Here is a 72089-nt window from a genome sequence, read left to right as displayed (position 1 = left end):
TAGGATTGAGGAGTTAGAATCCAAATTTTGTATGAAACAATATCGCAAAGTTCCTCTATCGATTAAAAAAGAAATGACGCAAATCGGTTCAGAAATTTCGGAGATTTCGGTGTACATAGATAAAAAAACACAACTCCCTTCTTGAAAGTCGGTTAAAAAGTAACCTATGTTACATCCTGGTCAATCTTCTACTTGTAAGTGAAAATCCCGTTAAAATCGGTTCAGCCGTTCCGAAGATTAGCCTTTTCAAACAGACAGACAGACAGACAGACAAAAATTTTAAAAATATGTGATTCAGTTATGGTATCGTTCAAATAACCATATGACCTTAATATGTGGTAGTTATTTCGAAATTACAGATAGACACTCCAATTTTATTTATTAGTATAGATTCAATTCAAGTTATTTATTTTGTTATCACAATAATTCAAAAACAGTTTCTCATTGAGAACCTCCTTTTTTAAAGATGATTAAAATATACCTAATACCACGGCAAAGCATTACAAAGGAATGCAAATCAATTAAAGGTGCATTAAAATTCAGTTTAATACAATAAAGTCTATACCTACTACTTGTAAACCTAACCACGTCACGCGAGCTGCTTTAGCAGCTCGCGCACCAAACGAAACACTAGTTATACTATATATAGCTCAATTACCACTGACTGACTCACTCATTGACATAATTGTTCTCCTAGAAGGAGACGGAAAATGATATAGTGATGTAGGGGAGATGTGTTCGGATTCGGGAACCCTCTGGGGAAAAATTATGACATTTCGGAAAAACAAGATGGCGGCCGACGTGATTTTTGCAGCTCCGTTGTTTTCCAACCGATTTTGTTGAATTTTGCAATCTTTGAAGAAAATAGTAAACGATTAATGGGAAATGTCGAAAAAATTGAAAAAACAAGATGGCGGCCGAACCGTAGCGTTTTCAAAATTTTGATTTTTCGACCCCGAACCGCGGCGCCACAGATCCGAAACGGGAAATCGATAATAATTATTTTTTTCTGGTTTCGTCTATGATTATCCTGAATTTTGACGGAATGGGAGTGGTTTTAAAAAATTCAAGATGGCGGCTGTCATGGCGGCCGTTTTGTTCGAGGTACGAAAAAACGCAATTTTAAAAGTTAAATATCTCAAAGTTGGCAACATCGGAGCGATTCGGCTTCTATGAAGCGGTTGTACGTATAGACTCGAGGTATAGATCGGTGGGAAAAAATTACCCCATTTTTAGGGAAATTTCAAGATTTTCGGGAAATTGTAAAAAATCGAAATACGCACTTTTAGCAAAATCCGAGTATGAGTGATTACGTGTTTTGCTCGTACAAATGACATTTGGGTATTTTTGTCACCGGAGACTGGCAACACTGGAATTTATCAAAGTAAAAGTGATTTTCGACACGGTCTTTTTCACGGTATCCCCTTTCGCGTGGGTGCGAGCGAGAGGAAAGATTGAAACGTCATCGGGCGCGGTATATCCTGTAGTTAATAGGAAAATTATGAAACCGTGTAAAATCTTTCTGTGAAACGAGTTGGCGGCCATTTTGTATTTTTTTTTATTTTTCGAAATTTTGACCACGTTTTTGAGGCAGTTGGCAACATTTTGGAAAGTCAGTATGTATGAATCGATTGTGTATCTCGGCTTGCAGTATGGAGATATGCAACCGGTGTTGCCACTTTTGGGGAGATTTTCGAGATTTTCAACTAAGAAACTCCTGTAAAATTTTGTATGAAAATTTTTTTTTTCACTGATGGTGTCAGATAGAAAACAAAAACTTAGTAAGCCAAAATTATGGAGAGAGCTGATGATCGAGGATGTCGGAGACGGGTGAAGGGTCCGCTCAAGGTATTGAAGATAGGTGGGGGGTGCTCGACCAAATGTCATTCATGACGTCATCCAATTGCCAAAAAGCTGGAAAAAAAATCAAAATGGCGAAGAAAAGATGGCCGCCATACAAATTTCGCCGGTGTCCAGCTCGGAGGGTATAAAAGATGGAAGTGAGGTTTCGTGGCAAGAGATGATCAGGATCCAAAGGTCTACTCGATGAATAGAAAAAAAATCCAAAATGGCGGAAATTTTTTTTCCATACATTTTGTATGGCGAATATTGAATGCCTCATTCTCCTAGAAAGAGACGGAAAACGATACGATAGTGTAGGACAGATGTGTTTGGCTGGTGGAAGCAAGTAGGGGAAAATTATGACATTTCAGAAAAACAAGATGGCGACCGACGTGATTTTTACAACTCTTTTGTTTTCCAACCGATTTCGTTGAAACTCACAATCTTTGAAGAAAGTAGTAAACGATTGATAGAAAAAGTGGAATTTTTTGGAAAAACAAGATGGCCGCCGTACAAATTTCGTCGGTGTCTATCTCGGAGGCTATAAAAGATGGAAGAGTGGTTTATTGGCAAAAGATGATCAGGATTCGAAGGTCTACTCGGTGAAACAAACTCTGCATGCTCGCGGACCACTTTAGTGGTCCGCGCACCCACGCACCCTACCTTATTAACCTCAACTACCCCGTTTTTACAAAAAATGATATGAATGTCGTTTTCAGGGTTTTCCAGGGTGCTGATTTTGATAATGACATTTATTTTGAAATCCAAGATGGCGGACATGCACTTTTTAAGAAAAAAATCGATATGGGTATCGTTTTATGGTGTTTTTGGGGTGAATTTTGTATCTTAATAAAAAAAATCGGTTTAATACAACTCATAAACCTAACCACGTCACGCGAGCTGCTTTAGCAGCTCGCGCACCGAGCAAAACACTAGTTATACTATATATAGCTCGATTACCACTCACTCACTCACTGACTCATTGACATAATTGTTCTCCTAGAAAGAGATGGAAAATGATATAATGATGTAGGGGAAATGTGTTCGGGTGGGGAATTCGACTGGGGAAAAATTATGACATTTCGGAAAAACAAGATGGCGGCCGACGTGATTTTTGCAGCTCCGTTGTTTTCCAACCGATTTCGTCGAATTTTGCAAACTTTGAAGAAAGTAGTAAACGATTAATGGGAAATGTCGAAAAAATTGAAAAAACAAGATGGCGGCCGAATCGTAGCGTTTTCAAAATTTTGATTTTTCGACCCCGAACCGCGGCGCCACAGATCCAAGACGGGGTAGTTGAGGATAATTATTTTTTCCTATTTCGCCCACGATTATCCTGTATTTTGACAGAAAGGGAGTGGTTTTTAAAAATTCAAGATGGCGGCTGTCATGGCGGCCGTTAGGTTAGAGGTACGAAAAAACGCAATTTTAAAAGTTAAATATCCCAAAGTTGGCAACATCGGAGCGATTCGGCTTCTTTGAAGCGATTGTACGTATAGGCTCGAGGTATAGATTGGAGGAAAAAAATTACCCCATTTTTGGGGAAATTTCAAGATTTTCGGGAAATTGTACAAAATCGAAATACGGGCTTTTTGAAAAATCTGAGTATGAGCGATTACGTGTTTTGCTCGTACAAATGACATTTGCGTACTTTTGTCACCGAAGACTGGCAACACTGGAATTTATCAAGAAAAAGTGATTTTCGACGTGGTGTTTTTTCAGGGGCGATCGTTTCACGTGGGTGCGAGCGAGAGGAGAGATTGCAACGTCATCGGAAGCGGTATATCCTGTTGTTATTGGAAAAGTTGTACAACGTTGTAATTTATTTCTGTAAAACGAGTTGGCGGCCATTTTGTATTTTTTTGAATTTTTCGAAATTTTGATCACGTTTTTGAGGCAGTTGGCAACATTTTGGAAAGTCAATATGTATGAATCGATTGTGTATCTCGGCTGGCAGTATCGAGATATGCAACCGGTGTTGCCACTATTGGGGAGATTTTCGAGATTTTCAACTAAGAAACTCCTGTAAAATTTTGTATGAAAAATTTTTTTTTCACTGATGGTGTCGTATAGAAAACAAAAAGTTAGTAAGCCAAAATTATGGAGAGAGCTGATGATTGAGGGTTTCGGAGACGGGTGGAAGGCCCGCTTAAGGTATTGAAGATAGGTTGGGGGTGCTCGAGCAAATGTCATTCATGACGTCATCCAATTGCCAAATAGCTGGAAAAAAATTCAAAATGGCGAAGAAAAGATGGCCGCCATACAAATTTCGCCGGTGTCCAGCTCGGAGGGTATAAAAGATGGAAGTGTGGTTTCTTGGCAAGAGATGATCAGGGTCCGACGGTCTACTCGATGAATAGAAAAAAAATTCAAAATGGCGGAATTTATTTTTACATACATTTTGTATGGCGAATATTGAATGTCTCATTCTCCTAGAAAGAGACGGATAACGATACGATAATGTAAGGGAGATATGTTTTGGTGCGCGATATGAGTAGGGAAAAATTATGACATTTCAGAAAAACAAGATGGCGGCCTATATGATTTTTGCAACTCTTTTGTTTTCCAACCGATTTCGTTGAAACTCGCAATCTTTAAAGAATGTAGTAAACGATTAATAGAAAAAATGGAAAATTTTGGAAAAACAAGATGGCCGCCGTACAAATTTCGTCGGTGTCTATCTCGGAGAATATAAAAGATGGAAGACTGGTTTCTTGGCAAAAGATGATTAGGGTCCGAAGGTCTACTCGGTGGAACAAATCCTGCATGCTCGCGGACCACTTTAGTGGTCCGCGCACCCACGCACCCTACTTTATTAACCTCAACTACCCCGTTTTTACAAAAAATGATATGGATGTCGTTTTCAGAGTTTTCCAGGTTGCTCATTTTGATAACGACATTTATTTTGAAATCCAAGATGGCGGACATGCATTTTTTAAGAAAAAAATCGATATGGGTGTCGTTTTATTGTGTTTTCGCGGTTAATTTTGTATCTTAATAAATACTATCGTTTTAATACTTGTCAACCCAACCACGTCACGCGAGCTGCTTTAGCAGCTCGCGCACCGAGCAAAACACTAGTTATACTATATATAGCTCGATTACCACTCACTCACTGACTCATTGACATAATTGTTCTCCTAGAAAGAGAAGGAAAATGATATAATGATGTAGGGGAGATGTGTTCGGATTCGGGAACCCTCTGGGGAAAAATTATGACATTTCGGAAAAACAAGATGGCGGCCGACGTGATTTTTGCAGCTCTTTTGTATTCCAACCGACTTCGTTGAATTTTGCAATCTTTGTAGAAAGTAGTAAATGATTAACAGAAAATGTAGAAAAAATTGGAAAAACAAGATGGCGGCCGAGCCGTAGCGTTTTCAAAATTTTCATTTTTCGACCCCGAACCGCGGCGCCACAGATCCGAAACGGGGTAATCGAGGATAATTATTTTTCTTGGTTTCTCCCACGATTATCCTGTATTTTGACAGAACGGGAGTGGTTTTTAAAAATTCAAGATGGCGGCTGTCATGGCGGCCGTTTTGTTCGAGGTACGAAAAAACGCAATTTTAAAAGTTAAATATCTCAAAGTTGGCAACATCGGAGCGATTCGGCTTCTATGAAGCGGTTGTACGTATAGGCTCGAGGTATAGATGGGTGGGAAAAAATTACCCCATTTTTAGGGAAATTTCAAGATTTTCGGGAAATTGTAAAAAATCGGAATACGCACTTTTAGCAAAATCCGAGTATGAGTGATTACGTGTTTTGCTCGTACAAATGACATTTGGGTATTTTTGTCACCGGAGACTGGCAACACTGGAATTTATCAAAGTAAAAGTGATTTTCGACACGGTCTTTTTCACGGTATCCCCTTTCGTGTGGGTGCGAGCGAGAGGAAAGATTGAAACGTCATCGGGCGCGGTATATCCTGTAGTTAATAGGAAAATTATGAAACCGTGTAAAATCTTTCTGTGAAACGAGTTGGCGGCCATTTTGTATTTTTTTTTATTTTTCGAAATTTTGACCACGTTTTTGAGGCAGTTGGCAACATTTTGGAAAGTCAGTATGTATGAATCGATTGTGTATCTCGGCTTGCAGTATGGAGATTTGCAACCGGTGTTGCCACTTTTGGGGAGATTTTCGAGATTTTCAACTAAGAAACTCCTGTAAAATTTTGTATGAAATTTTTTTTTTTCACTGATGGTGTCAGATAGAAAACAAAAACTTAGTAAGCCAAAATTATGGAGAGAGCTGATGATTGAGGATATCGGAAACGGGTGAAGGGCCCGCTTAAGGTATTGAAGATAGGTGGGGGGTGCTCGAGCAAATGTCATTCATGACGTCATCCAATTGCCAAAAAGCTGGAAAAAAATTCAAAATGGCGAAGAAAAGATGGCCGCCATACAAATTTCGCCGGTGTCCAGCTCGGAGGGTATAAAAGATCGAAGTGTGGTTTCTTGGCAAGAGATGATCAGGGTCCGCCGGTCTACTCGATGAATAGAAAAAAAAATCAAAATGGCGGAATTTATTTTTACATACATTTTGTATGGCGAATATTGAATGTCTCATTCTCCTAGAAAGAGACGGATAACGATACAATAATGTACGGGAGATATGTTTTGGTGCGCGATATGAGTAGGGAAAAATTATGACATTTCAGAAAAACAAGATGGCGGCCTATATGATTTTTGCAACTCTTTTGTTTTCCAACCGATTTCGTTGAAACTCGCAATCTTTAAAGAATGTAGTAAACGATTAATAGAAAAAGTGGAAAATTTTGGAAAAACAAGATGGCCGCCGTACAAATTTCGTCGGTGTCTATCTCGGAGGCTATAACAGATGGAAGAGTGGTTTCTTGGCATAAGATGATCAGGGTCCGAAGGTCTACTTGGTGAAACAAACTCTGCATGCTCGCGGACCACTTTAGTGGTCCGCGCACCCACGCACCCTACTAAATTATTATCCTAATTTACAAAAAATAATATGGATATCGTTTTCAGGGTTTTCCAGGGTGCTGATTTTGAGAATGACATTTATTTTCAAATTCAAGATGGCGGACTTACATTTTCTACAAAAAATAGAAATGCCTGTCAGTTTATGGGGTTTTTCGGGGTGAATTATGTATCTTATTAAATCAATTTGGTTTTATATAATAAAGTTAACTTTACCACGTCACGTGAGCTGCTTTAGCAGCTCGCGCACCGAGCAAAAACTAGTTATAATATAAGAATCGATTATCTTAAAATCCAAGAGGCAAGATAACTAGATCTGATTTGTACACATGAATGGATTAGATGGGATGGTATAATGTTACAGTTTGTGTTATTCAAACCAAGGCGCAGATTTACATACAAAATGTGCTCACAATTTATCAATACGTCACGTTATATCTCTGAGATAGTAGCATGCGTTGGTAACAGCTACATCAATTTGTTAAAGTGATCATTAGTTTGATTCAGGGCCTTGCTGCGTGCCAAGGGCTTAACATAACGTTCACACACAAAATGAATACTAAACATGTACCAAATTATCTATATCTATACTAATAAATAAAATTGGAGTGTCTGTCTGTAATTTCGAAATAACTACCGCATATTAAGGTCATATGGTTATTTGAACGATACTATAACTGAATCACACGTTTTTAAAATTTTTGTCTGTCTGTCTGTCTGTCTGTCTGTCTGTTTGAAAAGGCTAATCTTGGGAACGGCTGAACCGATTTTGACGGGATTTTCACAGACAAGTAGAGAATTGACCAGGGAGTAACATAGGCTACTTTTTTAACCGACTTTCAAAAAGGGAGTTGTGTTTTTCTACCTATGTACACCGAAATCTCCGAGATTTCTGAACCGATTTGCGTCATTTCTTTTTTAATCGATAGAGGAACTTTGCGACATTGTTTCATAAAAAATTTGGAGTCCAACTCCTCAATCCTGATGCTGCAGAGGATCTGACCAATCCACGCGGGCGAAGCTGCGGGCATCAGCTAGTTATTAATATAAAACATGAGGTTTCAACTTAAAAGTACTAAGCACAATGTTATTTATTAGCTTTTACCCTCCCTCACCCCTTTTTTAGAGTTCCATATCTTAAAAGGAAAAAAAACCCTTTTAGGAGCACTTTGTTGTCCGTCTGTCTGTCTGATTTTCTTATATTGTGACGAAGTTACATAGTTAATAGTTCTTACATTGTTAAGAAATAATTAATAGGTAGTTTATGAAATTACTGGAAAACAATTTTTTTTTCGACTAACACTTTTCGTGTTCAAGGGGTAAACAGGTACACAAAGCAAAACAAATCGGTAAGCAGGCAACACAACGAAGCATTATGTGTGTGCATAACTCGTTTACTTATTATTTTACACCTTTCTCTCTTTAATGAATTGTCGGTCTCTTTACCTACCACCATACCTACTTGCAATAATTACAAATTACATATTTCGCTGATTTCCCCACAGCAGGCACTAGGTAGTATTGCCGCTTACCCACGCTGATAGAATCCGATCGTCGAAGCACAATAATGTCAGAGTAAAATGGCCTTAAACCACCTTGAGATAACGTCTAAAATTCACGACTTTAATTAGCAGTTTTCACTTGCAGTGCTAGCTGTAGATATGTGGACGAATTTAAGCTTTAAAACAAGACAGTTAAGGTCTATTCATCACTGAAATGATTCGAACCCACAAAACGATAAATTATGCGGTGTAGGTATACCTATAGATTACAGAATGGCAATATCAAGTTGATGTCCCATTTTTTAAATCTACCCTACCTATTTTATAAATTATTGTCAAATAGAACTTGAGCACGCGGATTAATAAATCCTAGTAGTGAATTCATTTATGGTGTATTGTGTTATTTTTCACACTGAATAACTACTGAACTTCTCACCACCATGGAACATTTATTTATCTTTGTTTAAAAAGCAGAGATTGTTATTTGAGCGGAATATTTCGATAACCGAAATCGATGATATCGGTAAGTAAACAAATATAACCTACTCGTATTGAAATTATGTTTATGGTTTTACTTATGTGCATTTAGTATTTTCTAAATGTTAGCGTAATGTTTTTAGTCCATTTAATACTTTTAATCAGACGCATTATAATATAACAATGTAACCAATATACTAAATACTAGTTGATGCCCGCGACTTCATTCCCGTGTATATAGGTTATTAAAAATCCCGTGGAACTCATTAATTTTCCGGGATAAAAAGTAACCTATGTATTAATCCAGGATATAATCATTTACAGATGAATACCGTGCGCTTGTGGGTCTGTCACTACGGAGAAACGGGGCATGTAGACAATTGTTGACCTGGGCCCAAACCATCAGCTTATAAGATGGAGTCACATCACCACCAAGAAATCGTTGCAATGCATAGCGTGGATTCCTTTTTAAAAATTTGGTTGACAGCGACCAAGCACAATGTAGTTCTACAAACTGTGCGGAAGCATTTGCGTGCGGCCGGAATACATTACGAAGAAAATATTACGAATGGTTTGCACCAGGACCATAGACTTTCATTTTGCAATGAAATATATAAACTTTGACTGATGTAATTACGTTGTTATTTTTAATAATGAAAAATCTTTTGAGTCGGACAAGGATGGACGTAAAATACTATAGTAATAGAACAACAGGTAAACGATATATTATACTTTGAATAAAGTGGTAACTTCAACCTGGGAGTCTCTGCGGGGCAGCATAGACTTGCTGGAATATGGTTACTAACATGACGAGTCGATTACAAAAAGTAATAGCTTACGAGGGTGGCCTACCTTTATACATTATTAAATAAAGTATAGGTAATTAATTTAATTCTATTTGTGAGTGATGTTATTGTTATTGCAGTTAGAAGTTATAATTGATTTTGATTTCTAACTAAGTAATTAACATGTTGATTCATCTCACAAACCTAAAAGTAACCCAAAACGTAAATAAAACATTACGTTCATACTTGACCGACTTTTAGCATACTTCACATCGATATTGGTTTTAAATTACTATAGGAGTAATAGGAGTAGATAAAGTATGTCAATTTTTTTTCCTCTTTTGTATACCTTCTGTTAACTTGATGTGTTAATTTTTTGACAAGCGTCTTATTTATTTCTTGCTTATTATAATAATTTATGAACTGCACAAAAGACAAATAAATAACTTCTAAAATAGAAAAGTGTTATTACTTTTGTTTTTTCTTGCTTATAATTATATTGTTTGAAAGTATGATAATTTTGACTGTATAAAGAAGACAAAATAAATAATTGCAAAAATAAAAAAGCAATCCCCCACTAGGATTAGAACTCACGCCATATTTAAGAACTTCAACACTATTACCACTCGGCCATCAGAACTATGTTGACGAATGTGAAATTTGCAACCCTATACGACTGGTAAGGTTATCTAGAAGTGTGAGTGAGTGTAGTAAGTGTGAGTGTATCTATTATCGGATAGCATCGGGTCGTATCTTTGTGTGTTATACATACGCGCGCATTAGTATGCTCTGCCAAGCGAATTATTTTTCCGAGTGTACTTGCACTGACAATTTATATATTTTTTTCAAATTTTTGTATGCTCTTATAGTTTAATTTTTTAAAAGACTGCGATACACAGATAAACGGAAACCTTAACAGGGCTCTCTCCGCCAGTCGCTTCATACAATCGTAGTTCCAATTTCATTTGAATATTAAGCAACCAAAGTCAATGAAATTTTGCAGACATATTCTAGAAACTAATATCTGCGTCTGTGGTGTTTTAGATTTTTCTAAAAATATGTAGTTTTAAAGTAACAGGGGCTCAAAGATTTATATGTGAATTTTTAAGACCGCGTTACTTTGAAACCGATTATTTTAACAGAAATCTGGAAAACCACAGACATAGATGTTAGTTTTTTCTAGAATATGTCTGCAAAATTTCATGGACTTTGGTTGCTTAATATTCAAATGAAATTGGAACTACGTTTGTATGAAGCGAGTGACGGAGAGACCCCTCTTAAGGGTTCCTTGTTTTACTCGTAGTAAGGCAAACGCAATTAGCAATACCTTCCGCTAGCTGTTAGATCTCCATTGCAGATATAGGTACTAGATGGTGCATAGTAAATGTTCAACTGAACCAGTCCATTTTGTACATGAATCAATGACACTCAGACGATTGCAGCTGTGTACTGTGCTTGAATGTAAGGGCCACTGCACACAGACATAGTGGAGTTGAGTTGAATCTTTTTCAAAGAATAGAATCGAAAAGCTTTAATTTAAATATAGGTAAGTACTAATATAAAGTGCTTTTGAATTGTCAAGTGAATCTACCACTGCACTGGTTCGTAATACCCTTATTATTCCATTACAAAGCCTTTGACTGCGATCTCACCTGGTGGTAAGTGAGAATGCAGTCTAAGTTGGAAGTGGGCTAATTTGGAAGGGATATGTATGTATATAGGTAAATAAAGCTATGAGTTGGTATCAAGAAAGACGCAGCGCCTCGTCTCCACTCCACTCTGCCGGTGTGCGCTGCGCCTCAGTCCATGACGAAACGTACCGATCTGTCGACGTCAGTTGATTCTGTGGTTGAATCAAAGTGGCCTTTTCTCTTTGATACTGTTGCCAAATTGTTATATAGTGTCTCGTAATGGAATGCCCATACGTATACGAGGAACTCTCTAAGTTGCAAACAACTGAGACTTGCATGTTTCTACCGATTGATATAAAATTCCGTTAGAGGTATTCGTGTGATAGGAGTTGCTGTTGCCAAGGAATGAAATAATAATTATATAAGTACTTATTGTAGTCTAGTCGTAGTGTCGGAGACTTATCGTAATCATGTCCTAGACATGTCGCAAACTTGTTGTATGTGTGTTTTGTCGTGAATTTATCGTGAACTCGTCATAGTCTTGTCATATTCATGTCGTAGTCTAGTCGTAGTCTTATCGTGAACTGGTCGTAGATAATAAGCCATATTCTTGTTGTATTCATGTTGTAGTCTTGTCGTGAACTCGTAGTGGACATGTCCGTTTCCATTTGTCTGTTCCCAATTCGATTTATGCAACTTCTGTTTTCATTGCTATTTTTGACAGCGGAAAATGATAGAGAGTCACTTTGAAATTTAGAAAAATGAATCCTATGAAAGATACCTCTATACGAATTATAATACAAGTGTAAATTAATTTATAAAACCCCCGAGAAGTGAAGGTTACAGTAATAACTAGAAAAGAGCTGATAACTTTCAAACGGCTGAACCGATTTTTTTGCATTATAGCTAAGAACACTCTCGATCAAGCCACCTTTCATACAAAAAAACTAAATTAAAATCGGTTCAGCAGTTTAGGAGCTACGATGCCACAGACAGATACACAGATACACGCGTCAAACTTATAACACCCCTCGTTTGGGTCGGGGGTTAAAAAGAATAATATTGTAATTATAAAAGTTATTGTTTCTCCCAGATTTCAATAGTAGAAAGACTTGTATTGCAAAATGTACATAACCATTCATCTTAGTTTGGATGGCTCAGCAATTTGTTGCGAACGCAATGATGTGGAAAATTTAAATCGATTCGAAACAAAGAGCACTCGTCTGTGATGTGATGCGTAAACTATTCGGTACTGAATTAAAACGTAGGTATCGTTAAATGCTAGCTTTTCGAAAAGTTATTGTAATAAACAGACTTTTGCTAAGTATTTAAATAATTTTAATCTTTCGCGTGGCAACACAAGGCTCAATGGTTTAGTTTTTTGCCCGAAAGGAAAAAAGATGGATCAACGGTCCCAAGAGAGCTAAGGGTAACTGCAGGCAGACGAGTGAAGAAGGAATGGGATCAGGCTAGGTATGTAGGCAGTTAGAGTGGTAGATAAAAGAGAAGGTAGGTAGGTACATTTTTTTATATAAAAAAATTGCGAACCAACGAGCAGCCAGTTCACCTAAATATGTTAGATGGATTCGGTTGCATCGCTCGCTTCGAAAAAATGCTGTGAACGTCAGCAGCTGATACCAAATCAGCGACGTAAAAAACTGATAATTTCAAAAGTTTGGGATTGGTGTGATATACTTACTAAAATTTTCAGGTGCAGACCCGAAGAGTTGAACTTATTTACTCGTGGCACAACTATGTTTTTAGTTCGAGGGTAAAATAGAATATAAAGGCCGATCCACACCTATTGCGTACACGAGACACGTGCGTAGAGACGCGCGTAAACCCCTAACATACCGGGCTACGCATACGTCCACGCTTTAAGCAAGCGGTGTGCTATGTTTCATACAGTTCCATACATTACAACGCAATGGTACGCGCTACGTCTACGCTTACGCAGCCAGTTTGAATGAGTCGTGATTAAACTAGTTTGAACTTGAAGGTAAATAAGTAAACATATTCTGTCAGTACCTTTGGCTTATCCTGCCTGAGGTTTCAAGAACTGAGAGATAACTCCTTTAATGTCGAGACCTATCAACGAATGCCTGGAACCTACGTTCCTAGAATTCATAAAACTTGTAATTTCTAGAAAACGATCAAACATAGAAAATATTTGAATAAAGTGAACCTGAGTAAGTATTAGACGGAAAATAGAAATGTATGGCAATGAATTACCTAATTACGTCTAATATTTTTACTTTGATATCCGGTAACAAATAAAAATATTAGTCAAATTGATATTAACTGAGTAAAAATCGTTTAGGCCTTGCGCGATAAAATCTACGTTCTAACTTTCCAGGTCGCATATTTCATACGGTTGCCTTAACTATAGCATCGATTAGAATCTTTCATTAGGTTTTCAACGTTGAAATGTAGACCTAGAGTCTAGACCTACCTACCTAAATGTACCCAATAGTGATTCTGACTCTTTATACCGATTATATAGAGTTGTCGACGTCGTCTGGACACTGGGCATCCGCCGATGAAAATAGCTTTCTAGGATGTTCACTCTCCCTGGTCTTGTGCCATTTCTGTCCAGCGGCTCCTTGATGACATTAATTGACCCCCTAGTGAGGGTCTATCAATCTGTATGTGATCTATTTATACCCTAGCCCTCGGGTCTAGGATGGACCAGACCACCTTGAGAAGTCTTTTAACCAACTTTTAACCAACACACTTCACATACCTTTGAGAACATCATGGCGAACTCTCAGGTACGTAGGTTTCTTTACGATGTTTTCAAGTTAAAGCAACTGATATTAATTAATTGCTTAAAACGTGCGTAACTCCGAAAATTAGTGGTGAATGCCAGAAATCGAATCACCGACCTCCCGCTAGGTTATCTAGTACGTGGTTATCGCTCTTATCTAAGCTTTTAATAAATACATCAGGTAATACACCATGGCTATTCTGTATCTTTGAAAGTTTTCGTTAGACATTGAGTCCAGTTAGAAATCCATGAAATTTAGGTCACGTGTTTTTCTATTCCGTATCGAATGCGTGGCTAACTAATTACGAGTATCTAACACTTGGCAGTTGGCCAACATTAACATAGTAGCGTATTTTATCGACTTTATATGGCCAAATTAAATATCTCTGCCTGACAGGTAGCGTAGTAGAAATGTAAGACTTTTTAAATTGTACGACTTCGACTAGTTTTTAATTATTATCTATGGACATTTGACATTGACATTACATCAGTTTGAACTTTGACTTGAATTTAAACGGTTTTGTGTTTTGCATAGATTAGTGTTTTTTAGTACCTAACTGTGAATTATGACTATAGAATGACTATAGAATTACAGTATTCTTGAGTGCTTTTATTGTGTACCTATCTAATTATTCCTTCAGCACATAATTTGAACTTTGAAAATTTAGATGCCTCCAAGAAGAAAAGTCTCTGTGCGCCAATTCGAACTCTTGGTCGAGTTTGCAGAGACCCATCGCGATATTGCGATGGGTCGATACGCTGGAGGGCGTCTAGGGAACCAGGCTGCACGATGTGATGTCCCCATTGGGCGCTGATATGTACCCGTGGCATAAAAATGCAGAGCTGCTAGGATCTGCAATAAATATAAAATCCAATTTTTGTGTTAAATTAATCTCAATATTTTCTTCCTCAATATAAATATCAGAATTTTATTTTTATTTGTTATTTTATTTTGTACCAGAAAGTTGTAACAATTATGAGACAAAGAAAGTAAAAGTGGACAGGGAAGCACTCTATAAGAGATCTCTACCAGTGACGCTTGGCAGTGCGAGAGGTTGTAAAGGGAGTAGAATAGGTACAAAGATAGAAAATAGGTACTTTAGTACCTACATGAGACACCTTTAGTTCAATGCGAACAGCTGTCCTTCGTCGAGCGGCTTGGAGGTGAGGCCCGAGCTCCTCTAACACCTGCTGGTAGCCAGCCTTGCTCAGACGAAAGTTCGCAATGAACTGGCTGTTTCTGGCAGCTCCATTGGGTTATACATATCGCGCAGCCTGCGCCTGTGGACCCGTAGCGCCTTTTGTTGGCGCTGCTCTTCAGCATGCCCCATCAATACGGCACGAGCCATATTTTTTTTTAATTATTATCTACAACATTAACATAACCACAAGTATAGTACCTACTTGCTTACAAAATAACAATAATTTAACTCCGACCAACCAACCTTACTTTATATTACTTACCTTTTTACAACTAATAGGTAAGTACCTAGGTACTAGCTATCAATTTTTTATTATATTTTTCTGAAAAACCGAGCGGAATTCAGCCGATTTGTAATTAATAAAAATCCTTCGAAATTAAAACATCCCTACATTCGTTGAGATTGCTAAAAAATTATTACCTCTATAAAACGGACGGATTATAGTGGCGAGTCGCAAAACACTGGTCCCGACTAGTTGTTAAAACGATCGTAGCCACCTAATAAAGTTTCTAACTACAAACTGTCATTTTTGCTTAGTGAATAGAGTTTTAAAAACTATCGATACGAAAACATACGTGAAAAAGCATTTCCGGTTTCTATTCCATCCCATTAATGGCTATGATCGAGAGTCATTGTCTATGACGTCATCTTGGTTAAAAACTGACGTTAGCGAATAGAAAATTTGAGTTTGACATTTAATTATTAGAAATTTTCACGAAATTAGTGTGCCACTGAGATACAGCATAACCCTACTGGTTCAGATATTTTGACTGAAAACGAGATTGCTTTAACACGCTTATCACGAAAACAAGATACGGCAGGGGAATAGTTAACAACACCTAAATGTTTACCGTGCCTCCTACAACGTTGTCACATCGGAGACGACTTAATCCAACTTTGAGAGGCCCGCCCCGAATACTAAACCAGTCTATTTGCAAAGGGAATAAAATTCAATTACTCACGGCACAAAAACTAGAGATGGACCATATCACAGGTAGCATGTAAAAATCATGTGAAAAGCCTTTTCATAATATGTACCACTTGTTTGTTTAAATGATCATGAAGCAAATCTTGCATCGCTGAGTGCTAGGAAGCATCTAGATGAATAATATTAACATGGCAAACAACCGTTTCCTATGTTTTACGGAAAGCGAACTTACGGACTTTGAAATTCACTTTCCATGAAAAACTACTTGTGAAATGTTAGCACTATTTACCTTAATCATTATTAGCTCAATTAATGTGGCAAAGAATTGTAAGTACTACTTTCACTTTCCGTGAAAAATAGATGAAATCTTTGAAGAAAAATGCTCAAAACACTTGAACTTTAAAATTTTATGTTGACTGATTTTGCAGCACAAAAAGGGCATTGAATTTCAAAGTAAAGTTCCTATGTAGGTCATGTAGATGTAATACTGCTATTACAAACTTCATTTTTGGTAGCCATTGATGAAATGCTGATAAAGTCTTCTAAGGTCGACGCTAAATTGATCTCTCTTATAGCATTTTTCTGAGCGCTCGATATTGCTGACGTCACTTGCAATTTTAGTACTGAAAACTACGTTTCTTAAATACGTACGAGAACTATTATTTTTGTTTTTGTGTGAGACTTTGTATGCGCCGTTTGTGTTCAATTTCTTTCATTCAAATAACTATTATATACTGCTTTACAGTTGCACACAATCTCTAATACCTAAGCTAAACCAAAGTATAGGTCTAAATGTACCTAATGCTATGTACTTATATCTTTTAAAACATTTCAATCGGGAAAGGACAGCACTGTGTTGACCCACGGGAAGTTTTTATAACCCTCGACCCAAAAAGAGGGGTGTTATAACTTTGATGTGTGTCTCTGTGTATCTTTTTATCTATGTATAATGTATATGTGTGTCTGTGTGTTTGTGTATCTGTCTTTAGACTTGTCAATTTAGTTTAGCACTACTTTTTTACTACTGACTGCTAGTTTAGTGCCTACTACTTTAGATTGTATATAAGTTACAACCGAAATAGCATGATTATCCAATTAATTATACAATGAAATTGTCATTTCAGGATAAATACGAGTAATAACTAGTCGATTGTTCATAAATATCATATTTCTGGAATAGCTATAACAGCATCCATTAAGATAGAACTGTTTACAGCGTTTTCATTTTACGTAAAGTGTTTGTTCTGTTCCATTTGTGTAGTTCAATAGGAACTGGGACACTTGGTGTTATAAGAAAATTGAATGAAGATCGTATCTGTTGTTGCTCTGAAAGGGAAATTGTAATATACATTTTAGCCCCTACAGAATTTAAAATTGAACGCATCACTAAATGGCATGCCAAAAAATCAGATCACACTTAAAAACATAGATTAGATACATTAACAGAAAAGTATTAGATTTTTTATTAATATTATAATATGGTTCAGCCACAAATCTACCACAAAAAGGCAGAAAACTAAAGATACTAGGTACTAGACCAAGTTCATGTTCCTAAATGTGATAGGTACTTGTACCTACTAGAATAAGTATAATAAACCACATTTTCATATTGTATCTTGATTTTCAACTTCTCTGATTGTTGCAGTTTAGCGCAATTTATGAGACATCCAAAATATGATATGCAAATTATAAAGGCTTGGAAAAACAAATCGGGACGGCAGCAAGGCGGGATGATAAGCTACGACACGCGACGGTAGATTGTACAAAGACAATGATATTAGTGCGACGGCGCTTTACCGCAACTTTTTCATGTACAAAATGTTATCGAAATGATTGGCCTTTGACCTCACGATTGAATGAAGCACGTTACACTACAGAGCACGACAGTGACTTGTGATTACACTTGAGCAACTCCAATTTTCTACTAATGGACGTCATCAACTGCACGAGGTCTAAACTTGTGATTGTTCATCACATAATCATTGATTGTCACGTTGTCTCCGATTCATCCCTTGTATATTTTGAACTGTGGTATCAACAGAACACGAGGCAATATTGATCTTGTTTTAACAAGAAGTACTTACCTATATCTATGTACAGTAAACGGTTTATCTAATGGTACCAACAGACATTTATTTATTTATTTATTTGTTAGTTGCCGTCAATATATCCCTCGCATATTTTAGTTGTGGTATCAACAGAACCCAAGGCGATATTGCTCTCGTTTAAACTAAAATACCTAATCTATGAACAGTAAACGGTTTATCTATTGCCACTAAAAACAGTCTAAATACACACAGTTCATACATTCAACGCTCGTTACATAACATTCGTAGTAGGTGCTACAACTTCTAGGAGTCGCTTCACATTGCCGTTGCGTTTCGCCGCCGCCGTCGCGCGTTTTGTGTTACCGAGCCTTAACAACGTGTCCTAGTTAGAACGTCGACGGCGTCTACATACAGTGCTTTCTGTAACCGCACCTAGTTCATAATTATCGCTGACGTGAATGCACCCGCAAGCTTTGTTAGAATAAAGTGCTTTTGCTATGTGCCTATAATATTATGTCACAAATAGTTTTTTCTAAAGATTATTGAATGGAGGGGGCTCTTAATACGTAAATTTCACGTCTTTAACAGGCCTCTCTCCGTCACTTACTCCATACAATCGTAGTTCCCATTTCATTTGAATATTAAGCAACCAAAGTCCATGAAATTTTGCAGACATATTCTAGAAACTAATATTTATGCCTGTGGTTTTCCAGATTTCTGTTAAAATTTTCGGTTTCAAAGTTACGCGGTCTTAAAAATTCACATACAAATCTTTGAGCTCCTGTAATTTTGAAACTAGGTACATATTTTAGAAAAATCTAATCGAAATCGTAAAGTAAGTGACGGAGAGAGCCCTGTTAATACTTACGTACTAAGTAAGTATAAGTTATTAGATTTTTTTTTAGATTCACTTTTAATTTATATCCATACTGTTATCATTTAGTTGTATCGACCAATAAATTCCTGAGAGGCCGTCAACGCATCGGCGGTACATCTGGTGCTGCAAATGTTCTTTGGCAGCGGTAATCACTTAACATCAGGTGACCCCGCCTCGCTCATTTGCTCGCTATTTTCTCTCTCTCGCTATTTCGTCATACTTCATAACTCTGTAGTTACTTTAGTACTTCAACGGATTTGCTAATAAAGCTCGCCTTGCTCAGGAAACGTTCCAATTTAAACGTTCATACATTCTCTAAAATAATGTCCAACTATATTTTAAACAAAATACTCGTACAGAGAAAACAAAAGAGACAAAGCGCTTAAACTAGAATGCATGTCTGGACAAGAAAGATGCATCTTATGAATTATTCTGAACACAATAGTGCAGGGGCGCTCACGTGTGCCTCACAATGTTCCTGCTCGTAGTTGCCTAAGCAGAAGTGTAGCGCAACAAGTCTTTGTAGGGCCTGGAACTGTTTACGTACAAGCTTGAATAACGTTGAGCACAGTATAACAAAGTAAACAAACTATTGGAGCCGCGTTTAAATGTCTCTACCTTTAATAATAATTATATAATCGCACCCCTAGAGCTCAACAAAAAATCAAATACCTTGAAGTTTTTATGTAACCTCATTTTCTAACCCCTGTCATTTCTAACCCCTGGCATTTTATTGTAAATTGAATATGTACTTAAAAAGAGCAACCGCCGAGTTTCTTGCAGGTTCTTCTCGGTAGGAACGGCATTCCGAACCAGTGGTAGATTATTTTGAAGGTTCAAAAGCACTTGTAAAAGTTTAATTGAATAAAAACATTTTGAATTTGAATCTGACTTGATTATCTGTACGGAAAAACTATGTAGTAGGTACTAATGTAACTATGTAGTAGTAACTATGTTTTGTATAACTATGCAAGTATGCAACTTTTTTTTATTCTGCCTTGCCTAGACAAAACTAAAAAAACATTAAAGCGATTTTTCTGTCTGATTTTGTATAATATGTGACTACGTATCTTCGCACAAACGTGGCTTCTAAGTTATTGTGCCTCATTTTCACTTCCGAATGTTTGTTCGATATTCGTTAGGCGGATCACGTCTGACAATGATGAGACATGCGGATCTCTAACGAATGTTTGTTTTGAATTACATTCGTGTAAAGAGTGTGTGTGCTTTTCTCGATACTGAGGCTGTGGCCTAATAAAGATAGCTAATGATATTAGATCATCATCACGGTAGCACGGACATCCTTTTAGAATGAGAAGGGTTTAGGCCCCTGTGTACCACGCTGGTCAAGTGTGGATTGGCAAACATTACTCACCTTTGAGAACATGTTGGAGAACTACCAGGCATGTAGGTTTCCACTTAATGTTTCCCTTCATCGTTAAAATAAGTGATATTCGATTTCTTTAAACGCACGTAGGTATAACTTCGTTGTAGAGAACCTCAAACCTCACGAGAGGATCCGTCTTAGCAAAGTAGGTTATCAACTTGTTATGATATTACATGCAGAGACTTATCACACGCCATGGACTCAATCAATGTTATCTAACCACCTATTTAGCTAAAGGACTGCCAATGCCCCTCTTTCCGGCGCGAGGTCACCATTTCTTCTCCTTGGGACCCCAATGACACTTGGGACAGTCCTCATCGAGACAGCTACCAGCTATAGATATACCTACATACATCAGCTTAGATGGTGACGATATATCTTAATACTCGCTGGACGCGCACAATTTTCATACAAATCTTTTCAAAGGAAAACCATTATGGTGAAACTTAAATAAAATCCGTTAGTTTTGCTTTGAACCTTCCATAAAACTAGTCCTATGCTTGATTTAACTTAGCGAAACTGGTAGTCTGGGTAGTTCCGAGATAATTATGGAGTGTACGTGAACTCCACAAAGCTTTGTGAAGCGAGTGAGGTCACTTGCATTTCATCCTCATGTACCTACACAGCTTTCATATAATGTCAGATTATGTAGAATTCAAAGCAGTTTAGAAACACTAAGGGACCTATACTTAGGTAGGTACTTCATAATATGATGTAGGTATTATAAATCATAGGTATTATAAATCAGACCTAAATCGTCTACTATGTGTTAAATCCTAGTTAACAGTAAAATTGATTATGTGTGACTTGAGAAAATCAGACCTTTTTCGAATGGAAACTGGTGGCCGCCAAAAACCAGCGGTTTGAGGCAGCCATCGTTATTAAAAATTACTACGACTTATTTACAAGAGCCTAGTTCTAATTATATTCTTGTAAATGTGAAAGTGTGGATTTTTTAACTCTTTCATATAGAGAGAGAAGCAGGGCGTGTCATGCCTTCGTTATTTCATAACAACTGAAAGTTTCTCTGCGTATTGTTTCCAACACAGGGAGTAACGATCAGCAACTATGAAGTTTGGATCATGGTGGCTTTGGGTGATAACAGGTAATAAACGTGTAAAAAATCTTACATTAAAGTATAAAGTCTAATCTATTTATATTTTCTTGGGAATAGTATTAGAAATCATGTCATGCATTGCCAGACATTTTGTGTCCTGGCAACCCCCGCCAGATGTCCTTAAAGTTTAAGGACAGGTCTGACAGTAATCTAATTCGAGCTTTCGAACTTTAATATGATATTAAAATTAGCTTTATATACGAGTCACGTATTAAGACGATATAAACTTGCTTTATGTACTGAATACCCTATATATGCCCACTTCATTTTATACGAGTGTAATATTACCGATGGTATTTTTAGGTATCTGTTGAAGAAAACCTCGGCGTGTGCTCATTTTCTGTTTATCTGGAAAATGAACACGTACGATAAGAAACAAGAGAATTCTCACGCCTCGGGCGAAGGCTTAATTACTCTTCTCATGTTCATACAAGAAATGTACATTTATTGTGATAAGGCTGCTAATGAACAGCATAAAAAAATCTGCTTCTGATTTAGAGCAAAAATAGCTAGCCGTTTTATTTTATGAAGATTCCAACCAATGTTATGAATAAAGACCTTAATTTTTTAACCCCCGACCCAAAAAGAGGGGTGTTATAAGTTTGACGTGTGTATCTGTGTATCTGTCTGTGGCATCGTAGCTCCTAAACTAATGAACCGATTTTAATTTAGTTTTTTTTGTTTGAAAGGTGGCTTGATCGAGAGTGTTCTTAGCTATAATACAAGAAAATCGGTTCAGCCGTTTGAAAGCTATCAGCTCTTTTCTAGTTATTACTGTCGGGTGTGTTATAAATTTTTAATTTACACTTGTAGTTCATTTAAAATGACGTAAGGAACTTCTTTAAAGTCGCAATGTATTATCTACGGCCTACCATATACGATTCATTAATAAGCTTCTCGTTAAGGTATTTTTATCAAGCAATATGTGAGAGACAGTTACCTATTGAAAAAAAAAACCTCTATTTCCGTGATACTTAATTTTGCGATCTATTATTACTCACTTCTCTACATAGTCAATCATTAATTTGTAACATTCGCGGCACGTACTCGTACGGTATCATTTACATAAATAAATTATAGGCTGTCCAATGCCTTTGTTAAAAAGTACCTGATTCTTTTATTTTCCAAGACAGTTGCACTTTGTAATTTGCGAATTCTACTACAGACAATAGGGCACCAAAAATCATAAAAGTTTTTACTTTAGTTCGATTATCATAACAGATCTTAAAGAATACATTAATAGATGATTGTTATATTATAGAGTTCTTAGATAGATAGATAGATAGATAGAAACACTTTATTGCACACAAAAACACATGTAAAGGATCACAACACAGAAAGAAGAAAACAGAAAAAACAATTGTGTGCACAGGCGGCCTTATTGCTTGGAGCAATCTCTACCAGGCAACCTTTGCTGAAAAGAGAAATGCTAGGGTTGGATAGTACCAACTTCTTCTAGTGAGTTCTTAGTAACAGACATGAAGTAATAACTAGGTAGTATCATTTTATTCGTTCCATCCATCCATCAGCCTGTATGCGTCCACTGCTGGACATAGGCCTTTCCAAGAGCGCGCCACCAAACACGGTCCTCCGCCTTCCTCATCCACCCGCTCCCCGCCACCTTCTTCAGGTCATCGGTCCAGCGGGCAGGAGGTCGTCCCACACTGCGCTTACCGGTACGCGGTCTCCACTCCAGAACACGTCTGCCCCATCGGCCGTCGGTTCTGCGACAGACATGACCTGCCCATTGCCACTTCAGCTTGCTAATCCTTTGAGCTATGTCGGTCGCTTTTGTTCTTCTGCGAATTTCCTCGTTCCGGATTTTATCCCTGAGAGTAATACCCAACATAGCTCGCTCCATAGCGCGCTGAGCGACCTTTAGTTTGTGGACGAGGCCAACTGTCAGTGTCCACGTTTCTGCTCCATACGTCATCACGTATTTATTCGTTGGCCTGCTTGAATAGGTACACAACCACTTTTTTTCTTACACCAAATGAACACGTACTAGATTGAAACCCCTCTATCTTGTTACATACGTCAAAGTGTGGACTTTTTGAGAGGATTTCCGAGTATATGACGAGACTCGGTTTGATATCCTCGCCCACAGCAGAATCAGAAGACTTACCAAAACTTCAAATATAGTCGTCCCAATTTTGGACGTCTTGGAATTTTTACCAAAAATGTTACATTTTGGCCGAAAATGGGGCACAGGTCTCCTCTCAGAATGAGAAGGGCCTTAACCTTAACGCTGACCAAGTGAACACACATCGCAAACCTTTTTTAAGAACATTATGGAGAACTCTGAAGCATGCAGTGCAGTTAAGTAGACTATATTTAATAAACGAGAAATTAGTTAATGGACAGTCAACTTTTCGTTACTAAAGCGCCATCTCAAATGAATCACACTAATATTATAAAAACGAAAGTTTGTATGTGTGTGTGTGTGTGTGTGTGTATGTTTGTTACTCCTTCACGCAAAAACTACTGGACAGATTTGGCTGAAATTTGGAATGGAGATAGATGATAGTCTGGATTAGCACATAGGCTACTTTTTATCCCGGAAAATCAAAGAGTTCCCACGGGATTTCGAAAAACCTAAATCCACGCGGGCGAAGTCGCGGGCATCGGCTAGTTATAAATAAAGCTTTTGATTCATAAAATTAGTTCGAATTACATGTTTTCCTTCACCAATAAAGCAGATAATTTTAATTGACCAAACCCATACTATTTTTTATCCGGAGAAATGCTAAAGCAATTTTACTTTTGCTACTTTGAAGACATTAATGGGTTATACACCATTCATTTTCACACAAGCCTAGTTTAGCTTTAGTCTGTAACTAAGATCTAAGGCACTGATCTACATACAATGGGCAGAGTAATTAGGCCCGGCACCTCGGGCCTGAATTTCTTCTCTTCTTATCATACGCGCTCATTTGCTGAATAAATGGAATATGAGCACGCTCCAGGCTTTTATTAAAGAAACAAAAGACGCGATATTTTCTTGAAATAAGTTCAAGTCTATTCTATATCATGAGAAGATACTAGCTGTGTCTTGTGAATACACCCGTTTAGTATTGTAAATCCCTTCCACATTTTTTGGAAAAGATATACTAAAGATATTTAATCAATAAAAGGATCTTTCAAAGATGCCTGGATTCTCAACCCTGATTCTGATGGAACGTGGAATGGAATATACGTCAGCTATATGAGTTTTAAAACGAATAAATCATCTAACAACGCATTACAACTACATACAACAACAACTATTTAATTAAAAGCAATAAGAATAACAACTATTCAATACCAATTAAAAAAATATCTTCAACTTGGAAGGCGATTATGATAATAAGACAATTTTACAATTTTAATTAGTCCAAGCTACGCTTCTCTCCATATTTTGTTTGTCAAGTTTAAGTAGAATTTCGGTCCTAAAATTCTTAAAAGCTATTTCAGGTCATTAATTGTGGAGTTTTTAGCGACAACGAAATGCACTTTCGGTATACCGTTGCGCATTTCACCCCTTTAATATAAAAACAAATTATACGCATTTCGTATAATGGCCTCGTTAAGTGGACGCCATTTTAGGGTTCCATATTCAAAGGGCAAAACGGACGCTATTAATGTCACTCTGCTGTCTTTATGGCTGTCATGTCAGTCCGTATGTCACGGGTCCATAGCTCTTTGACGAAATGATCTGAAATTAAAGGTATGTGAGGTATCATTATCTAGAACTCATTGAGTAGAGTTAGTTCACTTTGGTAGAGTGCAAATAAATTCTCAAAAATAAAAACAGCGATTTGATAAAATTTTTGTTACTCGGTACACTTTGTTACTACTTATCTCAAAAATTAAATAAGCTACAAGTTTGAAATTTGAAAGTTATGTATCTACTAATGTTTAAACAAAAATACTCAAAACACCACTTTATAACGTATATTAACAGTAAAATAATTAGTTATTGATATTTATGCTACACGATGCGACGTACGGTACCCTAAATGCGCGAGACCCTGGCTCGCACTTGGCCGGTTTTTAAATGCATATTTTAACTTAATGTCTCCTAAGAAATTTAATGTTGAGTATTTTAAGCCTCTAGTTAATAAAGATGAAAAGATAAAATTAAGACGGAATCAAAAGCCTTATTTTGATTATTTCTTTTTACTTAATAATTTTTGAGAGTTGTGCTCCATTATGTATTAAGTATAAGCTTTTTCCATCTTTGTTTATCTCTGGCTCTCTTTTTCACCTACCTACATTATGGTTTGATCCATTTGTTCTTGATCGGAACATTGAAATTCAATTGAAAACGTTATCTTAATCTTCCACTTTATAACTCTGAAACTATTGAATTGACAGGACGTTAAGAGGGGTCTCTCCGTCACTCGGTCCATACAAACGTAGTTCGTCTCTCATTTGAATACCTATCATACTCAATGGAATTTTGTAGAAACGTTCCGGGAACTAATTATTATCTATGCCTGTGGTTTTCCAGATTTCCGTTAAAATATTCGGTTTCAAAGTTACGCGGTCTTAAAAATTCACATACAAATCTTTGAGCCCCTGTAATTTTAAAACTACATATATTTAGAAAAATCTAAAAGACCACAGCCACAGAAATTAGCTTCTAAAACATGTCTACAAAATTTCATGGACTTTTGTTGCTTAATATTCAAATGAAATTGGGACTACGATTGTATGGAGTAAGTGACGGAGAGAGCCCTGTTAAAAGGTTTGCATCAGGTTTGCCTTCTATTCAATCGATCCATTTGATATTGACAAATGGATACTGTCACACGTTTACACTGTTGTTTGGTCCAAACTTTCACACATTTTACTTGAATGCTAGTCGGTTTTATGGCAGAAACACTTTTGCAGGAACCCTACAGATCACAAATCAAATCGTAGTACTTTCTAAAACCTGATCTAAGAGAAGTGCCGCAAATGTACTCAGATCATTGTCATTTTGTTTATTGTATCATCTAAATAATATACAGCATTGAGAAGTTCTAAGAATTCCTTTCAAATCAAATGTTTTCTCGAATTTTCTTTAAATATTTACCTACAGTATAAGTAAACGGAAAGATAATCCAATATCTAGGACGAGCACTCCGGGATTGTATTTATTTTATTGCTATATCTTCACGTGTCAGACGATGTTATCTTCACAAGTTATTACGGGGATATAAGCGAAATCATATAATATTTCTACTGGTGTAAGCTAGAGTGACATTTTATAGGGGGTTTACCTTGTATCAAATGTTTAGTAATATTAACTTGATATACCTAATTATAATATAATCGTCACTAAGCGGGTGATGGAGAAAGATAGCTCCCTCCAGCATCGCTTGGAGTTTCTATTATCAAATCAGAAATGAGGAAATCCATAGTATCCAGGGTAACCGATACATCTAAAAAGGTTACGAAGCTGAAATGACAATGGGTCTACCGAGTTTATTGTTGACGAACCAACAAGGAACTCGGTAGATAGAGTATTTTGATCCAAAGCAATGGTGGATTTACTGGATGATTCAACAGCATTTTTAAAGTTTAGTTGATTAAAAAATCTTTCTACATTTTTCTCGAACGTACGGTTACGTTTTTCACTCTACGTATAAGTATGTACCTATTTCCTTTACTTCTTGTCTAGGATTAAATTAATTTTTAATTTAGAATACTTACAAAAAGATGTGAAACATACGTCTATATTACTTATTTGAGGCGTGTCTCTCACGAGCTTTCAAATGCATAACCTGAATTCCAAAAGATGTTAAATAAACCTCGGGTATGAACTTTGAAGTAACTATGAAGAGGAAGTTCAGTTTCCAACCTGAGGCATTTTCCTCAATACATAATTAAACAAAGCCAACCATGCGTTGAACAATGGATATATTTCAGTTAAATCCTAAGTGATCTTGCTCTTGTATTGTTAATGATTTCTATTGTGGCACCGTACGTAATTGAATTTCAATCCCTTTGGAAATCGGATCAACATTGAAAACAGTTTTCCCTAATTTGAATACGGACGTAGGAATCTATCTCCAACCCTACTGCTGCCCCGTACTTAAGTAGGGTCTGCTAATATTACTCTATAAATCTTTTTGAATGTGTAAAATAATAAAGCTAACTAAGGTTTCTCGTTCAAATGTTTCTATTTTCTAATTTGGTCGGTATGAAGGGATACCTTGTGCTTTGATATTTTACAAACGCAATATTTTCCATATAATTTGATATATTCTTAATCTAAAATATCTACTCAAACTATTCAGCATTCCAGGTGCGTAGATAGAAATCCGTCCCTTTCAATAATAGTAAATGAATATTGATTTCTTTATTTTTACTTTCAGTTATGAACCTATTTTAGAGATTTTTTACGTACTGTTTTATTATGTCACATTCGATAGTTACGTAAAATGGAATAATTGTGTTTTTTATAGGTATAAATTCAGTACATTAAAGTGAAAGATTTACCATAAAAACTGATCGGGAAGGGTGATCACTGATCACTAACTTTTTAATTTGAAAATTTAAAATTAGGTAATGTTTAAGCATTCTATTCACGACATCGCGGCAGGGCCAACTTAAGAGGCAGCTAGATTGGAGCAGTCTAGGATGGTCCCTCAACATGGGTCTGCCGCTATATCGGATGCATATCTGCTCTTGCTGGCTGATCTAGGAGATCTAGGATCCGACCTAGAATGACCCTATCCGACCTGACATGTTTAGGCAATCTTTGATCCTCCTCACTTTTTCACCCTAAATCGGCCCTGCCTCAGTATAGTCCGTAGAATGCTGTGTCTCAGAGAGTGACTTTAACCATTTATCACTATTGAAAGGGTTTATTGAAAATAGAACAACCCTTCGCTAGTCTGCCAAGTGTCAGTTTTATGTAAAAGGGTTATTCTGCTATATTTTTAGTAATTTTTATAAAGTAAAACTGCATAAAAAAACTGTTTTTATCTTTTTATTGAAGCCCTGAAACTTTGTCAAGCTTCCTTTTAAAACATAATTTCATAGAGCTCATGAAAGATAGACAAAAAAAAATCGATACGTAATCATCAATTTTCGGTTGACTGTTCAATAAATCCAGTAGAATTATCAATCATCATGTCATTTTTCTGGTTCGAGATTCGAGAAAAATTACTTCATCACTCCACATCTGAAAAGGTTCAATCTCATTAATCATCTAAGAAAAAACCATTACTTATATTAAGTTTAACGCACACTGTTTTATTAAAAATCCCACGATTCATATTCGAAAAGTTTTTGTCCAAAACAAAACCATCGTATTCATTGCTTTATATTTTAGTAATTTATAAATTAGTTTAATCAAAAACCATATAAGTAAATAATAAGCTATTTTAGACGTAAGAAATGTTATGACAATTTAAAATTCAAAAACTCGTAAATTATATTCTAAAAAATATAGTAATTCATCTTTTTATTTTCACCTTGACCTAACAGAGTTCAGTTGCCCTGTATTCAAAATGAAACGTTTGAGTTGAAATAAATTGAATTCCTATAAGTGTTATAGTATTTGTAGTTTATACAAACTGTAATTATTAGCTGTTAAATATTATTATTCTGTGTTTCAGTTCTGACCTCCAAGTTTTAATCGACTCGAACAAAAATTTCATCAAAGCGTGAAAAAGTTAAAATGAAAATTTAATTTATATTTTTGTACCTACCGTCCTTAACGTAACCTACTACGTAATATTTTTTATTTCTACTTTACCTATGTGTATAATTTTTTTAATAATATATTTTACATGATGATTAATAGTATGAGTTCCAAAGCTTAAGATAATAAAATCGGACTATGAGTTAACAACACATTTTTGTTTTATATTCACATCAACGTATGAGTTGAAAAACGTTCAACAATTTAGTATCCATTAGGTACCTTTTCTTTTACATATTTTGTATTCATGTTTTGTGATTACGCTTACATAATGCACGTGTAAAACAAACCGTTTCTGTTTCGCTGAAAATGGGACACTGAAAGTAATTTCTTATATTAAACAACATAATAAACACGTAACTGCTGCCAACATTGCTAATTCCAATTTAGTCTCAGCATTTTCCTCTCCCTAGTCGCAATTCCTACCTGTACCCAAAGAGTTGTCATTATCTAGAGTAAGTAATGTCCCACATTTTTTTTTAACCTGACTAGTGGTAATAGCCAACAGATTGTGGTTTTTATCATTTATTCAAAAGTGCTGCTGTAAAAAAAAAAATATTTTACCGTATCTGTTTTTAACACTCGACCAAAAAGGGGGGGTGTTATAAGTTTGACGTGTGTATCTGTGTATCTGTGAATCTGTCTGTGGCATCGTAGCTCCTAAACTAATGAACCGATTTTAATTTAGTTTTTTGTTTGAAAGGTGGCTTAATCGAGAGTGTTCTTAGCTATAATCCAAGAAAATCGGTTCAGCCGTTTGAAAGTTATCAGCTCTTTTCTAGTTACTGTATGTAACCTTCACTTGTCAAGGGTGTTATAAATTTTTAATTCACATTTGTAATAAAAATATTTGGTAAATGATTAGTGATTGACATTACGCGTACGTGTTAAACTCAAACATCTAAGTCTAGAAATTTGTGATTTTGCACGTAAACTTTTTTCTAAAATGTAGAAATTCACAAAGGTTAATAGAGGATTAATATATAAGAAAAATATATGTAAAAAGAAAAACTGACTGACTTATCTATTGACGCAACGCTTAAACTACTAGACATATCAGGCTAAAATTTGGCATGTAAGATTTATGAAAAAGGGTAAAATAGTCCACGCGAATGAAGCGGGCATAAGTTTATACAGAAACGACTTTGTACTCATTAGTCGGTGGCGCGACGCTTCGACACTTAATAATTTACTCCTCTATAAATTTATTTAACTCAATGCCTGTGGCTTATAATTTAGACAGACTATCAAGCAGTAAAGAGGGTGCGTGTAAGCGTGGAAGTGCAATGTCTACCCTCAATTTCTGTCTCCCAAATTTCCCCTGAGAATATCAACCTAAACACAACATTTGGTACAAAACTGGGAAATAAGTTTGCGTGGATTCATTTCGCAATACAAACATATTAAAAGTCTTGGGATTTACGTGACATGTTTGGCAGAAGAAATCAGACTGTTGCCAGTGTGAACTAGTTACTTCTAATGCAGGTATATTGGGTTTTTAACCCCCGACCCAAAAAGAGGGGTGTTATAAGTTTGACCTGTGTATTTGTGTATCTGTCTGTGGCATCGTAGCTCCTAAACTAATGAACCAATTTTAATTTAGTTTTTTTTTTAGAAAGGTGACTTGATCGAGAGTGTTCTTAGCTATAATCCAAGAAAATCGGTTCAACCGTTTGAAAGTTATAAGCTCTTTTCTAGTTACTGTAACCTTCACTTGTCGGGGGTGTTATAAATTTACACTTGTCATCCTTGTTTTGACACATCTAGTGAGACGGTTGGATCCATGATATTATACCAATTATTGCTATTGTAATTTGCTGTTAACGATCAAGAAGCAGTTCCTGAACTTCAAAAACACACTCATGTAAAGTTGAGTCCATTTTACCAAACTTCTGCTCTAGGTATCAGTTTTTTAGAAATTAATATCTATCCTTGTTAATATTCTTGACTCTTGTGGTTCTTATCGTTTAGTCTTCAATATGTTAAAATTAGCAGAGGGGTAACTATCGATAACATTGTTTAATCTGCTGCCAACTTGGCCTGCGATACTAATAGCTTATGTGTCACTCGCACCCTTCACCCAAGATTAATTGTTCACATGAAATCATCCCGGGAACGTGTAAGTGAAGATATAATACAATAGAAATATTCTTTCCGTATATCATAGATACATACTAGTTATGTGCAACACACCTTGCTTATTATTAGTTCGCTTTCATTTATATTTCCTTATTAACCCCCGACCCAAAAAGAGGGGTGTTATAAGTTTGACGTGTGTATTTGTGTGTTTGTGTATCTGTCTGTGGCATCGTAGCTCCTAAACTAATGAACTGATTTTAATTTAGTTTTCTTTGTTTGAAAGGTGGCTTGATCGAGAGGGTTCTTAGCTAAAATTCAAGAAAATCGGTTCAGCTGATTGAAAGTTATTAGCTCTTTTCTAGTTACTGTAACCTTCACTTGTCGAGGGTGTTATAAAATTTTTAATTTACAATTATTTCCTTATAAGATTCCTCTTCATAGGTGATTTTTATCGCATGACCAAAATAATGGAACTTGTATACATATAGATTCGGTACACATTTACTTCATACGTTCCATGAGAGTTGGTTAGATGGACAGGACTAGAGTTCTCATGAGATTTTTTTTAAACACAATTCCATGCAGATACGAAGACAGATAATACACCGAATAGTTCATATTTCCAAATGCAAATAAGGAATATATTCAAAATATATAATATTTTCTGGAAATATCACATTCGATAGCGCTATTGCAGTGGAGTGTTCTACCGTTACTGCATTTTTCACGATCCATTGAACCCTCAGTGAACAACAATAAAGCCAACGCGGATCTCACAGATAAAAAGCAATATTCCGCGTTTTCCAAATGTTTTGTGCAGCAGCGACGTTGCGGAAGAAACAATGTATGATTTACATTGGCTTTGAAACAACCTCGCGATCTAAAGTATGTTTAACAAAGGGAAACTTAAGTTAAAAAGCCAGGGTTAAGTTTTGTTTAACGGACAGGTAATTGATTGTGAACACGGTGGTACCTACTAGTAGTTACTGATAGTTTGTGGCTATTAAAAAATTGTTTATTAATAGCCACAAATTTCTCTTTCTGTTTTCTATTGGATGTCTCTTTTCCATTTTATATTTTTACTAATTATTTAAGTGTTAATGTGTCATTTCCTTGAGAATTCTCCACTCCCCACTTTCCAGTCACTGAGAGTTCCATATAATGTCCTTAACAGGGCTCTCTCCGTCACTTAGTCCATACAATCGTAGTTCCAATTTCATTTGAATATTAAGCAACCAAAGTCAATGAAATTTTGCAGACATATTCTAGAAACTAATATCTGTGCCTGTGGTGTTATAGATTTTTCTAAAAATATGTAGTTTTAAAATTACAGGGGCTCAAAGATTTGTATGTGAATTTTTAAGACCCGCGTAACTTTGAAACTGAATATTTTAACAGAAATCTGGAAAACCACAGGCATAGATATTAGTTTCTAGAATATGTCTGCGAAATTTCTGGACTTTGGTTGCTTAATATTCAAATGAAATTTTTAATTTACACTTATATAAATTTAAATTAATCTCAAGGTAAAGCGTAGATAAAGTAATGTGCTACGTAGCTACCGGATAAATATTATGTAAAATGGTCACGATAACATTTCGTAATGTATGAACACGTCGCCACATTTTGAAGCACAAAAAATAATACGTATACGTGCTGCAATCACAGACTGAGTGTTAAAATATAAAATCCTACTTTGCATACTGTTGATTTTGCACTTTGAAAAGGTAATGGGTGAAGGTACCTATAAATTTTAAAGCTTTATAGCATTTTCATTTTACTAGCGGTTCCGATTGTACCGATTGAATTTTTTCTTTAACAAATTGTACCAAATAGTTTTCTTGTGTGCCTATAAATTAAAAATTAAAATGAAAAGAACCTTTATTGCAGTGTTTTTTCGTCATGCTAATTAATTAGGTGCTTACTTAAAAAACAGTAAAATACTGATAATTCACTTTAACATAATGTTTGAGTTTTATATTTTACCCTGCGTATCTACTATCTGTGTATGTCTAAAATATCTCGTAAGTACTAGGTGATGCCTGCGCTTCGTTTCCTTCAAAAACCTCGTGGGAACTCATTGGTTTTCCGAAAAAAAAAGTAGCCAATAATATAATATAATAATCTATCTCCATTTCAAATTTCAGCCAAATCCGTCCAGTAGCAAGTTACGTGCAAGTTTCACCCGAGCGAAACCGGGTGGATCAGCTAGTAGGTAATTTATAAAACAAATCTTCTAAAGAGACAGCTATTTGACTATCTAACGCAAATACCTAGATCTAGGTATATCTAGATAAGTAGATATCTATACTAATGTTTTCAAGATAATAGAAGAGACTTAGCCCTAATTTGCACGAGCGTTAAAAAAGCGTTGCGTTAAAACCCGGCGTTGCGCTGAACATACAAAGTGCGCGTTAGAAAAGCGTTGACGTGTGAACAGATACTCGGGAATGCATTTGTTCTATTTGAACGCTTTTTTAACGGACGTTAAAAAATGAGGCCTTATTTTGTGTCAGTACATTTGACAAGGGTCCGACAGTTGTATTTGGGATCGGATGCTGCGCAATTTGGATCCACCTGGAAACTACCAACTATACATATCCATATTCAATATTCTTTTTTTTAAATGTGCATAAATCTTACCTATGGTAAAATATTCCATTTATTTTTATTTTGTCATACTTAAATAAGGCTCAAAACAGTTTCGTTAAACTAGGTGATTATATCAACTTATATAATTCAAACCGCTGTGTATACATAGAAACTTGAAATTTTGCATAATATAGGTTCTCTCTAAAACCCACGTATAAAACTATGTTGAGAATACTAACGAGTTTTTTTCAAAAACCAAGTCCCACGAAAGAGGTAACGGGAAACTGGAAAATGTTAGTACCCACCTAAATATACCTACAAAAAGATGCAATCAGTCTGCTCTAGTTCCCATTTCCAGAAGCAATAATATACGGAAGACAACTAATTTGTAACAGCGGTCATAATAACTGCGAAGCAATACGTTCCGCACGTGACCGCGCTACATATTAGCGGTTTATATACAATTGCTTCAGCTGCAGTGACGCAATCCTTGGGGCTGTAAATGAGAGAGACTATTTCGAAAAATGTGCTTGCTGATAAATACAATGGAAGATTTTTTATTAATATGAAAATATTACAATAAAACCTAAAGCTAACCTTATCTAATTACTATACAAATCATGCTCGCGTGGAATGGTGCCAAGAATACTGGCTGCATTTCCATGCTGGACAGCCAGGCATTAGCTCGTTGCGTAAAAAATAAGCCAGCCCTTCTGTCACCTGATGAGGTTTTTAAGCGCCACGAAATGTCTCGTAAAATTTTTTTTGCACTAAGACTCCATGGCCCCAGGGTCAATGGAAGACTAATAAATAATTATATTACTTTCTTTAGACTCATAGTCCCCTACATCTGTATTTATTATCGTGGCGTCGTACTTCTAAAACGCTTGGTGGCACGGCTTTGGCGGCAGGGTGGTAACTAGCCATGTCCAAAGCCTCCACGAGACCAAACCGGAGACAATACGGTATTTGCCTATTTCAAAAATAAATTATTTCTCAGTGATTATTATTAAATAGAGGTTCTTACAAAATACGTTAAATCCACGTCCTTTGTTAGTAATTTTTATTATTATCATTATAATTAATATTATCGATTAAACTAAAAAGCATATCAAATCATTGTGACGTCACATGCCAGTATTTCATAGAAGCTCACATACTAAGCGCGCGTTTTCTCATTTAAAAAGATATTGATTTGACTAGTTGTCAAGCATCGGGTTAAGAAATTATACCAGGAATTGAAACCGGCTACCGTTTATAAGGCCACAGAACTCACCACTGCGCTACGAAGATTGTCAATAAAAATTATCATACAGATTAACGTTCGGTCTAGAAAGATTTCCAAAAAATTCCATCCGGACGGAGCCGGGGCAAGTCAGCTTGTTATCTAAAGTCTTTTTCTTCTTTTAGCTTTAGTCTGGTGATATTTTTAAAATAAGATAATTGTTTTTATATCATTACTAGCTGATGCCCGCGACTTCGTTCGCGTGGATGTAGTTTTTTAAAAATCCCGTGGGAACTCTTTGATTTTCCGCGATAAAAAGTAGCCTATGTGCTAATCCAGAGTATAATCTATCTCCATTCTAAATTTCAGCCCAATCCGTCCAGTAGTTTTTGCGTGAAGGAGTAACAAACATACACACACACACACACACACACACACACACACACATACAAACTTTCGCCTTTATAATATTAGTGTGATGAGTGATTTGTAGAACCACGTTTAAAATCAATAAAAATGTCTTACAGTTTAGTGATATAACATTTATATCACCAAACAATGTAATAAATATTAAAAAAAACCAATAATAATTTCAATAAATTATAACTATCAGTCATTCGATATCTGATGACATGAATTTGATACATTTTAGAAAACAAATTACTATAAAAACTGTTAAATTCATTAACTGAAGACCATGGTAATCCATCAATGTTTGTTAGGTCACCTTCCAGTTATCAATCAATTACAATGATTGGATTTCACCTACACGCAAATACGTCGTTATATTGTTGTGTAATATGTATCATCATATTAAAAGTATAGAATTTGTTCATTTTTTTATCACTATCGTCCCGCTACTAGACATCTTTCTAATATAAATAGGGTACATCCTAGTCAAGTATTAATCTTTTAAATGAATATACTTGCTATTTGCCTACATAGGTATTTCTTATTACAACATTTATGAACTCAGAATTTTTTCCTCTTTCATTTGACATCCCACCCGATACAATAGCAAAAAAAAATTTTTGGAGACCCCCACTATTTTCATGTAACATCCGTTAGGTCAATTTTTTCGTATAAAATGTAGCCTGTGTCACTCGGACCTTTACGACGAATCGATTGACACCTCATTCATCAAAATCGGCCCAGTAGTTTAGGCGCTACGGTGGAACACACAGAATCTGGATACAAACATACATACCCACATACATACATACATAGACTGCTAAAATCATAACCCTTCCTTTTGGCTTTGCCGCAGTCGGGTAAGAAGAAGGGTTTGGCCGTAGTCTACTGCGCTGGCCAAGTGGCCAGACTATTCCTATAAATCTTATTTATTTCGTTCCGCTTACCTATTGACAAACTGCTATAAATATATTAGATCAGATATTTCTTACTAAAAGCATTGAGTCGATAAAGTCTACGTCCTTCGTATTATTCCTAAGGCATCATATAATTTAATTCGGAAAATTCTGACTAAATCGTGATTATTTCATTTTCTTGGGCTTCGTCTTTTGTTTAAATTATTAATGTTTTTGACGCATTAATTAATCTTTTGTTGAAATATATTTTTTATTTAAAAATAAGACAAGCGAAAGTAGCGCAGGTAACATTTTTTGTGCTCCATTAAGATGCAAAATGGACTGGTATTATATTCCTTACTTAAATATAAAACACTAGAAACAAAAGGACCTTGGTCCAACATTTACACCTAATTAAAAATTACGACCGTAATTCGGGGCTTTCCTCGACGAAAGGAAGACAAATTAGTAGGTACAGTGTCCGAAAATGAGTTTAGTAATTTTCTTCATGGGTGTGTCAGGATACAGTGGCATGTTAATTAATACTTGTGTAACTTAATATGTAATTAATACCGTTAAGCTGGAGACTGACTTGTAACATTTTGGTGTAAGTAATGTACAGTATCGAGTTTTTGTAACTGAAACCAAGACTGCCTTATAACATTAGTTTGTAATGTTTTCATTCGCGACGAACGCCGCGAGTTTACTATTGAAAATTGAGTTGTATGCGGCATTTTAATTTTTAAACTATCGTGATTGATTTCTATGTAACGGCTATACTCAAGTAGGTATTTAGTAGGAAAGCACTCTAAAGGGGGTGCCGCGCGTGTGTTGGCGAGCGCCGGCACAGATGAAGTCCATACTCATATAGTTTCCCTAACTTATTACAAACTAGCTGATGCCCGCAGCTTCGCCCGCGTGGATTGGTCAGATCCCTGCAGCATCAGGATTGAGGAGTTGGACTCCAAATTTTTTATGAAACAATGTCGCGAAGTTCCTCTATCGATTAAAAAAGAAATGACGCAAATCGGTTCAGAAATCTCGGAGATTTCGGTGTACATAGGTAGAAAAACAAAACTCCCTTTTTGAAAGTCGGTTAAAAAAGTAGCCTATTTTACTCCCTGGTCAATTCTCTACTTGTCTGTGAAAACCCCGTCAAAATCGGTCCAGCCGTTCCGAAGATTAGCCTTTTCAAACAGACAGACAGACAGACAGACAGACAGACAGACAGACAGACAGACAGACAGACAGACAGACAGACAAAAATTTTAAAAACGTGTGATTCAGTGTTGGCATCGTTCAAATAACCATATGAGCTTAATATGAGGTAGTTATTTCGAAATTACAGACAGACACTCCAATTTTATTTATTAGTATAGATAACTACAAACTTGACATTGGCTAATCTTTGTAAAGCCAGACGAGAGAGAAAAAAAAAGGTATTTAGTCGATGTAAGCCCGACTAGTTTCGAACACATCCGGGGTCCTTTATCATAGGGACTCGGCTCGCTGCATGTAGCACTTTCTACTCCTGCGGACCTTGCATATACTCGTATCTTGATATGCGATGACCTTAAGCGAAGAGTACTTATTTTTCAGTTTAAGTTTTTGCTTTTGTAGCCTGTTATTTGTGTTTCGTGGTGCAATAAAGTAATACATACATACTTACTTACCGCAAATATTTTAATCTTGTATAGCGTAATACACAACCCCTAATGGCTTACAATTTTGCAGCAGTAGAAAAATTCGTTCCATATTTTAAAAGCATAATCAGCCGAGCACGTTTCCGTGACACTTCTGTTGAGTCACGGTGGGACATTTTGCTTTTCGTCCATTCAGGGTGTGTTTAAAAAGCAGTTCATTTACTTCATAATATCAGGGGCAATCCATCACTGACAACCACCTAACGGGTGGAGTGTTACCGGCCATTCAAGGTGATAGAAGCTAATTTTATAGCGTTATATTATCAATACTATTTTTAAGAGGACCGTCTAGTTGTGAATTTACATGCAAAAAGCAATAATAATAAAGCAAGCAGTTTTTCTCCCTGTAAAAATGTAGTCCAATTTTCATATTTTCTTGAAATGTTATAGATATAATGAAGATATAAGTACGTTTTAATCTTAAAGAAATATTGCTTATGTTATACGTAACTAGCGTCTAAATATCCATATTTTTGACCAAAATCTTTCTAATTTTTATTATTTTTAATGTAACTAAACTAAAATACAAAAAAAAACGTACGAGCCTAGATTAACGTGTACTAAATGTAATAAGATCAAAATTGTCTAATTTTGTAAATGTTTGGGGGAGTAAAACTGTTATCGCGTACTGCACTATGCAAAAAATTTGGAAAAATTTACAACTAGACTATCTTCTGTTTTTTCTGATTGTCAATCAATAACAATCACGTATTCTTTCGCTCTTTAAGTAATAAAAAGATTTATCAGAAATTCTATGGGAACTATTTCATTTAAAATGTACCCTATGTCACTCTAGAGGGTTTCAACTACGCATCTGCCTGTTTCCGATTCCAGCTCAAATCACTTCGAATAGATTTTATACCTTGACCATCAGTAGGTATTTCTGTTACCGTTTATCTAAGTTCAAGGCTTTGATTGCGGTGAATAACGGATGTAATGGCAAAGCCTCCAAGCGTCATATCATAACTATGTACCCATCTACGACTAATTGGTTTCCTCAAAGCAATTTGTAATTGATATGGGTTCTATAGGTACATCTACTGAGACATAATCGGTAGATAACTGTGATCCAATATACCTTGTTCCATCTCAAACTGTATAAAATAAAGACAGCACAGAATAAACGAAATAAAAGCTTCAATAGCTCAACGGTTGAGGAGCGGACTGAATTCCGAAAGGTCGCCGGTTCAAATCCCACCCGTTGCACTATTGTCGTACCCACTCCTGGCACAAGCTTTACGCTTAATTGGAGGGGAAAGGGGAATATTAGTCTTGTTTAACATGGCTAATAACACATGGCCCGAGCAACAAATTTTTTAACCTGTGTACTTTTTAACCCCTGACCCAAAAAGAAGGGTGTTATAAGTTTGACGGGTGTATCTGTGTATCTGTCTGTGGCATCGTAGCTCCTAAACGAATGAACCGATTTTAATCTTGTCTTGCAATCGGGCAATGGCGAGATAATGTGACATGTCGTAGAAATTAACATTAGCGAGTGGCTGAAGACAGGTTGAGGACAGGACAGGCTAAGCGCCGCGCCGCTTATGTCGAACAATATCTAAATGGAGAGTTATGAAATGAATGTATTTTTTTATTTCGTGTAGGAAAGCCTGGCTAACTTATGATTGACATTTCATGAATTCGTTCGCAAAATAGATTCTTCTGAAAAGAGCCAGCAAAAAACTCACACTTTGCTCTTTTTTTCGTTAATTATTTATTATTACCTAATATTAATGAGCTACGTAAAATAAGTGACTTATTTTGTACCGGCCCTACTATGAAAGCAGTTGGTAATATATAATTAAAGTCTGAAGAGGGTCTGACAGTTGTATTTGGGACAGAACTGTGCACAATTGGGAGGCGCACCTGTGAAACCTACCGTTTAAAGTAGGGTTTCCTTAGTGCGTATGAACGCAACGCTTATAGACTCGTATAAAATGTTGAAGTTTTTTTTAAATTTATTATTTAAAGAGCTGACTCACTATGTGACTATGTGGCTTTCGTAAGTACTCTTATGTGATATTATTCAAACACTTAAAATACTACGTATTTACAAATTATTTCTAAGACTTATGTTATACGGGACCATCTTTTACATGCGTTTTGCTGCCTCAGACGTCGGGTTTTCCAAAATAATAAATCACACTATAATATTATAAAGGCGAAAGTTTGTATGTGTGTGTGTGTGTGTGTGTGTATGTTTGTTACTCCTTCACGCTAAAACTACTGGACGGATTGGGGTGAAATTTAGAATGAAGATAGATTATACTCTGGATTAGCACATAGGCTACTTTTTATCCCGGAAAATCAAAGAGTTCCCACGGGATTTTTAAAAAACTACATTCACGCGGACGAAGTCGCGGGCATCAGCTAGTACTACATAAAAATAATTACATGTCCCAACGTCCTGTCCGGTACTTCAGTCCGGACACATTCCATCAATACATGATATAAGTACATCTTTCCCTTCCTCCTGGGCACTCTACAAGTTGTAATAAAGTAAGTGTTCTAATACTATTAAAACATAGTGTGCTGAGGTTTTTGTGTGGACATATACATACACCGCATAAGGCCATACCAATGCTTACTTTTAGCGAACCCAGCGTGTATTGCAATGCCTTGCGTCTATACGCACCGAGGAAACGCTACCTTAATATAAGATATCACAAACAATGGATTCGTTTAACGATTTATTACTTAACTTGTAAAGATTTATATTCAAACTAGTTATATTTATGTTTAAACACCTACTTCAAATCCGTGGAATTGTGTGTTGTAGGATAAAGTTTTCATTATCTTTATTTTTTCTGCATGTTTCTCTGCTTTGTATTGTGATCTGGGTTTGCATTCTAGTCCCAAATAAAGGAATGTTTATTTGTTTAGTTTTCTAAATTGGTCATATATAATTTCAAATTAGGTATAGCGATGTAGAATCCATACTAATATTATAAATGCGAAAGTGTGTCTGTCTGTCTGTCTGCTACCTTTTCACGGCCCAACAGTTTAACTGATTCTGACGAAATTTACTGGTGACATGGGCTACTTTTTATCCCGGAAAATCAAAGAGTTCCCACGGGATTCCTAAAAACCCATCCGCTTAACCGATTTGCATAAAATTTGGTACCGAGGTAGCTTGCGTCCCTGTAATTGACATAGGCATTTTATCCCGGAAAATCAAACAGTTCTCAGAAAATCAAACGGGATCTTAAAAACCTAAATCCACGCGGACGAAGTCGCGGGCATCCTCTAGTGTTTAATATTTCAAATAATGTTATTGCTCAAGATATTATACCTACCTACTAATTAAGTAATGCATGTACAAATTAAGTACAAGTTACACTTTGAAATCATAACAATATTCATAGCGGTCGAAGTAAGTATTCGTGTAAAATATTCAATACCTAAGAGACCAATAAAATAAAGTAGGTAAGTATACATACATATGAAAAAAAAAAAAATCATATTCTCCATGTGAGAAACGTAATCGTATTATATCGCTTGATGTGCTTTGAAATAAATCGTCTTTCATTTTTATAAAATTACTGTTTAGGTATATGTTAGTGACATTGAAATGGACATATACCTAAATAAGAAAGCTGGAAAGGGTGTGCCATATAAAATGACATTAGTTATTTTTGTGCCGATTCGAACCGTCCCACTGAGCGTACCAACCGGGAAATAAAGTTGACACTTTATGAAGTGGTCTTTGTGTTGACACTATGTTAACAGATCCCTCAATAATTTGTCAATTATAATTATTTCCGAGTCACATACATACGAGTAACTCTCACTGCTGCTATCAGCGCCAAAATGGCGAAAATCGAGTTGGCTTCAAAAACAAGTCGGCAATCGCAAGTCCAGTGTAATAGTACCTATTTATTATTAGATGTCTGTGGATAGTGACAACAGACACTTCCCAATTCAAAGATAATGGAATTTTTTTGCGTGGGTTTTACTCTCGTTCTAGATTAACTTGCTTATATCAATGTTTTGTGTTCTTTGAAAATGGGATAAATCGAAAATAGAATAATTTTAGTGCTCATGATGTTGTGTTGTACTTAATATTGTCTAAATGTGTCTAAATAATACTATATCAAACATGTCGATTCTAAGTAGGTAGGGACTACCTATGTCCTAGACTTTTGTAAAAGTCTAAGTCAGAGTTTATTAAATGCCCGATCAGACAAATTGACTTATTTAACTGTAACTATTTTGTTTTTTTCTATATTAACATGACGTTTCAAAAACATCTGTAAAAGGTTTATATCTATATCTAAGTGTCTAAGTTCTAAGAAATACTTACTTCGCTGACTTCATACTTACCCATGCATATTTCCAACCAACTCGTAAATACGATCAACTGGAAGAAAATGTCACAAATCTCTTATTATATTTTTTAAACTATGACGTTTTGTTGAAATAAAAAATAAAAATACTTAATATATTTAAAAAAAGAATCAAACGAGAGTTAACTGTAATCAAACCAAAATAGGATCTTAGACTCCAACAGTAGAACACCACGCCGAGGTTAGATAATATGATGAAAAATGATCGTGTCGCGTCATTATAACTTTATGCGTCATATTACATGTCAAAAAAGCGATTATAAAGGTGAACCTTACTTTTGACGTAACAGTAATAGTCCCATAGAATTAAAATAACTCGTGAGAAGTCATTATTTACGGACTATATGTGCTTTAATTTTCGTTTGATTTGTAAATCGAACCACTGTTTCATCAAAAATTTACTAAGACTGTTACTTTTCATATACTCGCAATAAGTTGCAACTTAGCTATCTTCTCATCAACACTATAAAAGTATTGAGCGATATATTGTAGAGCAAGCACCGACATTAAAAAAGTTCGTAATCTCACCTCTGAAAAACGAGCAAGACGTGTTAGAAATATCACGCGTCTAGTCTTAATAAAATAAATCAAAAAACCTTTTCTCCGGTTAGACGTTCTGATCCTTGAGTATTATCCCTCAGGGTATCCTATAATCAAGGCAGTATATTTGTCCAATACAGAGATAAAACAGCTATATATTTATTGGCTGTCGTCGAGAACGTTAAAGGGGGAGACGTCATTAAGCCGATATAGAGGTCAGATTGAGGTCAGCAAGGATCGGAATATATTGCTATTTTATATCCAGATATAAACTATTCACGTCTTTACGAGTATAAATATGTTTACTTAGAATCATTTACGATCATAATATATTCTTGGTAAATGTACGAAATGAAATGAATTTATTTATACCATGTACCACTTGCGCCACTTATGATTGATGATTAACAACAAAACTGACTCTAACACAGATTCGGAAAGAAAATTCTACTGAGAAGAGTCAGCAAGACTCAGAAAGATTTTTGTTAAAAAGATGTTTGTAAATATTATATATAACTCAAATTTGTACAATGGCAAATCAGAAGACGTTTTCTGAATCATGTTATTAAAACATATACTCGATCCCATAAAGGATTTTTGCACTTTGCGTAGACGTATTGGTAACTAGCTTGATATGACGATTTCAGGTATCTATGTCGATTGTGTATATACCTATCACTTATTTGCTTATCATCATCATCATCATCATTCATGATCAACCCATTTCCGCCCCACTACTAAGTACGGGTCTCCTCTCAGAATAAGAAGGGTTTAGGCCATAGTCTGCCACGCTGGTCCAATACGGATTGGCAGACTTCACACACCTTTGAGAACATGGAGAACTCTCAGGCGTGCAGGTTTCCTCACGATGTTTTAATTCACCGTTAAAGCAAGTGATATTTAATTGCTTAAAACGCACAAAACTGAAAAGTTAGTGGTGCGTGCCCGGGATCGAACCCCCGACCTCCGATTGGGAGGCGGACGTTCTAACCACTAGGCTATCACACTATTTGCTTATAATAAAACACAAAATATGTTTCTACCTATGTCCGTTATAGACTTTGAAACCATCCAACCGATGTGCCCCAAACCGGTTTCATTATAAAGGTGCCCACGCACTCGAACTGAACTGCAGCTGAACTGCAGTTCAGTTCAAGTGCGTGGGTACCTTAAGAAACGCAATAATGCGAAGATGGTTTTTAGAGTTTTATTTCTTTTTTTTTTAGCGTAGTAACACACTGGGTATCTGCCAGTTATCTTTAGCAAGAGCATAAATATGGGCATCGAGGCAGTTCTGGGGTTACCTAGTTGGTCCATATTTATGTGTTGACTAAGATAGTATATATTTCATCATTTTGTGATAATAAAATTTGGTACAATAAACGAAATGAAATCTTAGTTAATTTACAAAATTATTATCAGACTCACATTGCTATATTATCTTAAGTAGGTAGACTTAATGGATACAGCATACCATATAATATAGTCTATTTGGTACATCTAATGAAGCATTCATCCAAGCTGAGCTTAACAGGGCTCTCTCCGTCACTCGTTTCATACAATCGTAGTTCCAATTTCATTTGAATATTAAGCAACCAAAGTCCATTAAATTTTGCAGACATATTCTAGAAACTAATATCTGTGTCTGTGGTGTTTTAGATTTTTTTTAAAATATGTAGTTTTAAAACTACAGGGGCTCAAAGATTTGTATGTAAATTTTTAAGACCGCGTAACTTTGAAACCGAATATTTTAACAGAAATCTGGAAAACCACAGACATAGATATTAGTTTCTAGAATATGTCTGCAAAATTTCATGGACTTTGGTTGCTTAATATTCAAATGAAATTGGAACTACGTTTGTATGAAACGAGTGACGGAGAGAGCCCTCTTAAGTTCAGTACTACACTAATATGCTCATACATTAACAGTATCCATTAAACGTACTATAATTTATATTATGCCCACTTGTAGATTAGTGCTTCATTAATTTTTTACTTACATGCTTAATGAACTAAAATGTTTATTTAGTTAAACTTATCAAGACTGTTATCATCGTATATTGATAACGCTAATCTCGTAGGCTAATAAAAAATGTAGACTGCTTGTGAAATGTACACTGCTTATACAATATGGCTAATAAGTAAATAATATAATGAACACGTTAAAGTAGAATGTATTTTTTTATTAGTAAGGTAATATTTTGGACTGTAATTAAATAACATATGTAATCTATGTAAAATTAACGATGCCACCCGTGAAAAAGCAAATCTTATAAGTTTTTTTCCTGGAACCTTAATAATTTGTTATATCTAATAGTATAAATACTGATCCGTAAAATTATCACTTGCTTTGATTTTGTGTTAAAAGATATTTTAATTGCACCTACTTTATATTTTTATTTGAACTAAATGACCCCATTTTGTAGTAAAAGAGTAATCTCAAGGTAAATAGGAACTGAACAAAAAGCCTACTAAAATATAGCTAAGCTTTGGGCGCCCATGTCCCGCCACACAAAGTACAAGGATCTTTGTTTGGTTAAGTGATTCTACTCGTATAATAACATCCCACAATATGCTCCTAAACCTGAATAAGCTTGTGTTATAGTATAAAATTGTAAGGCAATATTTTTATAAGGCATAAGAAATTTGTTACAAGAAGTAAGCTTAATAGCTTAGAAAAAGTCTGTACAGCCAAATCTTTAAAATGATCAGCAACATCTATATCTACATAACATTAACTGACTGACTGACATATCAACGTAAGTATAGCTCAATCCGCTGGATCTAGAAATTTGAGATTTATAATGTTGTATACCTACGTTACAGAAAAAAACCTAGATGCTAAATCTTATTGTCCACGAGAAATTCTTGGAATCAGGTGCAGGACCGAGGGTTTTGATTGATCTCCGAAGCACAGGGGTAGAGGACCGCCAACTTCTTAATTGCGGGCTACTACTGGAAAATTCTTGACAGGAAACCCCAATATCTGAATATTATTATCTTCATCCGATCCAGAAATCGAACCCGGGACCTCGTCATCCTCATCAAACATGTTAACTAGTAGATCAACGAAGCAGTGACACAAATATGAAGTAGGTACATAGTTCAAACATATTTATTATCATCTTATTACAGACACGTAACATATAAAAAAATCGGTCAAGCGCAAATCAGATTCGCATACGAAGGGTTCCGTTCCATCGTACAAGTTATTTTTAATTTACAGCGCAGCCATTTTGAAATTTTTGTCATTTGTTGTTATAGCGGCCATAGAAATAAGTACACATGCTGAGAAAATTTCAACTCTCCACCTATAACGGTGCATGGGATACAGCCCGCTAATAGATAGACAGACAGATGGACGAACAGACGGACGGACGGACAGCGGAGACTTATAGTAATAGGGTCCCGTTTGTGCCCTTCGGATACGGAATTCTAAAAAGAACCTAATTAAACCTGCACATAGGTTATGATTGTAGTATAATTGTTGGCAATTATCTCTTACATTTTTTAGTCGCGACAATTGCTGTATTTTTTCTTATGTATCTTGAAATATACGATTATTTCACTCCGATATTCTGTGTTAATGGTTTTATAATTGCGATCGAAAATGATATTGAATTCAACCTCGGCGTCTGCTATCAGACACCGCAATTATCGGAAATGCTTCTCCAAATAATTTCCAATAGCAGCACTTTTCTTTTTGGATATTTTTGATTTCATGTTTAAAAATAAAATATTTCCAACAAATTTCCGATGATTTATTCAAGTATTGTCTGAAGTCAACAAACAGTGCTCCATAAACGTCGTCTGTACACTTATACAAAAATATATACACATGAGTCCTTACACGTAATACGCTAACTGGCATATACATTTATTTATTATACACAAACATTAACGTTTTCATTTATTTTATATAGGGCATATTAGGTAGCGCGTCCGGGTGTCTCCGGTGATGGTTCCCGTGGTGCCTGAGATGTATGACAGCTTCCCTCATTTTCTGTTCTCTCAACGCCCGTATATATTCCTCGTCTATGGAATGTCTATTCTTTCCCCGTAACACTGGCTTACTCGTACCCCGTTCACTGTCTTTGAATAAAACGCACCAAAGAGACTTGTCTTTATTATCCCACAACAATGACTTGGTGTACTCCTTCAATCGCCTACTGTTCTCCTCCACGCGGCGCATCGCTATCTCGATTTTAATCAAGTCCTTGTAATGATCCGATATAGTCGGCGTAGTTGCGTTATTGCTTTCCTGTCGCACGCTTATATTAATTCTCGACAAGTAATAATTCTCATATTGGCTAGCCGAGCTTTTAGTTCGCAATAGCCACACTACACTGGCGATGAAGGAACACGACACAACGAAAGTTAGTATTAGTAAAGTCAGTCTCGATACTGCGCTTGGGGACGCACAACTCATATCACTTTTTGTTTACGTTGGGCCACGTATATTGCAGGCTCGCACATAACGCGTAGCGGTCGCTACGAAAGCCTACGGCGTCCGCTCGCTGCGTGCTCCCGCTACGAACTGGCGTGCTCCGTATGGAGCGAAGCTACGCTCAGCGCAGTCACTGTGTATCCGTTGTAATTTGCAGTCCACAGCCGTATCCGAAACGCAGACGGTCTCGAATCTCTTTGTGCAGGGTTTCTTTAAGCTTCTACAAAATTTGTTGTTCTTGAATTTTCAGTTGCACTGTTAATAAATAATAAAAGTTAACAATACAGCGGATATGCAACTACACAAATGCCATTTTTATCAGAACTCGGTGCAAACGTACGAAAGGGTACTTATGAATTCTACCGTTTTATTCATTACCAGATGATCCTCGTAATTTCTTCTCAGAAAATTGAGGTTTTAACAATCCCGTGCGAACTTTTTAATTAGTAGATACGTATCTGCCTCCAAGATGCAAACTAAATCTGTACTAAGCAGATTATGCCTGCAACTTCAACCAAATAGCCAAGCCAAATAGATTAAGGATTTTTAAAAATTTCGTGTGAAGTCTTCGTTTTTTTTGGGGTAAAAAGTAATCTATGCCCTTCACCGGTATGCAAGCTATAGGTTGAACGGATGGCCTATGAAAACCTCGCAGGCTGATAAACAGACACACTTTCGTATTTATAACATTAAGTATTTATGGATTAGAGAGATAAGCGGTGATAAGAAAATGTAGGTCGGGTGTTGAACGTATTTTCGTAATATTATGGCTGGTTAAGCGTGGGCGATAACGATCTCGTCGCCACTGCAATTATATGGAGTAGAGCTTTGTGTCAAAAGAAAATGCTACACTTAACAAAATTACCAAGTAAATATTCCTTTTGTATTAGGTGGAGTCGGCGAACTTTTTTCACGAATTGTACTTATTTCAGCCGTCAATCTACATAATTTTCTCTGCTTTCTTTTGACAAAGCGGAAAAAGGTTCGCCGGAGATAAAAATAAGCCAATCATAAAATAAATTAGACATAAATAATGGAACAGAAAGAAATTTCTGTTTTTTTTTTGTTATGGTCATGATTTTATTAAAAGCTTTCTTTTTCTAACTACGGCCGTTTATTGTACTTGGTCAATTTTACTGGAAGAGGTACATGGACAATTTTATGCCTATCGACTACTCGAACCATAACTGAATTACAATTTAATCAAAAAATGTGTCAAATCTGACGTTTCCCCACCCCTCGCAACCGGCATACGAAATATTTCCGTTATAGCGCCGGCCTCTTTATTGTTGTAATAATTAAAAAAACATTAATTAAAGAGCAAGATATAATCTATATCTCCTACTATATTATAATATTACAATAAATGGAAAGTGTGTCTGTCTGACATTTCACGACCAATAAGCTTAACCAATTTTGACGAAATTTGGTACAAAGATACCTTGTATCCCGAGCAAAAACATAGGCTATTTTCATCCCAGATAATCAAAAAACTCCCACGGGATCGTTTTATTAATCTATTTTTGAATTTATTACTTTTAACTAGAACTTAACGCTATCGTTTTCCAACGTGGATAAAATCTTTTCCAAACAATAACTGTGCGCAATATTCTACCAAAAATTTCAAAGACAATAACGAGGGGCTAGTACGACGAAAAGCCATAGATAAGCGGCAATATCTGGCCGCATAGCGACTATTTATGAAACCGTAGGCACGTTTAATACCACAGGCATGGCATAGCTTTTATCACCAAACTACAACGATACGACACCGATCGCTATTTATATAATTAATGCGGAAGTATCTATGCTTGTTTGTGGCTCTACCTTTCTTTCACGCAGAAAGCAGTTCATACTTCATAGTTGTAACAAGGATAGCTAATAAGCTTGCTAAGTAATTAGCAATGAATGGTTTGCTTTAAAAAATTAACAAGTTAGCTCAGTCCACGGTGATAAATTTGTGGGAATATGAATAGGTATTTTAAATTAATTTTTTTCTTAGGTACAGTAAATTACCACCAGGTGAGATCATAGTCAAAGTCAGGGAGTTCTAGATATTTTTCCGATGTGACAGTGAACCAGGAAGGTCCACAAGGATCTAAACCTTTTTTAAGTTGGTATATCAATATCAATAGGTAGTATGGTATTAGTATCGACCTAAGCTTTTGTAGTCCGAATGAATATTTCAAAGTCAGGGAAGTTCTAGATACCTTTCTGATCTTACAATCAAAATTTCAAAATTCAAAATATTTTTATGCAATTAGACTTTTACAAGTACTTTTGAACCGTCAAAAGCATCTACCACTGGTTCAGAATGCCTTTCCTACCGAAGAGAACCAGCAAGATACTCGGCGGTTGCTGTTTTCAAAGATTTGATATACAACATTATGCCATATTGTATAAAAGTAATTGAAATCCCGCGCATTCCTGGAGCGAGCTGCAGGTCAAATCCACGCTGTTTTATCATTTACATAATCTTCAATTTACATAATATGCTTTTCTCAGGAGCTTAGTTTCCATAGAGCGAACCAGGAAAGTCTACAAGGATCTATACCAGTTATAAGTCGGTATACGACCTGTGTCAATAGGTCGTATGGTGTTAATATCAACCTAAGCCTTTATAGTCCAAATCCATATTTAGCTTGCAAATTCTATTCGGAACGTGTAGAGGCTGTGATAACCAAAACTGTCAGTGTCTCATATTGCTTACTGTTCAAACAAGCTGCAACTGACATCCTGATGAATACTAAACTCTAAAATCCATCTGAAATATTTTGAGTGCTCCACAAATAATCCTTAGGTATTTATAATTTGTTTTACTTACATTCAAAGTCTGCCATTAGTGTTCTACTTTAGTAAAAACTACACTAACCAATTTATGTAGTTATTAAAAATTGAGAGTTTATAAACAAATTTGATCAGTGGGTTGTATCTAACGCCATATTTATAGAAATTAATGTCATAAAATATCTGAAAGTATTATAGTTTTTTTCTTAAATTTATAAACTAGCGCTTTGCTGTAAGTACCCATTTTAATAAAGGAGGGGATATCTGCCTTTATCTGTAAGTTCTACAACATTATACATAATACAACTGCTACTTTTAAAAGTTTAATATTTGTAGAATATTTTATAATACCTTATATAAAAAAGGACCTTATATAAAAAAATAAAGGTAGTAAAAATTCCTTAGACGTCAGGCAACGTAGACAGCCACTGCGTGACCCGTCAACGCCACGTGGAAAATATGGCCCACCAGAGTAAGGCTTAAGCTCGGGCCAGAGTACGTAGTTGAATAATATATAAAGATATAATTTAGACGGTATTAAGAAAAAACTGGTCAAGTGCATGTCAGCACACACACAAGTACCTACCTGCTAATTTTGGTGGTCATTATTTTCTACACGGGATTTTTTCGAAAACTGAAAAAAGAAACGGGAAATACAAACAATACAAACCCCTAAAAATGCATTAAAAGTGGTTGTTTCTTAGGGTATTAAAAATAATAACAACCAATTTTAAAATTGACAAGCAATCGCCTGTAGAATTTGCTTGGCGAAAATAAATAATTTGATCCCTTTTGGTCCCTATGATCCATGGGGATTTCTAAAAGTCTAAGTTTACCTTGTCTACATTATAAAGCGATCATCTGCACAAAAATTCAGCTTGTTGTCAGTCAGTGAGTCAGGAATTTCCTTTTTACACAGATTAAGCTGTGTTAAAGGATAGTTTCATAGCGTGGCAGGTTCACAAGGCTAGCTTTGCATAGCACATCAGCCGTTATGAACGTGCCTCGACCGAGACTAATGCGCATTTTATAGTCAAAGTAACGCAGCGGGGGCGTCTTTGGTCGTGCTTCCAGGCCAAACAAAGTTAAATCTGGACCCAAAATCGTACGAGTAGGTAAATATTAGCTAACGCCTGCAGAGACGTATAAAAATCGAGCTGAAAGTAAAAATTCAAATGTAGTCATGCCCATCCATAATATCACCTGCCCAAAAATATCTTGCACTACGACCCCGGCCTTAAACATGATCAAATTTATCGCAAGACTCGACCTTGTGATTTTGCAGTTATCCCGTTTTATGATCATAAATTTATACCCACACAGTCATCTCCATAATTTCCATCCAAGCCGAGACCGGTAAAAAGCACCATCTTATGTAGGTAGGTATAAAATACATGCTAAGGAGCTTATCGCGCATTCTCTTCTTTTGTGACGAAATAAAATTACAAAATGGGGTAACACCTTGTTTTAGAATAGCATTGTCAAAATTCTGTCTATTATACTCAACCGGCTTGATGTTTTGGCAGGTAAACCATGGGTAAACCTCGCAATTTCCACAAAGCTACAAATAAAAAATATTGGATCGTAACTTCTAAAAAAATTTAAACTGTGTCTAAAATGTTAACAAGCAATGAATTCTTTGCATATATTTGTACATATATATACCTACAGATTTTGGACGCATAAAATGTAAATATATATTCAATAATCACTTATTGAAAAATACTAATTATTTTGTCTGACTGTCGGGACCATACGTATTTTATTTGCTGAACTGGTATGACGATCGTTGCATTAACGATTTTATCTTTGTTATATTTTATTCAAATTGATGAAAAATGTAAGCGCGCCACGCGAATTTCCCAAAGCTACGAATAAATTTAAATTTTATTCAGTCGTAAAATCTATAAAAGTTAAAATTTTATCGATAAGGTTTACTTGCAATGAATTTTTTGCACTCGAAAAATGACAAATGAACTAAAATCGAAGCGCGAGCAAAACCCGACAATGAAAATTGAATTTATTGCTCATGAATATGCAAAACCGGATATTGTTCCTATCCCATCCGCTTGTCCGATTAAGGCCTTATTGTTTCCACGATCCGATTATTATATAGAATATGCCAGATTCTGGTTTGATTGAGCCTATTGTTTCTAAAATACACGAACTGAAAAACACTTATTATGACCATTTTGAGGCAATAAATAAAATTCGATTTAATTGGTAAGATTGTTAGCCTCAAATATGTATTTATTCCATTCTACCATTAATATAAATATGGTCTGTGTATTGGTTTGATTAACTCAACTATTCAACCTACAATGTTGGACGAAGCTTAGACTGAAATCTATTCAGAGTACTTTGACTTTGCTCTAACTTTACTTAAAACGAGTTAGATTATGTCTCATTCCCGGCAAATCAATTTGGGAATTTATCTTTTCTAATTTGTAGGTCAAATGTTGTTAAGTTACAAAAATAGTAACTGATGGAAAAAGGGTTCTACTGCTTTAATTAAGGTCAAATCAGAAAAAATCTCGCGTTATTAGTCCACCCAGATGGTAGAAATGGCTGAAATTTTACTTCATACAGAGCATTCGAATCGAAATTATGTGAAAGGTTCTGGAAACAATCCAAACGGCAAACGTGCTTAAGATTTGACCTAAAAATGAATGTATGAGAGCTGAAAGCGCTAATATAAGTATAGTTTTTTTTTCTTTGGGGTTGAAATAATCCAGTAAAAAGTTAGCCCGAAAATCAACAGTTCAGCATACTAAAGTGTCTTATTACTTAATTTTACTATGCTTACTAGGAAATCTCAAAGTATTGGCTTTAGATAAAATAAATTAATAACGCTAAGTAGGTACATATAATTATTGGATTAATGTTTGGATATAAAAATTACTTATCATAACTACATAATTGAATTCCAAAAGCTTTTCATTTTGATTGTATTAAACAGATTACATCTAAAAGAGAAGATAGTAAAAATATTGGTAGTTTAAAAAATTTTTCGCTGCCAAGAAACACGAAGGAAACGCAATTAATTTTCTTTCCTTGAGTATCCATAATTTGTTATTCATTTCAGAATTACTCGAACGAATAACACAATTTGGGGCTGAAATTGAAAAAGTTTTCAGTATATTTTATTTTGAACCTTTCACGGCCAACCAAGCAGCATTAAATTATTTTTAGCGAGCGCAAAACTGTTGGCGCATCGCTTCAAAACAAGATATAGTATTAAACGGAGCCTTTTTCAAGTCTTCCAGCTTCTTGTATAATGAATAAGAAGGAGGAAAGAAAATTAAATAGCTCACACAATTTATTGCCGGCGTATAATAACGTAACAAGGAAATTACTGTTAATTTTCCTTCACGTAGCAGTTTATTTTCTCTATGTAAAAGCATCCTTTCTTATTGTCTTCGCATCTGATTTTTTTCTTTAAGATTTATGCGTTCTATAGAAGTTATAATAAGAATTTCGGATTTTTAGAGTAGGTCATGTTTGAAAAATTAATTTTCCATCTAAATTAAGATCAAGTCATTATTCAAAATTTTTTCGCCAACTATTGTTTTTGAAATCGCTTTGTACCTTGTCAAAACAATTTTATACACTGCTTGCTATCCACCGCTTCCGATCCTCGTGCATTTGGCGGTCGTATGCAATCTTCTACAGATTTCGCTCAAGTTGCCGTAGAAATCTGAAAAGCTAAAGACAGAACGTGTCTATAGTTGAGTTTGGTTAGTATTCAAATGAGAACTAAACTACGTTTGTATGGAAAACGCTGGGGAGTGCGCTAAAGTTTCTTAATAAAACCATATTAATATGACCATAAGTTTGAGTGAAGCATAAACATGTAATTTATGTTTAACAAGACAAAGCTAAACAGCACTCAAACCCGACTTACTTTTCTGTCGCTTGGTGTATTTTAACGTTGTACTACATGTAGGTATATTAATGAACTTAGAATTTTTTCCTCTTTCATTTGATATCCCACTCGATACAATTAAATAGCAAAAAGGATTTTTTTCACTTTTTTGAATGTAACATCCGCCACGACTATTTTTCCTACAAAATATAGCCTTTGTCACCCGGACCTTAATAAGTAATCGATTGACACCTCATTCATAAAAATCAGCTCAGTAGTTTAGGCGCTACGGTGGAACAATCATAAATACAAACCTACATAATACATAGACTGCTAAAATCATAACCCTTCCTTTTGGCTTTGCCGTAGTCGGGTATAATAGACTTTTCTGAGGTTCGAAGATGCACCTAGGTCCTAGCACGTAATACCATACCAAAGTGTAGGATGACTCGACTACACAACGCCAGGAAACTCAATCTGCACAGTGACTTCACAGTCTACATAATACGCCATAGAAACTTATTGTTATGAACCGGAACAAAAGCTTCTCTAGGAATATGGCGAAGACTGTAAGTATGGCGCTCTTCTAGGATTACGTAAAGTAAGTATTATATAGATGTTAGATTTCGTTCTACACTTAGTGAATCTCTAAGCAAAAGTAGTTAGGTATGTAATATTTTATATTATTAGGCTGTACTAATTTAATTATCTAGGGGAAAATGTAAGTAGGTAAGTAATCGTGAATTTTAATTACATCTTTGATTGATTATTTATAATATTGGGTATAAAGGATATAATAACGAAAGATGAAGGTTTAAAGACCTTCAAAGATATACTACAAGCTGATATAATGGCAATATACTGGATGGAAAAATAATCGACTATTATAAGCTTATCCACAGCAAATGGGCGGATTATAGCTAGGTACAAAAGTCTCCCAAAATAAAGGTTTATTGGTAAAAAAAATTGTACACTACAACTAAAACAGCGCATATCATGCAAATTAGTAGTTCTTGAACCTTATCTGACCGCCTGTCTCTAAGCTTTCTTTGAACGCCCGTCCGTCCGTTATCCGCTTGCGCAATTTTTGCTTCTTATATTATGTTCAGTGACCGAGAAACTGCGCTTCGCCACCAGTATACCTCATTCCACGTTACATCCAAGAGCACTAACCTTATACTAATAAAAGTATGTTAACTGAACTCGAGCGCAACAATAGCGTGTAGGTATAGCTCCATAGTCCATGTATGGTTCTTCAGTATGAATTTTTGTAGCATTGCCCACTACATTAAGATCTCGAGTAGGCATTGAAGATTAAATGGAGATAGAGAAGCGTGACTATCATTTATGTCGAAGTAGGTGCCTAGTTATATTTCAAATCAGTATAATATATTTATACGGCACAGATATTAATGATACGTTTACATATGTTTTATAATATAGGTAAGTTACCCTTGCTACGCAATCTCCAGTAGGTATCGAGTCCAGTTGTGAGCAAAACGAACTGCATCTCGCGTTGTTTTTTGTCCGGAATGACCTGTCTAGTAGTGAGTAGTTTTACGATGTACTAAAACTGTGGCAGTAGGTAATAGGTACATAGATGTCGTTAGGTAAAAGAGATTAGTAAAGCCTAGTAAGGTAGCTTACCCGATCGGTTTCCACGCAGCATCGTACTCTATCTATATATAGATATCTATCTCTATCTATCTCTATCTATCTATCGTATCTAAATTCAAGCAATTTAGCGTTCCAGAAGGGTCAAAAATAAATTGACAATGCTGGATGTCGAATCCAAGATCTCCGACTTATAAGCAAAAGAATTCCTCGAATATTTTCATCAATCCAGTAACCAACTTCCATCTTGACATATTTTACACAAATTAATATAAACCTCTCTGCTATTAGCTGATTGAATTCCGGTATCGCGAGCCAGGTAAATCTGCTAAAATAGGTATTCCTTACGAACCTAAGCTCAATTTACTCCATCGGTATTTCACAAAATTAAAGTATCTACTACTACGCTCCTGCGGTCTAAGGAATAGGCAAAAAATTTAGTTCACAGAGCTATTGATGGACTGAAGATTCCAGAAGAAAATTTTAAAAGAACTTAAACCACTTCAATGTTCTAGGTACCTTCTACATTGAAGTTCGGTCTGTCATCTCTAAAGTTCTTCAAGAAATTTTATATTTCTTTTGGCAAATCTATTAAATATTGAAAAATTACCCTTTTATATAAAGTCGGGAAAGAACTCTTTTTCAAAGAGAAAATAACTTTTATTTATTTACTTGTTGTACACCACACTATAGTAAAATACACAACCATTTATTCACAAATAAATAAATGATTTGTGAATTAGAATTCTAGCCGTAACTTAGAAAACGTTCTCTTAAACATATGTATACAAAGTATTATTATTCGTAAAAATTAAAGGATTTTTATAAGACTAAGTATTTTCCGCTTCCTCCTCTCGCATTGGACACAAAGCAATCTTTGAAAGTACGCGGTTCGACGAAAGCCAGGATACCTAATCGGTATTTATATCACCTTCAATTTCGAACAAAATGTTGTTTACAATTGGACAAAACACACCTCGGGTTCTAGTTCAGTACGAGTATTTGTTTTTATTACTTTATACACACCCAATGCACTTCAACAATGATTTGTAGTCGAGTAGAAAAATATAAAAAAGTAGTTTGCTCTGCTTGAAGGTCTTTCAAAAGTTTTATTGAATAATGCTGTGCGAGACGTACTTTTTAAATACAATGCAATACAATAATTTTATTTAAAAAATTGAAGTCAAATTCGTATGCTTGTGCGTGTGCCACATCACATCATTACATTATCTTACAAATTCAACAATTGAAAATCAAAAAGTATACGATGGTACATATCCTACTACTAATATTATAAACGCATTGTATGTTTGTATTTATGGATGTCTGAACTCTTTCACGAAAATACTACTGGACGGATTTGGCTGAAATTTAAAATGGAGATAGATTTTATCCTGGATTAGGCTAGGCTATTTTTATCCCGGAAAATCAATGAGTTCCCATGGGATTTTTAAAAACCTATATCCACGCGGTCATCAGCTAGTTTGAAGTATGAATAAATGCTTCGAGTTTGAGTTTGAAAAAGATTGATAGGTATAGGTACAGTAGCTCTATCTTATTCATTCATACATGTCTACCTATAGTCCTGAAACACGTTGATGCTTTTAGTGCGAACAAACATTACTTAAACGGCATCCGGCAGCGGTGACCTCCACTCCGGAACACATTAGAAGCAAACCAGAGCGAGCGTTGGCTGCTCTATTATTTGTTTACAGTTGCATGACAAATAGATGTTCCTTTAGACAACTTAACCTACAGTGATGTCTAGCTTTTTCCTTGGACTTCGCGCGCATGGATTTAGTTTTATCAAGATTTGGGTGGATTTTTTCAAAATCCTTTATTATAATGGAGAGTCTAGTTTAACTAAATCCAGTGGTTTGAGCTATGCATTCGGTTTCAAACAATGCGTGTTGCTAGTGATGAGATATATGAAGCTCGGAGTCATACGTGATCAAATCAAATATGAAGAGATCCGTAGGGGAACCAGCGTATCTATTTTATTTTATTTTATTCAGATACAAGTTAGCCCTTGACTACCATGTCACCCGGTGGTAAGTGATGATGCAGTCTAAGATGGAAGCGGGATAATCTGAAAGAGGTATTTATTTATTATTTATTAAGCCTTTATTTACTCTGAAACTGAAAGAAGTATAGCAGTTTTTTATTAAAACCCAAACCCCGCCACCACTACTACCATTTGTCGTATCTAATGCTTAAACCCTCACTAGGTGACTTTCAAACGTCCACATTTAGGCCGTTGAACTTTTCGAGAAGTATTTTAACTACAAACTTGCAAAGAAAACTCGAAGAAAACTTACGCTCTATATTTGTGGTAGACTGCTTACAAATGAGTCTTTAAGCACTTGCAAAAGAAAATATTAGTTAAATTACTTTTTAACGAATAGAAATGAAGTGATTAAGCTAATGACTTAATGCCAGCGTTGCCGACAACTTGTTACAAGCACGAAGTGCTCTTAAAACTTTTACGTCTTTGTACTGAAAAGAGCTTAAAAACTGTTCTAAGTCACGCGAGTGCCGACTACATTTTTTCTTTACAAGTTACTTACGAAAGCATCTGGCTAGTAGGTTATGTTTATTTAATACAAGCTGAAGTCCGCGACTTCGTCCGCGTGGGTTCAGATTTCAGATTTTTAAAAATCACATAGGAACCCTTTGATTTTCCGGGATAAAAGTAAAGTATGTCACAGGTCACTGTTCAAGTCTTTAACTATACCCAATACCCATGCAAAAAATCACGTCGATCCGTTCCTCCACACCAAAAAACCATCAAACAAGTACCTACACTTTTACATTTTTAATATGGGAAAGTAGTCATGAGGGTTATCAGTATTTATTATTTGGTGCATGAACGTGGTTTTAGAACTGCTGTAGTTCTTAGGTACCTATACTTAGTTTACAGTTCCCACTGTTGCCGATAAGTACCGTCCTTCATTCATTGGTTCATTTCATATAGTTCATTTAATTTTGATAAATAAGATAAAATCATAATTCTTTCCTAGTATTTGGATGACATAGATTATGTGATATCTAGAATATCCCATTTGAGCAGATAATAGAAACAAAAATAAAATCGTGTATAATGAAAAGCCGTGCTAGCCGGTTAAGATGTCGCGTCGGGCTTTTATCCGGAAGGTCGGGACCTCAATCCGGGACACGCACCTCTAACTTTCCAAAATTATGTTTTTAAGCATTTATTTATAACGATAGTTCAAACGCAAAAATTTAACAATCACTCAAAAATCATCATAAGGGAACCTGCAGAACTATCCTCCATTGTGTTCTCAAAGGTGTGTAAAATCTGCCAATTTGCACTTGGTCAGCGTGGTTGACTACTTATTAAAAAATCGTTATTTGCGCTACATCTCACAGACGATTTAAAATTCGATTCTTGCTTTGAGTTTATAACGTCATAAATAATTAATTAATTAAGAAAATAAACGAAGAGACGCTTATTCGGAATAACAACGCCCTCTCTATAAATATTTAATCAGGCAATTCAATTAAAATGTACGTTAAACTCTTCTATCTCGCTCTCATCTAAACAATACGAATGAACAGAAAATAAACAATAGTAAGAATATTATCCAGTCTGTACGTGATTTTTACTTTAGATGAATACGTAATTTTTGATTTTAAAAACTGGTCAAGCTGGGCATGCTAGTTGTTAAAAACTTTGGCGGCCAATACTCCTTAAACGGTTCCAATTTTTTTCCAAAAATAAACTCAAGGGTACTGACTCCCTTGAGTTTGTTTTTTTTAACATTTTTTTTTAACAAGCAACACATTTTATACTATTTATTTATTTTATACTCACGTTTTTCATATTTAGGAGAAGCCCTGTTTTTTTTTTAAATTTGAAACGTCTCCCTGCAGTAGCCGTAACAGGTTTTTATAACTAACTATACTTACTTAATTTCAACTTCACAGCTTTTATACTTTATTTTAAAAAACGCTGTGACAAACAGACAAATGGACCAAATGGAATGGATGAATCGATAATAGCATAAGTTCCTTGTTTTATTACAGAACCCTAAGGTTCTAACCATGTCATCCTTCCAATGTTGTTTCTTGTAACAAGTACAAGGCTCTAAGTACAAACTAGACGCCCCGTAAGATGCATCCGCTCCCACTTGGGCCGTAGACTTGTGATCTGAAAATCAAGAAGTTTTCACTTGGCTGTTGAATTAACGCTGGGTACAAAACTCGGCACTACTTGACGGATGGATTGCGTGAAGGTTTCTCACTCTGTTACCCTGACCTCTGAGTTTCCTATGTTGATGCGTGGATGATAAATTAAAAATATTTCTTCAAAAAATGAATTTATTGGCGCGCAGACCGTTTGGGTTTTTTTAACAAAGAGAAGAGAACAAAAGGAAAATTATAAAAACGTAAAATGACAATCTAGAATTATATAAAATTGAGGGTTGCTAAAGAAAATATGTTGTATGAACTGACATTGCAAACAGATAACAAATTTATGATTTTAGATAAGTAAGATTTGAATTTAATACATGAAATATATGTTAGTTATGTAGTTAATTAATTTATATTTAAAATATATACAATTCAAAATGCATTAGGATAAACAATTATTTATGGTCTTTGTCAACATTATTAAAATATTCGCAACAAAGTGCATTTGCCGAGAAGAAACTGTAGGCGCTTCAACATCCTCCCCTCCGTGGAAAGTGCAGCTTTCAACTTTCTGGATCATCACAGGTAAGTAGTGGACAAAGTTTTACGTATGGTCTTCTGAAGGTGCCTTTGGATGTAGTTACTTCAGCGACGCGTGATACTCCATCTGATCCAGGAAATAATCGGGAAACTCTTCCTAGCTTCCAGCATAGTGGAGGTAAGTTGTCCTCTATTAGAAGTACTAGATCTCCTTCTTTTAGCTTTGCTGAATTTGTTCTCCATTTTGATCGCTGCTGAAGTTCTGCGATGTATTCCTTTTGCCATCGCTGCCAAAAGTGCTGGCGAATTTGTTCGAGTCTTTCATAGCGTCGAAGTCGATTTGGATTGTAATCTTGTAGCGGAGGTGATGGCAACGAAGTAAGTGGACGCCCTATCAGAAAGTGCCCCGGAGTTAAGGAGAGGTAGTCGGTAGGATTGGATGTCAGGGGGCATAAAGGTCTACTATTTAAAATAGCTTCGACTTGAGTGAATAATGTTCCTAATTCTTCAAAATTTAGATGGGTGTTACCCATGACGCGACGGATGTGGTATTTAGCGGATTTGACACCAGCCTCAAAAATGCCACCAAAGTGGGGACTATACGTGGGTGAGAATATGAATTTAATTTGTTCTTCAGTTGCAGAGTCAATGATAGTTTGTTTATTGGCCTTTAAAAAGTTGCCTATTTCCTTGGCTGCCGCGACAAAATTTCCCGCGTTATCGCAAAAAATTTCAGCAGGTTTTCCGCGTCTGGACGAAAATCGGCGTAGCGCTTGTAAAAAACCTTCTTTGGTTAGGTCACTGACAGCTTCTAAATGTAAACATTTGAATCTTAGGCATACGAATAAACACAAATATGCTTTGATGACTCTGGACCCACGACCCTTCTTATTAGAGATATAGAATGGACCAGCAAAGTCTATTCCCACAGTTTTGAATGGAAAGTCAGGTGTAATTCTTTGGATGGGTAAATTACCCATTATGGGATAGATAGCCTTCCCTTGATGGCGCTTGCATGTGACGCAGTTGTGAAATGTGTTTCTAGCGAGGCGTCTGCCGTTAACTGGCCATAATGACTCACGGATGGCTGCAAGCAATAGCTGTGGTCCAGCATGCATATGACGAAGGTGGTATTGTTTGAAAATTAATTTAGTAAGATGATGACTTGAGTGTAGCAAAATAGGATGTTTTTTGTTGAAATCATAGTTAGAATTGTCAATTCTGCCACCAACTCGTATTAATTTAGCATACTTATCAAAGAAAGGTGTCAATGATATAATATTAGAATTATTGCTAATTGGCTTTCCACTTGCTAATAATTTAAATTCCTTTGGAAAAGATTGTTTTTGAGCTATGGCACAAAGATTTGAAAATGCATCATTTAATTCTTCTAAGGATAAACTGCCTGTGAGTTTGTTTGTTTTGTGTCGTAGATTATGAATGAACCGTTTTATGTATGCAAAAGTTCTTTGTAATTTTGATAATTTTGAATAACGTTCAAATTCTATAATAGAATCTGGAATGTCTACTACCGCAGCTGAAAGGCTTTTAGTTTCTGGTAGGTTCTTCTCAACGCGTTGTGATGGAAGAACAGGCCATTCTGATTCTGGTTTTTGCAAGAACTCGGGACCATGCCACAACATCTGCCTAGATACTATATCCATAGGAGTAACGCCCCTAGAAATATAGTCTGCAGGATTAAGTGCAGTGGGCACGTAGCGCCATGAAGATATATCTGTTGTTTCGGATATCTCCACGGCCCTATTCGCCACGAATGTTTTCAATTTTCGACAGTTAGTATTAAGCCATCCAAGAACCACTGTGGAGTCACACCAGTGCACCTGACGCGAAACCGAGCATCGAAGAGATTCGACGACGGTTTTGGATAATTTAGCCGCCAGGAGAGCTCCACAGAGCTCTAAACGAGGTATTGTAGTTGGTTTCATTGGAGATACTTTAGATTTAGAGCATAATAATTTTACGCTGATACCTTCATTGTTGATGGATCGTATGTAAATGCAAGCCCCGTACGCACTTTGTGAAGCATCGCTGAATGAATGAAGTTCTATTGTTGTAGGATTGTCACAAAGTACGTTTCGAGGAACTTCGAAATTTGCAAGACTTGGCAATGTATTGGAAAATTCATCCCAAGCATGTTGTATGTCTCTGGGTACGGGATCATCCCAATCAATTTTTTGAAGCCACAGAGACTGCAATAGCATTTTAGGTAAAATGACACATGGACTTATCAAACCCAATGGATCAAAAATTTTGAACGTAAATGACAAGATTAAACGTTTGGTTACCTTTGATGATTTGTCAGGGATCTGGAATGATATCTGAAGTTTGTCATTCCCCGGAGTCCACCCAAGTCCTAAAGTGGAAGTGGAGGAACTAATGCTTAATTTTTCTTCTGGATTTATGGCATTCAAAATTGATTTAGAATTGGATCGATATTTCCGAAGGTTGAAGCATCCAGACTTAAGAGTATTAGATACCGAATTTTGAATATGTATCAGTTCGTCCTCGGTGTTATCTCCGGTAATGAGATCATCGACATAGAAATCATTTTTAATTATTGTTTCGATTGATTTGTCTGTACACTCGTGTCCTAATTGCCAAAGACAACGTGTGCTTAAGAAACTTGAACTTGCTAGACCGTACGTTACGGTTTTTAGACGCAATATTTTAATTGGTTCCGATTCATGCTCTCGCCATAAAATTAATTGGAGATTTTGATTATCATCATGTAATGCAATTTGCCGATACATTTTTTCGATTTCAGCTGTTAGTAAAAATTTATATTGTCTGGCTCGAATTAGAATAGCAAAGAGTGAATCCTGGATATTTGGCCCCACCATTAGAATGTCATTGAGCGCGTAGCCTGAAGGGGTAGGGGCAGAGCCGTCATAGACGACTCTAATTTTCGTCGACTCGCTTGTCTCTTTGAATACAGCATGATGACACAAAAAATAGGATAGTTCAGGTGGTTTATTTATAGGAAGAACTTCTAAATGACCAAGTGCAGCATATTCGCGAATAAATTCGACGTATTGTTCTTTGATCTGCGGATTTCTCCTAAAGCGCTTTTCTAAATTTAGAAATCGCTGCTTAGCCATGGAATAGGAATCACCTAAACAATCTGGTGTATCAATGAGTGGAAGTTGAACACAAAACCTTCCACTTGACAATCGAGTGGTATTGGATACAAAATGTTGTTCACAGGCCTTTTCTGATTTAGTAAGGCATGTTTTATTTGGAATCTCTTCAATGTTCCAGAATTTCGGTAATAGTTCATGTACACTTTCTGATTCTTCATTTTGTTTTAGTATTGACTTATTACATTGAATTTTGTTGGGCATATTGACATTTGTATAAATTGGACCGGCAATTATCCAGCCAAACTTTGTGTTTCTTAATTTCGGAAATCTTGGACCTAAGGTAAGTGTATCATTACCTAGGACATCCCAGAAGAGGTCTGCACCAATGAGGACATCGATGGACGAAGGAATGTCAAAATTAGGATCTGCAAGTTTCAAATTATTTGGAATTTTAAAACCTTGTAAATTCATAGGAGCAGCAGGAATCGAACCCGTCAACTCTTTGAGTATATAGCAAGTCAAAGCAACGTTATAATCTTGGTGTATTGAACTAATATGTGCAATGCAACTCTCAGTGATGAAGTTTGAAGATTTGTTGCCAATACCTATAACGTTAATTTTATTAATAGGCTGTGACTCGAGACCTAGAATGTCTTTCAAACGATTGGTTAAAAAAGATGATTGACTTCCGCAATCTAGTAAAGCACGGACCTTTAGTGATTTGTTAACTTTAGGATTGGTAACTTCGACTATGGCTGTAGACAATATGACTTGATTGACTGGTTGTCTAGAAAAATTGACTATTGTTTCGGTAGTGTTTGTAGAATCATTGCTATTGTAATTAGACGGTGCTGTTTGATCACACAAAAAACTATTATGAAACTTCTTGCACTTACGACAAGGACCAAGCCTGCAGTTACGCTGATTGTGGCCTAACCTGAGGCAATTTGTGCATAGCTTTAGTCGCTGTACGTCAGCTTTTCTTTGTTCTATACTCTTGGCCTTGAAATTAGCGCAATCATATATTCTATGGTCACCTTTGCATATAACGCAACCTTTAATATTGTTATTTGGAGTTAGTGAAGTGAAAGATTTTGTTTGAATGCTAGTGATAGAATTCTGACCTGTAGCAGGGCGTGAAGAGGTGGATGATGTCTTAGACCTCTCCAATCTATTGCGATTAAGTGTCTCTAAAATGTCTGCGCGATCGGTTAAAAATTTATTAAATTGTGTAAGTGTGGGTATATCATCCAAAGAATTACGCATCTCTTCCCACTTAGTAAGTGTACGTGGATCTAATTTTGAGCAAATCATATGAATTATCATTAAGTCCCAATGTTCAGTAGCTTGACCCAAACTGGACAATGCACGTAAGTTCTTAGTAACTGTGTCCACCACAAAGCGTAATGAACGATCAGTCTCGCGTGTCATAGTTTCAATTTTAAAAAGAGCATTTAAATGATGATTAATAAGTTGTCGCTTGTTATCGTACCTATCGCACAATAAGCGCCACGCGTCATTATAGTTAGAAGCAGAAACCTCAAGATTTGCGATGACACGAGCGGCGTCACCTTCTAAGTACGATACCAAATAATGAAATTTATGAATAGGCTTGATGCGCTCGTTGTTGTGTATAAGCGATAAAAATGTGTCGCGGAATTCAAGCCACCGAAAATAGGCACCATCGAATTTATTAATTTGCAATTGCGGTAACTTAAACTCAGCTTCATAGTGTTCGCGATGGCACTGAGACAAGGACGAGTTGCTATGATCGTGACTGTCTTTATGACTATTTGATTCGTTAATAATAGTTTGAGCTATAGCCATACATGTCGCACAGTCCTGCTCAATGGCATCTCGTTCGTTGATTTCAAAAGCTATATTTTCTGAATTTAAAACATCGATTGAATCTTGCAACTGCTCGTATTGAACCGAAAGTAAACGAAATTTCTCTAATTTAATTGTTAATTCGGATATTTGAATTGCCGTTAAAACTTCTTTTTTAGAAATATTATCGACATAGTTTTTAAATTTTGTGATACGGCCCTTAATTGATGTTCTTTTTGTTAATAGGCTCTTTAAATCGCCTTTGTTGTCGTTAACGTTAGTCATTTTGTATAATATTTGTTACTCGAATTATTTCAAAACTAATAACTAAAATAATAAAAAAATTCTCACGCTCCTTGTATAGTCTCTTTGGTGTCACCTGTGAACCGGCAAGCGCAGCTCAGCTCCGTGGAACGCGATGTATAGCTCGCGGACGCCACGCCACGTCGCGTCGTGAGTAGGTATAGGTACCCCGCCAAGCTGAAATCGTCGGCACACTGACCTTGAGTACTTATTTCAGTACAATAAGCAAAGGAGTTTTGATAGCCACTAATTTTGACTAGTTACGTTAGGCATAAACTGTTAAAACTACGATGATAAACTAAGAAACAAATTATTGAATATTTTTACTATTTAGGTAACGATAAATATGTATAGCGAGTTTAATTTTATAATATCTAATTGCTTAGAACACTAAATATCTATAAAGAGCCTCCGGCGCGAAAAAAATAACAATAAAATATGATGCAATAGTTACGATGATGACGTAGGTACTTTGATTTAAAACTGTTTTATTTCACTAATTTAGTTTTTATTTCACTCTAATCGCACTGTATTTTACTAGTAACCTTTAAGTAAGAAAGGATTTAAATGATATTTTGTAGGAATGAGTATTTAGGAATGAGATATTGATGGAACAAAAGGGGTTATGTGTAGGAAAAGTAGGGCACTTATCTGAATAGGCCGGCACGGATGCGAATGCTGATCGGTGCTGACTTCAGCGCAGATGTCCTCCAATTCCAGAAATACGATCACCTTCCCGGCTTGAGCTGCTCTGACCAGACGATTGTAATGCGTTGCTGGATCGTCGAGTAACCGCCAAGTTGCAATTGCGTATTTCTTGATTATTGTTGGTCGTCTCCTTTTGTTTGTAGTTTACAGGTTCGTATTGTTACATTACGGTCGCCAATTGTTGATGCGTGGATGATAAATTAAAAATATTTCTTCAAAAAATGAATTTATTGGCGCGCAGACCGTTTGGGTTTTTTTAACAAAGAGAAGAGAACAAAAGGAAAATTATAAAAACGTAAAATGACAATCTAGAATTATATAAAATTGAGGGTTGCTAAAGAAAATATGTTGTATGAACTGACATTGCAAACAGATAACAAATTTATGATTTTAGATAAGTAAGATTTGAATTTAATACATGAAATATATGTTAGTTATGTAGTTAATTAATTTATATTTAAAATATATACAATACAAAATGCATTAGGATAAACAATTATTTATGGTCTTTGTCAACATTATTAAAATATTCGCAACAAAGTGCATTTGCCGAGAAGAAACTGTAGGCGCTTCAACATCCTATACCCTATCCGCGTTATAACCCTATAATAGGCAAGTATACATATTATGATATTACTTTCAACTATGTTGAGCGTTACTACTATATACGACAGCTAGTCTTCTGGACTTATGTGTATGTAATTTCCAGTTTCAATAAACCTATTCAATCAACACAAATTCGTCTCTGTGAACTTTGCCTTTATCTCTTACTCTGGAATAATATGGGCGTAGGTACGAGTACCCGAAACATTGACAATGTGCTGAATCAATCCAGTACCAGGGGAGCAAACAAACCTATTAATTACATGCTAACGAAGTTTATTCAGCGTCCAGTGCATAATTGGATCTATGCTCTGAATAAATTAGTAGTCCATAACAACATGAGCGTGTTTTGTCAATGGCTTACAGATTAATGGACACATTAATTTGTTTGCTTGGTTAGAGTGACGTTTCCTCAGTATTACCTATGATATAGTTCATCTCTGCCTAGTGACTTCCTCGTTGGTCCAGCGGTTAGCATGTTATACTGCAAATGATGAGGTCCGGGGTTTGAATTCCGGGTTGGGCCAAAAATAGGTATTGAATTTTTCTGTTAAAAATTTCTCAGTTTGTAACTAGTCCGATATTCGGAAGTGAGCACGTAGAGCTGTCGATATCACGCCTACTCTCTCTCCGGTCGTGTCAGATTTCCGCTCCATCGCTTTATGAGAGTAAGAAAATAGAGAGTGCACATTGTGTTTGTTTGCGCACGCACTTGTGAATTATAAAATCTCCCACACAGCTGGCTAACTTCTATGGAGATTAACTGCCGTGGCTGAAATTGGGTTGGGAGGACGAATAACATTATTATTGAATAGTTCATCACTTATGGACATAGTAACCTTTGCATAGTCCTTGTATCATAGTGAAAATATATTATTGTTACAAATATGCAGAGTCCCAGAAACCTCACATTTCGTTGACATTTCTAGTAAAGTACCGCCGCCATCAAGCAAATAGGTAAATCACTTAGCATACTTTGACAAGATCCTGGCCAAAGACATGGTGCTTATAAAAATAGTGAAATTAGTTTTATTTATAGCTAAGTAAACAAAAAATACGTCATCAAATTAATTGTATTTTAAATTCGTTTTAAACAGTTTTACTTACGAATATTTGTTTCAAAATTTACAACTAATATTTCAGATATTTCATTTTTATATTTTAATCTATAGACGAAGCGCTAGGATGCAACAAACCTGCTGGCAAGTGATACAGCAGTCTAAGGTGGAGCATAATTTCCTTCAAGTGTAGGCAAAATATATACATAAATTTGTTTAAAATTATAAAATAAATCGAACTTAATTGGTATATATCCTCTATATATATATTGAATATATCTCTGGTTTCATCGAGCTGCGAGTACTTACCTACTATACCTATTTAAATAGGGTTTGGCTATCAACTTCACAGCCTGCATCGAACTTCATGCGGGCGACTGTGGAAAGTTCGAAAAAAACTACGAGGTGAGCAGGCCGTTAGGAAAGAGCTTGATTGGAAAACCTTCAACAAACAAAAAAGTTGTTTTCGATCCCAGTGAAAATAAATATAGATCATGCACCCTTAGACAATAGCTATAGAATTTTGCAAAACTGTCTATTATTTATTATCAGCTATTGGTGAACTTGAAATACTCGGATTTTAACAAAACACAACCGATTTACTTGGTACACTTGGTATAGTTATCTTATTTTGAAAATTAAAACACTTTTTTTTTGTGATGTAACCACAAATTCACGGTTTTCAGATGTATTCCTTTACTTGTACTATAAGACCTACCTACCTGCCAAATTTCATGATTCTAGGTCAACGAGAAGTACCCTATAGGTTTTCTTGATAGACACGACGGATGGATGGACGGACGGACGGACAGACAGACAAACAGACAGACAGACAGACAACAAAGTGATCCTATAAGGGTTCCGTTTTTCCTTTTGAGTTACGGAACACTAAATCGCATTAAATTTAGATTCTCCGCCTCTTAAAAATCAGCTCAGAGGTAAATTAATGAACGTGAGCAACGAACGTAAAAAACCGAACATTCATTGCGTTTACACCTGCCTTTACACACTTATGATTAATGAGAAAAAGAGGCTAATAAACATTTATGCGTACCAGCCCAATGTTGAGTAGAGGATAAAAACAAAGGTTCACTTAATTAACGAACTAGGTCGAACGAGGAAGTGTTATGAGTCTCCTTACACAAGTGTAAATTGAAAATTTATGACACCCCCGACAAGTGAAAGTTACAGTAACTAGAAAAGAGCTGATAACTTTCAAACGGCTGAACCGATTTTCTTGGATTATAGCTAAGAACACTCTCGATCAAGCCACCTTTCAAACAAAAAAAACTAAATTAAAATCGGTTCATTAGTTTAGGCGCTACGGTGCCACAGACAGATACACAGATACACACGTCAAACTTATAACACCCCTCTTTTTGGGTCGGGGGTTATAAAAACAATAATAATTTGCGTGCTTATTTTGTAGAGCACTGCACCATCATAAACGTATTTTAGGAACACAATCCTAGTTACTATTATAAAATATGTAAAGCAATAAAGTATGGACACGACCTTCGGGTATGAGATATGCGATCAAGAGGAAGTATATACTTACGCCCAACAAACTTCTAACGAGCTCATGACTGAGAAACAAATCGGACGCACAATACTAAACTTGAGGTGAGTATCAAGTGTGAACGATGATTCTTCAATGAATCCCCTTTCCGAATCACCTTGGATATCGGAACATAATATCAGTGGCAATATAGAGCTTTTTCTTTAAAGTTTTTTTTTGTTTTTATTTTTCTGAACCTTTTTTTTGGAGACTCAGAATGTGAAACGTGTCCAACGCGGCACCTAGAAGTCGTAATACAAGTTATTTTATTTAGTTGCTTTGCTCTTTTCTTCTTTAGTTTGCCGCTTGTTCGCTTCGCCCTACTTTCGTATACCCTCTATCTTAATCCCCACTGAATATATGCAATAAATAATTCAATATAGAATTCCTAGCATTCTACGGAAAGTAGGACATGCCTCTTCCTTTGGAATTACGGAAAAGAAAATGCAAAACACTGGGTAGTATTTTCGTTTTATTTATAATATAAATGTGGGTTTTACTTATCATGCTAAAATACTATCGCTATATCATCGCAATTGGCTAAGGTTGCTTAAGTTTAGACCAATTATTATTATTGATGATAATGATAAGAAAACACATAGAGTATAGATTCGAAGCTTAGATGAGGCGTAAAGGTCAGTGGTCATTCTTGTTTTAATGCTTTAATCTGTCCATAAATCCAGCGTTCAAAGTAAAAACCTTGCAAAATAAATTCGGTGGTGTGAATGTATAACTTTAAATCAAGGTACTTTAGGTCTATTTTACTCTTGTGTGTGTGTTATGGTGTTTGGACGCTCGGATTCTATCAAGGTAGGCAAGATATAAAATCTCAGACTAAAACTATAGCTAGGTATCCATTAAGTTACCCATATATTAAACTGTCGAATGTCCTCTTAAAAAAAAAGTTATTCGAAAGCTCGACTAGGCGAGCGATCAATCTAATCAGGTTTACAAGGTATTTAACCTTCATCTAAACGTTTATACGTACTACAAATTGGATACAATATGCTAATAATTTATACCATGTAAATTATTTCGCCACAAAATTCATAATTCATTATGAAAAATCCTAATTTATGCCGGATTTACATATCCAAAAAAAAATATCCGTGTAAAAACTCGGCTTACCGAAATTTATGCACAAGACAAAGTTTAGAACGCGACGAAGCTATAAAACTTCGTTAAACTGAATGACATGCGACCCCAACTTTACTCACAAACGGCAATCATAAAAATCCCGATCGCAATATTAATTTACATAATCACTTTTTCAAACTTAGGATACTTTGTTTGTTTACTTTTTTTTTCTTCATAAATTTGGTGCATAAGAAAAACCGATGAAAGCCCACTGCTTGTCATAGATTGTTTGATGTCTGTGCTTATGCAACGTTGTTTTTGGGTTCCGTAAATCAAAAAGAAAAAGAGGGACCCATATAGGATTATTCGTTGTCTGTATACCCTGTCTGTCAAGACCCATCAGGGGAATCAAAACCTTTAAAGTACTTCCCGTTGACCGAGAATTAAAAAAAATAGCAGGTAGCTGTCTTATTGCACACGTAAAGGAAAAATTCCGAAAACCGTGACAAAAACACACCACAAAACAATAAAAGTGTTATTTCTTAGACGATGATAGGTACGGAACCCTTCGTGTGCGAGTCCAACTCGCACTTGACCAGTTTTTTCACAAATTCAGCTCAAAAAAAGCTTCATCGTTGTTATTGTTCCAACCGATGGTAGCAGTCCATTGCTCTCATAGGTCTTCCTGTAAGCATTATAACACAACGGTCTAGTCCGCTTATTTCAGGGCTTTCCCCGCGACGCGTTTGATGTTTTCTGTCTTTATACAACGTTTTTTTTTCAGGACTACCCGAAAAAGTATTGTAATGTTTTCAAGATTCATGTATGTATGTGAGTTTATTTATTACACCATAACTTTTAAAATACCTGAATAGATTTGGATGTACTAGTAAGGGTTACCCTTAGAATTCTTACATCATCCCGAGTGACACAGGCTATAAATGGCTCGTATTTTTTTAATTATTTATCATTGTATGTATATTGAGTAATATCTAACGGTAGATACCTATTTATTTTAGATCTTTACCTATTTTAATAAATAATTAAGCTGGAAGTGTGATTACAGTCTCAAATAAATAATTAATTAAGGAAATAAACAAGGGCGCGTCTTCCCCTTGATCAATAGAGAATTAAACTTAATTGCAATGGAGTGGCGTCTGTTCCATCTTAATTTTCCATTTTTTTTCCATTTTATTTGTATGTAGTCTTACTCGATTAAGAGAACGAAATGTCAATTCTTAGGTTTTAACAGTTATTATCAGATATCAGTGATAATAAATAACCGAAGTTACGAGTATCTACGAGTGTACAAAATAAGTCGCAATCAGCAGTTGTCTTTGCATTCACCGTTATCCTATATTGCCTTCAACTTCAAATTATATAGATGCATAATAAGATGGCATGCTAACTTACTTGTGCTTACTTTCAACGTGTTTTTCACCATCATTTAATAAATGAAAA

The 72089-nt window shown here is 35.8% G+C and overlaps 2 protein-coding genes and 1 long non-coding RNA gene across 3 annotated transcripts; all 3 read right to left on the bottom strand.

The window, feature by feature from the left end:
• Positions 1-37841: 37841 nt before the first annotated feature.
• LOC123868254 lies at positions 37842-59090 on the bottom strand. Its single transcript, XR_006796620.1, has 3 exons — positions 59080-59090; positions 50043-50048; positions 37842-37905 (listed from the first exon to the last, which is right to left on the bottom strand). It is a non-coding gene; the product is annotated as an uncharacterized LOC123868254 (long non-coding RNA).
• Positions 46731-47673, bottom strand: LOC123868248. Its single transcript, XM_045910687.1, has one exon. It carries the CDS (start codon positions 47412-47414, stop codon positions 46896-46898), a length of 519 nt encoding a protein of 172 aa, XP_045766643.1. The 5' UTR covers positions 47415-47673; the 3' UTR covers positions 46731-46895.
• A 1251-nt stretch (positions 59091-60341) lies between the features above and the next one.
• Positions 60342-65947, bottom strand: LOC123868233. The gene has a single exon (XM_045910663.1). The coding sequence runs from the start codon at positions 65604-65606 to the stop codon at positions 60417-60419; it is 5190 nt and encodes a 1729-aa protein (XP_045766619.1). The 5' UTR covers positions 65607-65947; the 3' UTR covers positions 60342-60416.
• Between the last annotated feature and the right edge of the window lie 6142 nt (positions 65948-72089).

The sequence above is a fragment of the Maniola jurtina genome, chromosome 9, assembly GCF_905333055.1.
Source record: "Maniola jurtina chromosome 9, ilManJurt1.1, whole genome shotgun sequence".
NCBI classification, from domain to species: Eukaryota; Metazoa; Arthropoda; class Insecta; order Lepidoptera; family Nymphalidae; genus Maniola; species Maniola jurtina.
The sequence above is the reverse complement of the archived record's forward strand: the minus strand, read 5'-3'. Positions and strand labels throughout refer to the sequence as shown.

Bases quoted from the DNA above. Each gene is read 5' to 3' on its own strand.
- LOC123868248 (XM_045910687.1), bottom strand. From the start codon at position 47,414: ATGAGTTGTGCGTCCCCAAGCGCAGTATCGAGACTGACTTTACTAATA.
- LOC123868233 (XM_045910663.1), bottom strand. From the start codon at position 65,606: ATGACTAACGTTAACGACAACAAAGGCGATTTAAAGAGCCTATTAACA.